Here is a 72,089-nt window from a genome sequence, read left to right as displayed (position 1 = left end):
GTCAATTTTTTGTAGTTTTAAAAACAAATTAAATTGGGTCATCTTCTTCCTTATTTAAAAAATTCACAAATCTGTCATGGCTGGTCCTAAACATTTAGACCCACTTTAGTTGACTTCAATCTCGTTAATGGGTTAAACCATTCTCCATTGACACCTAAGTTTAAAGACATATCGGATCTTAATTGAGCTTTCTCGGACGCTTCTTCTGCGAATTTTATTTGGGAATCCAAATTTTCCCCAAATTACCAGTATATTTTTCAATAACCCAAATGGAAAAACCTTAATTTGTTGAAGAAAGTTTCTCAAGACAGCATTATTTAGTCATTTTCAACTTCTCGCTTTTCTTGATGTTTCGATCTTCTTGTAATTCTTAATGATTTTGTTTACTTTTTGTTGGTGAAAAGAATTATTGGGTTATGGAAATGATTTTGACGGTGAGTTAACTGATGAAAATGGTGATTGTGGAGGTGGAAGCCATGGTGGTGTCATGGCAGAGTTAACAAAGCGTGGTGGTTATGGAGAAAAATGAAAGCACTTGAATTTGTCACAATAGAGTTATTGATATAGTGAAGTAGATGAAAATTAATGGTTGGTGCCTATTAATGTTTGGTGGCAGCCATTGTTTTGGTGGTTTGCAAAAGAGAAAGAGGTGAAGGGAGATGCCAAGGGTATAATTATAAATTTAGTTTTATATTTTTTAAAAAAACTTATTAACATGTGTCATGGCCTTATTGGTGTGTGACATTATATAATATTTTAAAAATTGGTTAAGAAAAAAATAGTGTGTGTTAGTTCCACTTTGAAAAGGTTAGGTGTGTAACATAATTTTCGTTCTCGGAGAATGTGTAACACGGATCTAGTAATATAATAATCGGCATGTTTGCTTTTTGTGCTGGGGGGTAACGCGTTTAAATTGTTGGAGTTTTGGTTCAGTCATATTATTTTTGGTCTTATTGTCTTGTTGCGTTGTTTAATTGTAGATTTCTTATCAAATATCATTGAATAGCAGTCATGTTTGAGGTAACTTAATTTGATTGATGTTATCTATGAATAAATCATTAAAAAATATACCCAATGAATAAAGAAATATTAAAAAAGATACGGCCAAGTAACAAATTAATGCAATTACGAATTATATGTATTTTTTTAGATTGTGATCCTTTAGTGTTACATATTCGTTCAACTTACGAAATATTTATATTAAATGTTAGATGACTAAAATAATATTCTCGAAATTTTGATAAACTTTTATGTCCTTAAAAGTTTGAGTTAAAGGTGGATGTAATTGTATTATTCCAAAAATATTACCCAAGAATGGAATTCTTTCCAGATTAAAACTCCACATATGCCGACAACAAATTCCTACTCTAAACTTACTATTATTGGGTTTATGTAACGATCGGCTTGTCGTTTTAAGAATTAATGCCACATTCATCGACTTAAGGTCCTGAGCAACTTCGTAATACGTATTATGACTTGCGTGTGCGGTCGAGTTTGATTTTCGCAAGATTCGAAATTTAATTGAAAGAACAATTCTCTTTTTTTTAAAGCTTAAATGAAAAGAGTTGACCAGAGTTTGATTTTTTGAGCAAACGACCCCGGAATTGGATTTGGAGGTCCGTAGAATAAATTAAAGTATTTTGGCGAAAGTTGGAAAAATGAAATTCGGAAGTTTGACCGAGAGTTAACTTTTTGATATCGGGGTCGAAATCCGATTCTGAAAATTTGAACAGGTCTGTTATGTCATTTAAGACTCTCGTGCAAAATTTGAAGTCAATCAGAATTTTTTGATATAAATCGGCATCGATTTCGGAATTTGAAAGTTCATAATTCATAGGCTTGAATTTGGGTTGCGATTAGTAGGATCGGGGTAGTTTTGATGTTGTGATGTATGATTTAAGACCTTGAGTAAGTTTGTATTCTGTTACGGGACTTGTTGGTATATTTGAATAGGATCCCGAGTGTTTCGGGTGAGTTTCGGGGTGAGTTTTGAGCGAGTCTGAGCATTTCGCCACTCTGATGATGTTGTGGAACAGTTGAAGTGCAGAGGGTGTATTTTAGAGTGGGGAAGTGCATCCGCAAACTCCCAAAGTGCGGGGGAAGTAGTAATTGTGCGGACCGCACTTGAAAATGTACGGACCGCAATTGAAATTATGCGGTCCGCATAATTCTTCTCGCGGCCGTAGAAAGGGGATTTTGCAGGTTCGCTAGTCTGATTTCGGAAGCTTATAGCGTTTAATCTATAAGGAATTTGGAGATGATGCAAACACGAAAGTTGTATTTGAATCTAGTTTCCAGAAAGGTATGCCATAAATCATTTGGATATTTGTAGAGAAAGTTATGACAAATTTACTGAAGCCTAGTAGTGCAGTCACTGTTAAAGTGTGACCGCTCAATTTGGATCGTGACCACAGAACCTGGGATGTGCGACTGCACAAGAAAATGTGTGGTCAGCACAATGAGAGGTCAGATTGTGTACTATATAAACGAGGGTTAGGGTATTATTTCAGATTTGGACTTTGGGAGCTCGGTGTGTGGCAATGTTTCATGGGATTTTCATAGAATTCTTCGGGGTAAGTGATTCTAAGTCAGTTTTGTCTATATTACATGAATCCATTATTATTTTCATCATTTAATCAGTCATTTGAGTTGAAAATTAAGGAAAACTGTAAAACGTTTCAAAAATGAAAAATATAGATTTGGAGGACGATTCGTTATCGAAATTTGATAAAATTAGTATGGTTGAACTCGTATCGGAATGGGTGTTCGGATTTCATGAAAATTATGTCGGGTTCCGAGAGGTGGGTAGCCGCGTTGACCTTTGGTTTACTTTTTAATGTGAAATATTAAGTTGATATTTTATTATCCGAAATTATTTTCGATGCATTTTAATGAAGTTATACAATTAATTTGGATAGATTTGAGTTGTCCGGAGGTCAATTCAAGCAAGAAGGTTATTTTGGAATATCGGCCTAACTCCGTAAAGGTAAGTATCTTGCCTAACCTTGTGTGGGGGAATTATCCCTTATGCATTGAGTCTTATGTGGAAATTGTGTAATTGAAAACCATGTACGCGAGGTGACGAGTGTGTACTTGGTCTATATGTGTAAATCGCATTGGTTAAAATTCGTAGACGCCCTTATGTATTAAATTAAAAAATTATTGGGACTTATTAGATCTCTTATTTGTCATGCCTCATTCCTTATTTGCCGAGTTTATTTTTTATGATATTTTAGTGTGATTGCTACTTGACTTTTATGTGAACTCTGTGTTTGTTTGAGTTGCCATTTTTATGAAAAATATTTTCATTATTAATTTTATCTACAGATAATTTAAATGGAAAATCTAGTTAATAAGATAAATAAATCTATTTATTTCCTGAAGTTGTGATTTAAAAGAGGTGTTGTTCCTTGATGAATTACTTTTCAATTCATGTTATTGAAATTTAATATTGAATTATAAAGGTCGTGAATCATATTGAGGCAAGTGCTAAATTGTCAAATATTATTCGGTTGAGTTGTTCACTCCCGAAAATTTTGTTAAGATATTGTACACATTATGATCGAGCTATGGGCTCCTTATTGTGGAAAATAATATTATTGTTGATTTCTGTGGCAAGTTATAATATTTGAACACTTGATGTGTAGTTTATGAGATGTTGTGATATTTGAGAACTTGATGTGCAATTTGTGATATGTTGCGATATTTGAGCACTTGATGTGCAATTTGTGATATGTTGCGATATTTGAACACTTGATATGCAATTTGTGATATGTTGCGATATTTGAACACTTGATATACAATTTATGAGATGCTGTGATATTGACACGTGATAGTGTTGGGAGGTTTGTTCAGGTGTTTGCACGAGGTTTCTGCCCGTGCGTTTGTTACTATTGATATATGCACATGCGGCGTGACAAGGTAGGCTATATATGTGAGTTTGCGCATGTGGCGAGACAAGGTGGGAATATTATTATGCGTGTGCGACTAGACAAGGCGGTAATTTACTTTATTATTACACATATGACGAGACAAGGCGGGGCTATGTCGGGGATTGATTGGTGATGACTTGTGATGGCCTGTGGGCCTTGTTGTTGTTGATATTTGTATTGGGACTACGAGACAGTACCTCGGGAGTGCCCTTTTGTTGATATTTCTCTATGGCTGCACTTGTCTTGGTTATTTTATTTTTTTGTGATATGTAAATTCTTGTCTTCTTCCGTGATGTACTAGTTAACTTTATTATTATGTGTTTTGTGCTCCTTATTGTATTGCGTTGGCTTTGACTTTTTAGCACGAGACTCTAAAGATTTATATTTTTGGTTTTTACTGATTTTCGATGGCTGAGTTGTTTTAAATAAAAGAAATTACTATTATATTTTAAATTAATAAGTTTTACATCCAAATCAGTAGTTTATCTGATGCTTTAATTTAAGTGCAATGTCATTTTCTTCACTCAAACTATTTCTAAAATAAATTGATCGTGCATATTTTTATATATTTATATTTTTGGTACGTGAGTTATCCGCACAGCTGTGATAGAAATATGGGCACGAGGTGCCGTGAAAATATGAAAGTGGGTTGAAACTCATATTTTTAAGATATTGAAATGAGGTGTCACAAGGTGACTTTTATTTGAATGAATTATATCCAAAGATATTTATTTGAAAGAATTATATTCTAAAGATATTTATTTGAAAATGGTATATTCGAAATATATATTTATTTGAAGGGATTATATTCTAAGAAGTTTTATTGAAAAACTTAGATTTGAAAGAATTATACTTGAAGTACTTACATTTGAAAGATATATATTTGAGGGACTTGATTAATTGGTTATATTTGTGATCCTTATTCGTTTGAGTAATATTTATGGTGTTCTTGTTGCCTTGTTGTTTATATCATTGATTGATTCTTGTTGTCATTATTGTTATTTGTTTCTATTATTATTATTATTATTATTATTATTATATACTGCTACACTGCACAGGTTAATTGATTAGTGAGTGTCTTGATTGTACCTCGTCACTACTCTACCGAGGTTAGTCTTGATACTTACTGGGTACAGACTGTGGTATACTCATACTACACTTCTGTACATTTTTTGTGCAGGGCCAGATATTGGAGATATCGGACTCGGACAGAGTTAGAGTGTGATCACAAGGACTTAAGGTAGAGCTGCTTGGTCATCGCAGTCACTTGGAGTCTTTCCATTTTATTGTACTGTCAACTCTTATTGGAACAGTATTGTATATTCGATCCTTGAGATCAATGCATGTATTCAGTTAGAGTTCGTGACTCAGTATTACCAGTCTTGGTGTAACGACCCGACCGACTGTTTTGAGTATTATAACTCTGTTCCCCCATTTACTACTCAATTTATGCTTTATAGTTGTTTTATGACTTACCAGGTTAGTGGGTTTGGGTCCGGAAGAAATTCGAAGTGAAATGAGACACTTAGTCTCATAATTAAAAATTAAGTTAGAAAAGTGGACCGGAGATGGACCTATGTGTAAGCGACCTCAGATTTTAATTTTGATTATCTCAATAGCTCCGTATGGTGATGTTTTACTTGGAAGCGTGTACGGAAAATTATTTGGAGGTCCGTAGTGGAATTAGGCTTGAAATGCCAAAAGTTAAATTTTTGGGAAGTTTGACAAGGGGTTGACTTTTTGATATCAGGGTCGGAATCCGATTCTGAAAATTGAAATACCTCTGTTATGTCATTTATGACTTGTGTGAAAGATTTGAGGTCAATTAGACGTGATTTGATAGGTTTCAAAGTCATTTGTAGAAATTAGAAATTTCAAAATTTATTATGCTTGAATTGTGGTGTAATTCATGGGTTTAGAGTTGTTTGAGGTGATTTGAGGATTCGACTAAATTCGTATGATGTTTTAGGACTTGTTGTTATATTTGGTTGAGGTCCCGAGGGCCTCAGGTGAGTTTTGAAAGGTTAACGGATCAAAAATTGAACTACAACAGCTGCTGTAATTTCCTTCTCTTGGAAATTTCTTCTACCAGAATCGAGCCCAGAAACTCGAACCCAGATGCGAGCCCAGAATCGAGCCCAAATAAATCGAGCCCAGAATCAAGCCACGATCAAAGACAGGGTCGAGGATCAGGATTGAAACCACGATCGAAGGTAGGGTCGAGGATCAGGATCGAATCCACGATCGAAGGCAGGGTCGAGGATCAGGATCGAAGCCACGATTGAAGGCAGGGTCGAGGATCAGGAGCGAAGCCACGATCGAGCCCAGGGTCGAGGGCCACGATCAAAGGTAGGGTTGAAGACATGATCGAAGGCCAGGGTCGAGGACCAGGGTCGAGGCCCAGGATCGAGGACCTCGATCGAACGCCGAGATCGAAGGCCAAGATCGAGGCAGAACCGAGGCAGTCTGGACAGAATTATAAAAATAGGGACTTCTTCCCAGTCGCCATTTTTGACAAATTGGAGCTTACGAAAATGAGATTTTTGATTGATTTTCAAGAAAAACTTGAGGTAAGTCCCTTGTGATCATTTCTACTTCATAATATTGTATTATCATCGAATAATCCGACTAGATTACATGATTTTGAGGTGTAAATCGGAGATTGGAACTTAGAAATTTGGAAATAAGATTTGTAGATTTGAGGGTTAAGTTGAGGTTGGATTTTGGTAAAATTGGTATGGTTAGACTCGTGGTTGAATGGGCTTCCGGATGTTGTAACATTTGTCGGGTTCCAAGACGTGGGTCCCACGGGCAATTTTTGAGATAAATTTAGGGTTTTATGAAAAATTAGTATTTTCTTATGGAATTGATTCCAATAATTTTTATTGACTGAAACGAATTATTTGTGACTAGATTCGAGGCATTCGGAGGCCGATTTTTGAGGCAAAGGCATAGTAGAGTAAAAACTTTCACGTTTTGAGGTAAGTAATAGTTATAAATCTGGTCCTGAGGGTATGAAACCCCAGAATTTTGTGTCATGTGATTATTTTAGAGGTGACGCACATGTTAGATGACGAGCGTTTGGGTGTGCACCGAAGGGATTGTGAGTTGGTCTGTCCCGTAGAAACTGTATAGTTGAATAATTTATTGTTAGCTATATGCTCTCTATGTGTTGAAGAAATTTGACTCTAAACCATGTTAGAAATCATGCTTAGGCTATGTTATAGTACTGTTGGGACCCGCAGAGGTCATGTACTTGTTGAATTATTTGCTAATTGTTGTCTTGTATATTATCCCTCAGTCTTTCTTGATATTTGTTAATACACTATGTTATCTTCGTTTGGGCTGATCTTTGTGATTTCTGAGAGCCCGAGAGACTAGAGAGGTTGAGGACTGAGTAAGGCCGAGGGCCTGTCAGGTGAGGTAAGGATATTATGGCACGTGAGTTGTCCGTGCAGGTTATTATAGCACGTGAGTTATCCGTGGATATTATGGCGCTTGGACTGTAGGAGCTCCTCCGGAGTCTGTACACACCCCTAGTGAGCGCGGGTACCCATTGAGTGTGAGTGCTGAGGGCTGAGAGCCGAGTGGTTGAGTTGTGGTAATGAGTTGAGTGATTGTTGCCTGAGAGATTGTATTTGCTTTTATTTGTTGTTGCTTTTAATTGCTATCTATCATTGTTGTGAAATTCTCTCAAAGATTTTATATCTGGATTACATGAAATTGAACTGTATAAAATTGATTTGACTTAAATTGCCGGATTTGAAAGCATGTCTATTCTTTGCTGGAATTACTGAAAGTGAACTAAAACTGTATAGCTCGTCATTATCTTCAGTTCCTTAGTTATTATTGTTACTTGCTGAGTTGGTTGTACTCATACTATACCCTGCACTTCGTGTACATATCCAGGTGTTCACGAACATAGCGGGTGTTGATCATTCGCGCAGTTGATTTTTAGGAGATTTTGAGGTAGTTGCCGTGTTCCGCATACCTTATCTCTCCTTCCCTATCTCCTTATTATTGTATTTTGGTCTTAGAATATTACAGATCGTGCTTTTCCAGACTTGTATTCATATTAAATGCTCATGTACTCCGTGACACCAGGTTTTGGGGTGTGTTCATATCAGTATTTGTGGAATTTTGTATTGTATTTAATTATTGTATTTTCAAATTTGAGGGAAAATATGGTTATCGAGATTATCAGCTTTCCTAGTATCAAGATAGGCGCCATCACGACATGTTGGGATTTTGGGTCGTGACAAGTTGGAATCAGAGCCTAGGTTACATAGGTCTCACGTGTCATGAGCATGTTTAGTAGAGTATTGCGGATAGGTACAGAGATGCCTGTACTTATCTTTGAGTGGCTGTATAACCCTTAGGAAAATTACACTTTCTTGTATTCTGTCGTACAAATTTGTTGATTCTGGAAACTAAATTTCCCTATTCTATTCTCTCACAGATGGTGAGGACACATACTACCGGATCGGACGGTCAGCCACCAGTGCCACCAGTTAGGGCCGCGAGAGGCCGGGGCCGTGGTAGAGGCCGGGGTCGAGGTAGAGGTCGAGGTGTAGCTCGTACCACAATTGGACTAGCACCTGTACTACCACCAGTTGCACCATCTCAGAAGAAGATTCCAAATATAGCTGAGCCGACAGGATCAGCTCAGGCACTAGTTGTGCCCATTGAGATTCCAGACCTTCAGGAGACTTTAGACCAGATATTGGCAGCCTGCAGTGGTCTTGCTCAGGTGGTTTCGGCTCAGGCCGCACCTGCCACTTCTCAGGCTGGGGGAGGTACTCATACCCATGTTGCCCGTACTCCAGATCAGGTGGCACAGGAACTTCATATACCGGGAACACTACCAGCCAAGCTGGTTGCAGCCGCTCAGGCCCCGGTAGTTCCTGTTATGGCAGATGATGAGAATAGGAGACTTGAGAGATTTGAGAGACTTCGACCTCCACCTATTAGCGGTGCTGAGTCATAGGATGCCCAGGGTTTTCTAGATAAGTGTCAGCAGATGCTTCGGACAACGGGTATTCTAGATACCAGTGGGGTCTCATTTACTAATTTTCTGTTTTTTGGGACTTCCTTCAGATGGTGGGAGTCTTATGCCGGTTCTTGCAGCACCCCTTACCTGGCAGCAGTTCTTCAGTCTATTCCTGGAGAAGTTTGTGCCCCAGTCCCGTAGAAAGGAGCTGCGTAGGCAGTTCGAGCAGCTTCATCAGGGCGATATGTCCGTGACATAGTATGAGATGAGATTTTCTAAGTTGGCCCGTCATGTTATCTGGTTGATTCCCACAAACAGGGAAAGGATTAGGAGATTCATAGATGACCTCACTTTTCTGCTGCGATTACTCATGACTAGAGAGAGAGTGTCTGATGCTACTTTCGACGAGGTTGTTGACATTGCCTGTCAGATTGAGATGGTTCGCGGCCAGGAGCGGGTTAAGAAGGAGGCTAAGAGGGCTTGGGGTTCCGGTGATTTCAGCGGTGTTCATTCAGGGGGTCAGTTTTACCGCGGTAGGGTCCATTCTTACAGACACACATAGGCGGGTCATCCAACTCATCATGGTGCATCAGCTAGCCATGGTTCTTACAGTGCTCACTCAGGCCAGTATTCATTTAGTGCACTACCAGAGTAGAGTTCTCATCATACCTCATCCGTTCAGAGTTCTCGACCAACGACACTAGCACCAGCAGTTACATTACCCGACCAGCCAGCTCCGGTGGGGGTCAGGTAGCTAGGGGTCGCCCAAGAGAGGGAGGCCGATCATGTGGCGGGCAAGCTCGATTATATGCTTTTTCTACCAGGCCAGATGTTGTTTCCTTAGACGTAGTGATCACATGTATTGTTTCAGTGTGCCACATGGAGGCTTCTATATTATTTGACCCTGATTCAACTTATTCACATGTATCATCATATTTTGCTCATTATCTGGATATGCCCTGTGAGTCCTTAGTTTTACCTGTTTGTGTATCTACACTGGTGGGCGATATTATTATCGTGGATTGTGTGTATCGGTCGTGTGTGGTAACTATTAGGGAACTGGAGACCAGAGTTGATCTCTTATTACTCGGTATGGTTGATTTCGATGTAATCCTGGGTATGGATTGGTTGTCTCCTTGTCATGCTATTATGGATTGTCACTCAAAAATCGTGATGTTGACGATGTCAGGTTTGCCAAAGGTTGAATGGAGAGGTTCTCTAAATTTTGTTTCTATCAGGGTAATTTCTTATTTGAAGGTCCAACGTATGGTTGGAAAGAGATATCTGTCATATTTGGCCTCTGTGAGAGATGTTGATGATGATACTTCTATTATTGATTCAGTACGGGGTCGTGCGAGACTTTCCGGATGTATTTCTTGCAGACCTGCTGGGTATGCCACCCGACAGGGATATTGATTTCGGTATTGACTTGGTGCAGGGCACTCAACCTATTTCTATTCCTCTGTATCGTATGGCACCAGCTGAGTTAAAAGAATTGAAAGAACAACTTCAGGAACTCCTTAAAAAGGGTTTTATTAGGCCTAGTGTGTCACCTTGGGGTGCACCGGTTCTGTTTGTGAAAAAGAAAGATAGTACTATGCGGATGTGCATCGATTATAGGCAGTTGAACAAAGTTACAATCAAAATAAATATCCCTTGCCATGTATTGATGATTTATTTGACCAGCTTCAGAGAGCGAGGGTGTTCTCCAAAATTGATTTGAGATCTGGGTATCACCAGTTGAAGATTCGGGATTCGGATATTCTGAAGACGACATTCAACACTCGTTATGGCCACTATGAATTTGTTGTAATGTCTTTTGGGCTAACCAATGCCCCATGAGCATTTATGCATTTGATTAACAGTGTATTCCATCCATATCTTGATTTATTTGTAGTGGTATTTATTGATGATATTCTAGTGTACTCACGTAGCCAGGAGGAACGTGCACAAGACTTGTGTATTGTATTACAGAGGCTGAGGGAGGAGAAACTTTATGCCAAATTCTCTAAGTGTGAGTTCTGGCTTAGTTCAGTGGCATTTTTGGGACATATAGTGTCCAGTGAAGGAATTAAGGTGGATCCGAAGAAAATAGAGGCAGTCAAAATTGGCCCAGACCATCTTCAGTTACTGAGATTCAAAGTTTTCTCGGCTTGGCCAGTTATTATCGTCGCTTTGTGGAGGGATTCTCATCTATTGCATCATCTATGACTAAATTGACCCAGAAAGGTGCTCCATTCAGGTGGTCAGATGAATGTGAAGAAAGCTTTAAGAAGCTCAAGACAACTTTGACTACAACTCCAGTATTGGTGTTGCCTACAGGTTCAAAGTCTTATACTGTGTATTATGACACATCGCGTATTGGTCTCGACGCTGTGCTGATGCAAGAGGGTAGGGTGATTGCGTATGCATCTAGACAGTTAAAGGTACATAAGAAGAATTATCTAGTCCACGATCTTGATTTAGCAGCTATTGTTCATGCCTCAAAAATTTGGCTGCATTACTTATAGGGTGTCCATTGTGAGGTATATACCGATCATCAGAGTCTACAGTATTTGTTTAAACAGAAGGATCTTAACTTGCGGCAACGAAGGTGGTTGGAGTTGCTTAAGGATTATGATATCACCATTCTCTATCATCCCGGAAAAGCCAATGTGGTGGTCAATGCCTTGATTCGTGAGGCAGAGAGTTTGGGCAGCTTAGCATACTTACTGGTAGCAGAGAGGCCTTTAGCCTTGGATGTTCAGGCCTTGGCTAATCGGTTTGTTAGATTGAATATTTCCGAGCCGAATCGAGTTTTGGCATGTGTGGTAGCTTGGTCTTCTTTATATGATCGCACGAGAGAACGCAAGGATGATGATCCACATCTACTTGTCCTTTAAGGACACGGTGATGCCATGGAAGTCACTATTGGAGATGACAGTGTATTATGGATGCAGGGAAGGCTATGTGTGCCTAATGTAGGTGGTTTGCGTGAGCTGATTCTCTAGGAAACTCACAGTTTGCGGTACTCTATTCATCTAGGCATCGCGAAGATGTATCAGGATTTGAGGCAGCACTACTGGTGGAGGCGGATGAAGAAAGATATAGTTGGGTTTGTATCTCGGTGTTTAAATTGTCAACAAGTAAAGTATGCACATCAGAGGCCAGGAGTATTGCTTCAGAGACTTGAAATTCCCGAGTGGAAGTGGAAGTGGGAGCGTATTACTATGGACTTCGTAGTTGGGATCCCACGGACCTTGAGAAAGTCTGATGCTGTTTGGGTGATTGTAGATCGACTAACCAAGTCCGCACATTTTATTCTAGTTGGTACTAATTATTCTTCGGAGCGGTTGCCTGGGATTTATATTCGCGATATTGTTTGCCTACACGGTGTGCCGGTGTAGATTATTTCAGATCGGGTTACACAGTTTACCTCATAGTTATGAAGGGTAGTGCAGCGAGAATTGGGCACACAGGTTCAGTTGAGTACACCATTTCACCCTCAGACGGACGGACAGTCCGAGTGTACTATTCAGATATTGGAGGATATGCTACGCGCTTGTGTCATTGATTTTGGGGGTTCTTGGGATCAATTTCTACCACTCGCGGAGTTTGCTTACAATAATAGCTAACAGTCAAGCATTCAGATGGCTCCGTATGAAGCATTATATGAGAGATGGTGTCCGTCTCCGGTGGGTTAGTTTGAGCCGGGTGAGGTTAGACTATTGGGTACTGACTTGCTTAAGGATGCTTTAAAGAAGGTCAAAATAATTCAGGAACGGCTTTGCATGGCACAGTCTAGATAGAAGAGTTATGCCGACAGGAAGGTTCGTGATGTTTTTCACATGGTTGGGGAGAAGGTTCTGCTTAAGATTTCACCCATGAAGGGTGTGTTGAGGTTCGGGAAGAAAGGCAAGTTGAGCCCTCGGTATATTGGGCCTTTTGAGATACTAAAGAAAATTGGGGAGATGGCTTATGAACTTGCTTTGCCACCTAGTCTATCAGGTGTTCATCCAGTGTTCCATGTATCCATGCTCCGAAAGTATGTCGGGGATCCGTCTCACATTCTGGATTTCAGTACAGTATAGCTGGACGGTAATTTGACTTATGATGTGGAGCTGGTAGCTATTTTAGACTGGCAGGTTCGAAAGCTGAGGTCAAAGAACATAGCATCAATGAAGGTGCAGTGGAGAGGCCAGCCAGCCGGAGAAGCTAGTTGGGAGATTGAGCAGGAGATGCGAAGTAGATATTCACACTTATTTGTGACTACAGGTATTAGTCTAAACCCTTTCGAGGACGAACATTTGTTAAAGAGGGGGAGAATGTAACGACCCGGCCGGTCGTTTTGAGTATTATAACCCCGTTCTCCCATTTACTGCTCAATATATGCTTTATAGTTATTTTATGACTTACCAGGTTAGTGGGTTCGGGTTCGGAAAGAATTCAGAGTGAAATGAGACACTTAGTCTCATAATTGAAAATTTAAGTTAGAAAAGTGGACCGGATATGGACCTATGTGTAAAAGACCTCGAATTTTAATTTTGATGATCTCAATAGCTCCGTATGGTGATTTTAGACTTAGGAGCGTGTCCGAAAAAGTATTTGGAGGCCCGTAGTGGAATTAGGCTTGAAATGCCGAAAGTTAAATTTTTGGGAAGTTTGACCGGGGGGTTGACTTTTTGATATCAGGGTCGGAATCTGATTCTGATAATTGGAATACCTCTCTTATGTCATTTATCACTTGTGTGCAAGATTTGAGGTCAATCAGACGTGATTTTATAGGTTCCGGAGTCATTTGTAGAAATTAGAAATTTCAAAGTTTATTAGGCTTGAATTATGGTGTAATTATTGGGTTTAGCGTTGTTTGAGGTTATTTGAGGATTCGACTAAGTTCGTATTATGTTTTAGGACTTGTTGGTATATTTTGTTGAGGTCCCGAGGGCCTCGGGTGAATTTCGGATGATTAACGGATCAAAAATTGAACTACAATAGCTACTGCAATTTCCTTATGTTGGAAATTTCATTTGTCAGAATCGAGCCCAGATAAATCGAGCCCAGAATTAATCCACGATCGAAGACAGGGTCGAGGATCAGGATCGAAGACACAATCGAAGGCAGGGTCAAGGATCAGGATCGAAGCCACGATCGAGCGTAGGGTCGAGGGCCAGGATCGAAGGCAGGGTCGAAGACATGATTGAAGGCCAGGGTCGACAGCCTGGATCGAGGCTCACGATCGAGGACCTCGATCAAAGACCACGATCGAAGGCCAAGATCGAGGCAGAACCGAGGCAGTCTGGGCAGAATTATAAAAACAAGGACTTCATCCTATTCGCCATTTTTGACAAATTGGAGCTTAATGAAAGGCGATTTTTGATAGATTTTCAAGGAAAACTTGAGGTAAGTCCCTTATGATCATTTCTACTCCATAATATTGTATTATCATCGAATAATCCAACAAGATTGCATGATTTTGAGGTGTAAATCGGAGATTGGAACTTAGAAATTTGGAAATAAGATTTGTAGATTTGAGGGTTGAGTTGAGGTCGGATTTTGGTAAAATTGGTATGGTTAGACTCGTGCTTGAATGGGCTTTCGGAGTTGGTAACTTTTGTCGGGTTCCGAGACGTGGGTCCCACGGGCGATCTTTGAGCTACATTTCGGATTTTTATGGAAAATTAGTATTTTCTTATGGAATTAATTCTAATACTTTTTATTAACTGACACGAATTATTTGTGACTATATTCGAGGCATTCAGAGGCCGATTTGCGAGGCAAAGGCATAGTAGAGTAAAGAATTTCATGTTTTGAGTTAAGTAACAGTTATAAATCTGGTCCTGAGGGTATGAAACCCCAAAATTTTATGTCATGTGATTATTTTGGAGGTGACGCACATGCTAGGTGACAAGCGTGTGGGCGTGCACCGAGGGGGATTGTGACTTGGTCCGTCCCGTAGAAACTGTATAGTTGAATAATTTATTGGTAGCTATATGCTCTCTATGTGATGAAGAAATTTGACTCTAAACCATGTTATAAATCATGCTTAGGCTATGTTATAGTAGTGTTGGACCCGCCGAGGTCATGTACTTGTTGAATTATTTACTAATTGCTATCTTGTACTCCGTCATGATTTTTCTTGCGTATTATACCTCAGAATTTCTTGATATTTGTGGATACTCTATGTTATCTTCGTTTGGGCTGATCTTTGTGATTTCTGAGAGCCCAAGAGACTGGAGAGGTTGAGGAATGAGTAAGGCCGAGGGCCTGTCAGGTGAGGTAAAGATATTATGGCACGTGAGTTATCCGTGCAGGATATTATAACACGTGAGTTGTCCGTGCAGATTATGGCGCTTGGACTATAGGAGCCCCTCCGGAGTCTGTACAGACCCCTAGTGAGTGCGGGTACCCAGTGAGTGTGAGTGCTAAGGGTTGAGAGCCGAGTGGTTGAGTTGTGGTGATGAGTTGAGTGATTGTTTCCAAAGAGGTTGTACTTGCTTTTATTTGTTGTTGCACTTAATTGCTATCTGTCATTGTTGTTAAATTCTCTGAAAGATTTTATATCCGGATTACATGAAATTGAACTGTATAAAATTGATTTGACTTAAATTGCCGGATTTGAAAGCATGTATATTCTTTGCTGGAACTACTGAAAGTGAACTAAAACTGTGTAGCTCGTCATTATCTTCAGTTCCTTAGTTATTATTGTTACTTGCTGAGTTGGTTGTACTCATACTATATCCTGCACTTCGTGTGCAGATCCAGGTGTTCCCGAACATAGCGTGTGCTGATCATTTCGCACAATTGATTTTTCAGTAGATTTTGAGGTAGCTGCCGTGTTCCGCAGACCTTATCTCTCCTTCCCTATCTCCTTATTACTATATTTTGGTCTTAGAATATTATAGACCATGCTTTTCCAGACTTGTATTCATATTAAATGCTCATGTACTCAGTGACACCAAGTATTCGGGAGTGTTTATATCCGTATTTATGGAATTTTGTATTGTATTTAATTATTGTATTTTCAAACTTGAGATAAAATGTGGTTTATCGAGATTATCGGCTTGCCTAATATCAAGATAGGCTCAATCATGACAGGTTGGGATTTTGGGTCGTGACACTTGGGATGGTGTTATAATTGTTTTCGATGTAGGTTTCGGTTATAAACAAAAATGGCTTGAATTGTAATTGTAATCGGCTTACCTAGCTTTAGAGACTAAGTGTTATCACGACACCTGTGGTGGAATTTTGGGTCGTGTTAGTTTAAGTTTGGTTAGCTTAAAATATAGAGTGAATGGGAAATGGAGGTAAAATAAAATATTTGAGTTTTCCTTCTTGACAAAGGGACATTGTCCCATATTGGAGGAGAAAAAGACTTTTGAGGGGTATATATTCAACTGCTCTTCTTCTAGCTCTTAAAGAGTTAAGAAGAAGGCAAGCCTCGCATCGTCGTCGTCGTCGCTCGACTCGGCTTTGGCTTCGGTCAAAGATTATTGATTAACCTTTTTGTAAAAAATTTCTTTAATTATTTAATTAAATTAGCCAAATATCCAACCCGAACCGGATCCGTGCGCGACCCGATTCACTTTTGTCATGACCAATTACCCTCAGTTGGGTATCGTGATGGCACCTAGGCTTAAGTACTAGTAAGCCTAACATTTACGGAGTAACAACAATAATAAATAACATCTAATAATTTCTTAAATGAAATTCTCTATACAATTTACAATTTCCCAAAAACCGGTATTACAAGTCATAAGCTCTACAGAGTTTGCTACAACTTCTAAATATAACTGTTTGGAAATAGGTAAAAACAATGTGAAATACAAAATAGGAAGGTGACTCCGAAGCCTGCGAACGCAGCAACAGGTTTACCTTGAGTCTCCACAACAACAATCTGCGCTACTAGTCAATGATCAACCGACTTCGCAATATCTGGATCTGCACAAAAATATGCAAAAATATAGTATGAGTACACCACAGCGGTACCCAGTAAGTAACAAGACTAACGTCAGTAGTGTAGTGACGAGGAATAGTCAAGACACCTACTGGACTATGCGATATGGCAAACAATACAGTAATTGCAATAAGAAAGAAAGACAACAAATATCAGCGGAATGCCAAAATAATGACATAGAAGGGTGAACGGAAACACAACCTAAATCTGAAATCACAGATACATAAAGGACAAGTATTAACTCAACAACAACGATTGTTTTCACATCAGGTTTTAGTCAATAAACTCCACGAGGTATCGAACCTCGGGCTAATCACAACTCACGGGTTTCAATACTTGATCCCTAACACTTGGCACCAAGTGCCCTCATTACACCTCATAATCGCACTGACAACTCACGCGCCAAATAGAGCCATTCTCACATGGAAGGAAAGTAAACAAGGGTATGCATCTATACTCAACAATAGCAAGGAATCCCCTTAGTCCGATAAGAGTGCTTAACTACGTGTATGCTTGTGCAAGTGTCCTAACATAGTTCAAACCAGCTAGTAAGCATAAGAGAAAGGAATGGACAGCAAGTAGAATGTTTTCTCACAACTTTCACAAGATAAGGCTCACAAAGGTAAACATACCACTACAAAAATATCAACAACAAGAATGCCATAGACCATCACAAGTCATCACAAAACAATCCCTGACACAGCCCACCTTGTCTCGCCACGTGCGCAATAGTAAAGTAAATGCCCGCCTTGTCTCGCCACACGTGCATAATAATGTTCCCACCTTGTCTCGCCACATGTGCAACCCACATATATATTCCGCCTTGTCACGTCGCATGTGCAAAATCAATAGTAACAATAGCATGATAGAAACCTCACCTTGTCATGCCGCATGTGCAAATATCAATAGTAACAATAGCACGACAGAAACCTTGTGCAATCCCATATCAACAACTGCACGACAGAAACTTCGTGCATCACAATAACAACAACGGCACGACAGAAACCTCGTGCATCAACATAACAAGTACAACAGCAACAATGACAATAATACAAAGTACGGTAAGTAAATCAACTCAAGAACCTTCGATCACAAGAAACGGTAGAAATAGTTCACAAGGAATAAGCATAATAAATAATACTTGGCATAATAAGAACAACTCAACAGGGAAGAAAAATAATATGTAACAATAGTCCCACAATGTATGGTTCAACAACAAGAAACTAACACGAGTCAAATAATTCCAAATAAGGGCAAGTCCACTAAGGCATAGGGTATTTAAGATTGGACAATTATGGAAGAGTTACAACCTATTCAAATAAAGGTAGGCCGCGGGAAGATAACCATAATCGCAATTAAGGGTGAACATTTACAAACGGGATAACTACAACTTCGAATAATGATAAGCAGTTAGGGAAAGATAACATGGTAATGGAAGAGATATCAGTTTCATTTAAGGCACATATGAATCAAGTAAAACAATAAGAGTGGAACATAAATCAATTGATTCTAATTAAGCAGGTAGAGGTGAGACTAGTAATCAAGGAACATAATTATAACAAGAACAACTGCATATTAAATGAATACAAGGACATAGGAACCCTAAAAGGCCAATTTCCACAAATAAGTCCGGGCACGTACTCATCACCTCGCGTATATGGACTACAATCAGCATAGAAGACTCAAATCCTAAGGGGTAGTTCCCCCACACAAGGTTAGGCAAGACACTTACCTCAAATAAGACAAACTGGTACTCTAAAATGAACTTCTTGGGTGAAATGACCTCCGGACGACTCAAATCTAACCAAAATAAATTCAAAGTACAAATAAAACTTATAAGAAACTATTCCGGCTCATAAAGCCTCAATCTGTATACAAATCTAAAAATCGATCCCAAAAGTCGACCCCTATGCCCGCACCTTGGAACCCGACAAATTTCACAAAACTCGAACACCCATCCCGATACGAGTTCAACCATACTGAAATTATCAAATTCGGATACCAATTCGTCCCTCAAATCATGATTTTTCATTTTGAAAAGTTTCTTCAAAAACCACCATTTTCCTCAACTCAAAACACAAATTAAATGATAAAAATGAAGATAAAATCATGGAATATAATAAATACTAGGTGAAAAATACTTACCCAATCGATTTGCTTGAAAAACCCAAAACGAAGCTCTCAAAACCGAGGTCTAAAACTCAATATATAAAAAAAATAGCCAAACCCTTGACTTATATAATTCCGCCCAGCACTTCCGCATATGCAGACAAATAAGCGCTTCAATGCAACCGTATTTGCGAGAAATGTTTGCATCTGCAAACTTAACTTACCAGGCCCAGGTCTGCATCTGCGGATGACATAGCCGCAGCTACGGCGCCGCAGAAGCAATGACAGGACCGCAAAAGCGGACTCCTTCGCAGATGCGATCACAGAACCGCAGAAGCGGCCTTCGCACCTGCGACCCAGTATCCGCAGAAGAGGGCTAGCTCCCAGACCTCAAAGATCGCAAAATAGACCAGGCTCACGCAGAAGCGGAGCCACACCTGCGCTCCAAAGTGTCGCAAGTGCGAGACACCAGAACCAGACCTGACCAAGACTATGAAAAACATCCGAAACTTATCTGACACACGCCCGGGGCCCCCGAGACCCGTCCAAGCATACCAACAAGTTCAATAACCTAACATGGACCCACTCGAGGCCTCAAATCCTACCAAACAACGATGAAGCTATGAATCGCACCATGAATCGAACTTATGAACTTCCAAATCTTCCAACTTCTAAAACTCGTGCCGAAACCTATCAAATCAACCCGGAATGACGTCAAATTTTGCAGACAAGTCCCAAATGACATAAAGGAGCTGTTCCAACTCTTGGAATAACATTCCAACCCGGATATCAACAAAGTCAACTATTGGTCAAATCTTTCCACCTTTAAAACTTCAACTTTTCCAACTTTCGCTGAAATGCTTCAAATGACCCTACGGACCTCCAAATCTAAATTCGGACGAACGCCTAAGTCAAACATCATCATACGTAGCTTTTCAAGACCTTATGCCGTTGAACGGAGCATAAATTCTCAAAACGACCGGCTGGGTCATTACAACTTTCTTCCCGGATTTTTATTTAAATTTCCCTCCCATTTATAAGTGACTGTTCTGAAGGGTTGTAAACTTTTAGAAATAGTACTTACATTGGCTATAAATTCGTTTGATTCCTCATATTTTTTCATACGAATTTACTGAACTTCAAGACTTCTTATTCTTTTACACAAATCTATTCCAGTGTGATTTACTACCATTGGGCTCGATTTATTCCGAAATTATTTTCAGTTATTATTTCGACATTCTGTTGCTACTAACTTTCTATTTCTGTTTTCTGTTTCAGAATGTTTACTGTTTCGTTATTAATTAAAGTAATACAGATTGAATAACAACTATCCTTGTCATTACGATTGACAACTTGCATAAATAATAATAGTAAATATTATTGCATTCTTTAACCGATTTATAAATTTATTCGTATCATTGTGTAATTTTAAACTATTTAGTACCACTTTGTGATTATTATGATTTGGTTTGCATTACATATATATAACTTCTATTTTAAGAAACTCATTATCTAACTTTAACAATTACTTATGGTACATGTTCGTAATATTTGACACAAGATTTTTGTACAGTGCACGAGTATAGAGACTAGTCTATACAATATTAAAAGCACGAATACCCTTAGAGAAATATCGTTCGTCTTTTTTACCTTTTAAAAAAAGTTTCCTATAGAGAAAATAGTAATTTAATGTAACGACCCGACCGATCGCTTTGAGCATTTACTCTCCTTTCAACTATTGAAAGTCTTGAATAGCTTCATACGATGTATTATGACTTGTGTGAATTGTCAGTTTTGGTTTTCAGGTGTTTCAGAATTAGTTCGGAAGAATGAATTTTCATGTTTGAAACTTTGAGTTGGAAGAGTGACCAAGTTTGAGTTTTAGTATTCGACCTCGGATCGAAGTTTTGATGATTCCAATAGCTCCGTATTGTGATTTTTGACTTAAGAGCGTGTCCGAAAAATATTTGGAAGTATGTAGTTGACTTTGGCTTGAAATTGCTAAAATAGAAATTTATGCTTGAAAGTTTGACCGAGGAGTTGATTTTTTGATATAGGGGTCAGAGTCTGATTCTGGAAGTTGAAATAGGTCCATTATGTCATTTATGACTTGTGTGCAAAATTTGAGGTCAATCGGACTTGATTTGATAGGTTTCGGCATCTAACGTAGAAGTTGGAATTTCCTTAGTTTTAATAGGCTTGAATCTGAGTACGATTCGTGTTTTTGATATTATTTTATATGATTTGAGGGCCCGAGTAAGTTCATATCGTGTTATAAGACTTGTTGGTACATTCAGACGGGGTCCTGAGTGGCTCGAATGAGTTCCGGGGTGAGTTTTGAGCGAGTCTGAGCATTTCGGCACTCTGACGATGTTATGGAACAGTTGAAGTGCGGAGGGCACATTTTAGAGTGCAGAAGTGCAGCCACAAACTCCCAAAGTACTGGGGCAGTAGGAATTGTGCGGACCGCACTTGAAGATGTGTGGACCGCAGTTGAAAATATGTGGTCCGCAGAATTCTTCTCGCGGTCGCAGAAAGGTGATTTCGCAGATTCGATGGTTCGGCTTCGGGAGCTTATACGTTTTAATCTACAAGGAATTGGGAGATGATTCAAAAACAAAAGTTGTATCCCTTTGTATCTAGTTTCCAGAAAGGTTTACCATTAATCATTTGAACATTTGTAGAGAAAGTTATTGTCAATTTACTGAAGCTGCTGAAGTGCTGCCACACGATTTGAATTGCGGCCGTAGAACCTGGGATGTGCGGGCGCACAAACAAATGTGCGGTCAGCATAATGGGGATCAGATTTTATACTATATGAACGAGTGTTTCATCTCATTTTTCATATTTGGACTTTGGGAGCTCGGTTTGTGGCGATTTTTTGTGGGATCTTCAAGAAATTCATCGGGGTAAGTGATTCTAACTCGGATTTGGTTAATATACATGAATATATCATTGCTTTCATCATTTAATCAGTATTTTGAGATGAAAATTTGGGAAAAATGTAGAAATTTCTTTAAAACAAAATTTTGGGATTTGAATATCGATTCGAAGTTGGATTTGAGTGAAACTAGTATGGTTGGACTCGTAATTAAATAGGTTATCGGATTTTGTATGTTTCGCCGGATTTCGACTCGTAAGTTGGGAATTTTTATACATTATTAAATTGTAAGCATTGGAGTATATTTTGATTAATTTGCACGTTGTTTGAATAGATACAAATCGTTTGGATTGAGTTGAGGAGATAGGAAGGCGTATAGAGGTTGATACGCGCGGAATGGAATTTCCGGAGTATTGTTTATCTTGTTCGGCAGCGGATTCGGCTTGTTCGAGGTAAGTAACATCTCTAATCTTGGAGCTGAGGATACGAACATTGATTATACGTGTTATGTGAATTGTTTGGAGGTGACACACATGCTAGGTGACAGGCGTGTGACATGCACCGTAGAAATTGAGACTATGTTGATTCCGTAGAGCTTTATAGTCAGTTAACTCGTATTTCTCCATGAATTTATGTGTTAGAGAAACTGAGCTGTGACTCATGTTAGAAATCACGCTTAGGCAAATGTTGGTATGATTGCCTTATTGGGACCCACTGAGGTCATTTCTGCTATCGAATTATTTGTGTAAATTATAACTTCATACTCAGTCATGTTCATTCATTTCATATCCTCTTTCAGTCTTTGTTGCTATTTATTGATTCATCATATCATTATTTTGGACTGATTTTCATGACATTGTGAGCCCAAAGGATTGGAGAGATTGATGGCTCAGTGAGGCCGAGGGCCTGATTGTGAGGATGATTATGGGATCGGGCTGTACGCCGCAGTCGGCCACATTGACTTTATATATATTATTTTTAATGGGGTCGGGATGCACGCCGCAGCATGGTTGACTAATTTATGCCATGATTGGTTTGTTATAGAGCTTGGGCTGAAGGAGCCCCTCCGGAGTATGTACACACCCCCAGTGAGCGTCGGTACCTACTAAGTGTGAGTGTCGAGTTCCAAGTGCGAGTGCCGAGCTATTGGGAGGATTGAGTGACTGGGAGGACTGAGTGAAATGATACTCTGAGAGTATGCATATGGTTTTATCACTGAGTTGCATCGCATTGACATGCACATTTGACATACAGGCATAGAGATGCATTTTTCTCATGTTGTACGGTATCACGTCATTCATGACTTCTCACACATATTGGCATATGGGCATAGTGATGCATTTTCCACTGGCTATCTGGAAAGAAAATAAAACATCTTAGTTATTGTTGAAAGGATTATTGTGAAAATTGTTGTTTTCAAACTTACTCATATTTTTTGTAACTTTGGTAAAAGACTTAAGTTTTCACTGATACACTTGAGAGCTAGAACCCTTTTCAGAAATCATGATTAAGCTATGCATTTTATCTCTGAAGATGTACATGCATTCCGGTCGTAGCTGCCTCTTGTTCATGGTAGCCTTAGATTTATAAAAATCCATTTATGTACATTTCGAACAAATGATGTATTTATTTTATACCAGCTTTGTAAAAGAAGCTCATGATTTATACTGTCAGTCCTTGGGAAATTATTTTGTATAAAATCAGTGTATTATCATTTCTTATCTTAATATATCTCATTAAGTTGGATAGTGGTTAATTGGCTTACCTGACGAGCTGGGTTAAGTGCCATCACGACGAGGTGGATTTTGGGTCGTGACATTTAATTATTATCCCATATTTAGTACTTTAAAATCGCCTAAAATTTAGGAATTTAAAGTCAATTAAAATTCTACCTTACATAAAATTTTCCTTATCTGAACTATATATGTAACTTAATTATAATTCTTACATGTTACTTTCGTGGATGTATATTCTGTGAAAATAATAAATGAAATTAAAGTAACTAACTGATCCTACAATTTTTGTGCTAATATTTAAAAGGGGCGTAAAAAAAAGTGCATGAAAAATATAATTTTGATTAAAAAATGGTGGAAGAATTAAAAATAATTCATATTTAAGTAAGAGGTACGCATGAGTTTAGACTTTAAAGAGAAATTAGGACGTTCTTTTTTCCTTTGAACATACTCAAATTCTTTGTCAACTTTTATTATCTAAATATTAAAAATAAATCAAATAGAACTCTTTTTTAAATATCAAATCTATTTTAAACAATAAAAAGATTGGTTAACATTGTCACGACCCGAAATTCCCACCTTCGGGACCGTGATGGCACCTAACATTTCACTTGCTAGGCAATTCAACGTTAGAGAATTCTTAATGCCAACTTTAGCCAATTTCAATAATAAGAACAATTAAGCTAAACCGAAACTAAAACTGATTTGCGGAATAATATAAAACTCATAATATCTGATACATTTAGGATCTGGAGTCACAACTCATGAGCTACTATGATTTACTACAAACAGAGTCTGAAAGGAAATACACAATTATGAAAGAAAAGAAACAGTAAAATAATGTGACTAGGAAGAGACTCTAGGGTCTGCGGACGCCAGCAGATCTACCTTGGGTCTCCTGTTGAGCAAGTCCAGCTTCTAACCTCACGATCAGCTCGGGCCGGTACCAAAATCTGCATAAGAAGTGAAGAGTGTAGTGACGAAGCTAAGGCGGGTCACTCATACTACAACCCGTATGCAATATAAATAATATAGACAAAAAAGGAAATATGCAACGAAATAAAGCAGTCAATTGAAAGTAATAGTTACACCTTCAGGAATAAGTTAGCGACGTTTAGAATTTACCATTCCTTAAGTGCAAAAGGAAATACCGTAAACCTATCACAACTCAGAGGAATTTAAACACACAGATTGTTGCGACACGCAATCTGATCCCACCGTACGTCACATAATCCTTCCTTATCTCCTCGTAACAGCATTAAAAACAAAGAGTATAGATATAGGTGTTGCGGTGCGTAACCCAATCCTACCATATCACAATATCAAAATCATAGTTCACCATTATTCCACCGAAACAATCCACCCTTATTACACATGTTGCGGCATGCAACCCGTTCCCACCGTACAATATATATTCACCCTTATTCCACCTCATCATACCACCCTTATTTCACCTGTTGTGGCGTGCAACCCGATCCCACCATATCAATATCAAGTACTCAATATGCACGGTAAAACTTACAATTCAAATCACTGAAAAGCCTTTACAATCCCTAAACACCAAACTGAAACAAATAGGAAACCGTGTACAACATGATAATCCGCATAAGTAATACTACACAACGAGACCAATCCAGAATTTACAACTAGAAGGTGCAAATAAACCAACTTGAGCAAATAGTAGGAGATCATGAAACTATGAAAAGATCTAATATCATAAACAAGAGGAAACAATGGCTAACAGGCAACAATTTGGCATGGGACACATTTAGAGAATATAACAATTAAGATAGGGAAAGAGATAATTTAAGAAAAGTGGTAAAACAGGGAAACAGATAATTCGGCGGTGTATAAGACCTCGTTACCTTGTAAATATGCCGCTCACATGGGTTTCACATAACACATAGTCCGAGGGTTCCTAATTCCCTCAAGTCAAGGTTAGACACAACACTTACCTCGCTCCAAAGAACACTCAATGCTCAACCACAGCTTTGCCTCTCAAACAAGCCTCCGAACCAATAGAATCTAGCAATTTACCAACCAAACGATTCAAATTAAGCCTTAGGAATTACCCACGATTTCAAAGAATTCAATTTTATGCCATTTTTGAAAAAGTCAACTCCTAGGCCCGCTTGGTCCAATCCCGAAGTTCGAACCAAAACTCGATTACCCATTCACCTCGAGCTCGGTTATGTAATTTATTTTGGAATCTGACCTCAATTTGAGGTCTAAATCACCAATTTACAAAATCCCTAATTTCTACCCAAAACTCCCAATTTCCACCATGAAAACACAAGATTTAAGGTTGCAATCTTAGGAACTATAGTGAAAGATTGAAAGAAACTAGTTTAGAATCACTTACCAATGATTTGGGGAAGAAACGTTCTTTGAAAAATCGCCTCTAGGGTTTCTTGTTTTGAAAATTGTGAAGAATGAGGAAAATCCCGTCTAAGTCAAGTTTTACCCAGGTGCAGATGTCGCATTTAACCCCGCAAATGCGAAGAAACCATAGCAATTGTGAATCCCTCGCATCTCTGCATTCATGGCATTTGCGATGAGAAGTTCGCAAATGCGAATACTGAGTCTCCGCAAATGCGATCACTGCCCCCACCTGACCCCCTTTGCAAAAGCGAAGCATTATTCGGAAATGCGAAAAACATGTGGCCCAGTTACTCTTCGCAAATGCGATGAGTAGCTCACAAATGCGAACCCATCAGAGGTCGCAAATGCGAAGCAGGCCTGCACCAGAACTGAAATACCAGCAACATTTCTAAGTCCAATTTCACTCCGTAGCCTATCCGAAACTCACCCGAGCACTCGGGGCTCTGAACCAACTATGCATAAAAGTATAAAACCATCATACGAACTTGATCGCGCGATCAAATCGCCAAAATAACACCTAGAACTACGAATTGAACACCAAATCAAATAAAATTTTCAAGAAAATTTTGAAACTTCTATTTTCACAACCGGCGTCCGAATCACGGCAAACCAACAATGTTTCTCACCAAATTTGACAGACAATTCATAAATGTAGTATTGGACTTATATCGGGCTCCGAAACTAAAATACGGACCGAAGATAGAAAAGTCAAACATCAGTCAAACATTTTAAATTCATTAAGCCTTAATCTTTCAAATTTCTACAAAATGCGATAACTCGGGCTAGGGACTTCCGGATTCGATTCCGGGCATACGCCCAAGTCCCAAATTACAATACGGACTCACCGGGACCGTCAAAATACAAATCCATGTCTGTTTACTCAAAACGTTGACCGAAGTCAACTTAAATGGATTGTAAGGCAAACTTTCATATTTTTCTCAGTTTTTAACATAAAAGCTTTCCGGAAAGACGCCCGGACTACGCACGCAAATCGAGGAAGTCTAAAATGAGGTGTTTAGAGCTTCGAAACACAGAATTGGATTCTAAAATATAAGATAACCTATCGGGTCATCGCAAATATTTTTGTACAAAGGAATATGAATAGCAAAATGACGTATATATGTAAATGGTCCCGAGTAAAAGAAGTACTTTAGAAAGAAATTATAGGTAATATATAAGATAATGATCGAGCTAAACTTTATAAGAATTGTTAATATGTCTTTTGAATATTTTTATATTATTTTGAAAATTTAATTTTCATTAACACGAAGGACACGCGCAATATGTGTATGCTTAGACTAGTCTATATCCATATCTATATCTATCTATCTATATCTATCTATACTATATTAAAAGCACGAACGTCTTTAGCGAAATATTGTTCACTTTTTTTTTACCCTTTTAAAATAGAGTTCACACTAGACAAAATAGTCAATTGAATATTCTCCTAGATAATATTTAGGAGTTTTAAATTAAATCAGATTTATTATTTTTAAATTTTTCCTTATTTGAATTAAGTAAGAAGTCCTTATAGTTAGGACTTTTAATTCATTAAATTTTGCCTTCTATAAATTTTACAATGAAGTATGATTAAATAACTCCAATGTCACGACCACAAATTTCCCTCCGTGGGATGTCGTGATGGCACCTAGTATTACGGACTAGGTAAGCCTAACACTTACTGAATTAGTGGTAACTCAGCCTAACCCACATTCCCAAAATCGGTTGTAACGACCCGGCCGGTCATTTTGAGTATTACAACCCCGTTTCCCCATTTACTGCTCAAATTATACTTTACAGTTGTTGTGTGAATTACCAGGGTAATTGGTTCAGGTCCGGTAAGGTTTTGGAATGAATTGGAACACTTAGTTCTAAGATTTAAAGCTTAAGTTAAAATAGTGACCGGATGTAGACTTATGTGTAAACGACCTCGGATTCGAATTTTGATAATTTCAATAGCTCCGTATGGTAATTTAGGTCTTAGAAGCGTGTCCGGAAAATTATTTGGAGGTCCAAAGTGGAATTATGCTTGAAATGCCGAAAGATGAATTTTTGGGACGTTGGACCGGGGGTTGACTTTTTGATATCGAGGTCGGAATCTGATTCTGAAAATTGGAATAGGTCCGTAATGTGAAATGTAACTAGTGTGCAAAATTTGAAGTCATTCCGAATTGATTTCATGTGTTTCGGCACAAGATATAGAATTTAGAAGTTCAAAGTTCATAGATTTTGATTTGAGGTATGATTCATCATTTTGATGTTGTTAGGTGTCATTTGAGGCCTCGAGTAGGTCCGCATTATATTATGGGGCTTATTGGTATGTTCGGACGGGGTCCCGAGGGGCTCAGGTGAGTTTCAGACGAGGTTCGAAGCATTTTGGAAGTTTTGGCTAAGGCTGGAAAGTTTTCTGTTGCTTGTGTCTTCGCACCTGCGCAGAAGCGACACTCAAGTAACAAAAGTGAGGGAGTGCTGGCTGGGAAGGCATCATAGAAGTGGAAGCCAGGGCGCAGAAGCGCTTGCGCAGGAGCGGCCCAACGCGCGCAGAAGCGCGACCGCATGTGCGGTCCTTGGCATCGTAGAAGTGATGAAGTGTAACGACCCAGCCGGTCATTTCGAGAGTTATAGCCCCGTTTTCCCCATTTCTACTTATTTTTATGTTATTCAGCTATATTATGTTATATCGGGTTAGTTGGTTCGGGACTGGAGTGGTTTCAGAGTGAATTGAGATACTTAGTCTCTTAAGTAGAAACTTAAGTTGGAAAAGTCAACCAGATGTTGAACTATGTGTAAACTATCTCGGATTTGAATTCTGATGGTTTTGTTAGCTCCGTTAGGTGATATTTGACTTAGGAGTGCGTCCGGAAAGTGATTTGGAGGTCCGGAGCGGAATTAGGCTTGAATTGGAGAAAGTTGGAAATTGGGCGATTTTGGTTGGCAGTGAAAAATTTGATATCTGGGTCGGAATGGAATTCCGAAAGTTGGAGTAGGTTCGTAGTGTCATTTGTGATGTCTGTGCAAAATATGAGGTCATTCGGATGTGGTTTGGTTGATTTCGGCATCGGTTGTCGAATTTGAAAATTTAGAAGTTCTTAGGCTTGAACCCGAGGGTAATTTGATGATTTGATGTTGGTTTGAGTGATTCGAAGGTTCAACTAAGTTGGTATGTTGATATCTGACTTGTTGGTATTTTTGGTTGAGGTCCCAAGGGCCTCGGGGTGATTCCGGGTGGTTAATGGATTTGTCAAAGTTGAAAAATGCAGCTGAAGCTGCTGCTAATGCTATTTCCGCATCTACGGAAGGAGGAGTCACAGGTGCGAGGCCGCTGGTGCGCGTGGGGAGTTCGCAGGTGCGGGAAATGCTGGGCTAGGAAGGATGCGCAGGTGCGATAAGGGTATCGCATCTACGAGCTCGTAGGTGCGAGAACTGGGCGCAGATACGGAAGGAAGGAAGAAAGCTGGCTTCGCAGATACGGCGCACCATGCGCAGGTGCGCAAGCGCAGGTGCGACGGTTTTGCCGCATATGCGGAGTCTGGGCGGATAAGTGAGTTACGCATGTGCGGCTTCTTGTACCGCAGGTGCGGTCACGCGAGTGCGAGTAAAAGGCCGCAGGTGCGGGAAGCCTGGGCAGATGGTACATATTGCACACTTCGCTAATTTTTGTGCATTCTTCACCATTTCTATTCGGTTTTGGAGATTTTGGGAGAGATTTGAAGACGAAATCAAGGGGGTTACATTGAGATAAGTTACTTGAGCCCTAATACTTATATATATATGGTGATTTTCCGTTGTTTAATTATTGTAATTAGTGAAAATGAGGGGTTAGGGCTTGGGAGTTTTGGAGAAGTAATTTAAAGATTTGAAAGACCAAAAGATGTCGGATTTTAATGAATTTGGTATGGTTAGACTCGTGAATGAATGGGATTTCTAGTTTTATAAATTTTGTCGGATTTCGAGACGTGGGCCCGGGGGCCGGGTTTGAGCCAATTTCGGGTTTTGGTCTAATTCTGTAGCTTTTCTTGTGGAATTCATTCCATTAGCATATATTGATGGTATTGTACTGATTGTGAATAGATTTGGAGCATTTGGAGGCCGATTCCAGAGGCAAGAGCATTGCGGGGTAGATATTTGACCGGTTTGAGGTAAGTAACGATTGTAAATCTAGTTCTGAGGGTATGAAACCTCGGATTTTGTATCATTCTACTATTTTGAAGTGATGCACATGCTAGGTGACGGGCGTGTGGGCGTGCACTGTTGGGGATTGTGACTTGGTCTGTGTCGTAGCGACTGTAAAGTTGCATATTTTGTGAAAATTATATGATACTTATGTGTTTTTAGAAAGGGTTTCTGTTAATTGGGTTGGATGCCATGTTTGGGCCTTGTGCCAGTACTGTTTGGACCCTTAGGGGTTTTATTTTTTTTATTTTTATTATCCTCTCACTGTTTTTTGATTGAAAATCTATACTCAGTCATGGTTATACCTGTTTACTGCATAACTCAGTTTTATTACTCGATTTTGATGCATATAAATGTTGTTTTGGGCTGAGCATCCTGTTTTTACTGAAATGCCCGAATGGCTTGAGAGGTTTATGACTGAGTGAGGCCGAGGGACTGATTTGTAAGGATATTTATGGTATCGGGCTGCACGCCGCAGCATGTTTGATATAGGCTGAGGGCCTGAGTGATTATGTCATGATTTGGCTTGATATAGCGCTTGGGCTGAAGGAGCCTCTCCGGAGTCTGTACACACCCCCAGTGAGCACAGGTACCTACTGAGTACGAGTGCCGAGTGCTAAGTTACTGGTAGGCAAGAGTGATTGTGAGGTATGCCCGAGTGGCAAGAGTGATTGTGAGGTTTGCTCGAGGGACTGTATATGAGTGATGCTTTGCCCGAGGGGCTGTTTATGATTTAAAATTTTTTGCACACCTTTGCATTTTTCCTCTGATTGAGAGCTGTTGAAAAATATCCTTAAATGATTTTTACCGGAACTAGGTTTAAACAAGATATTTTGATTCAAATCCTGATTTTAAAAGCATGAGGTATTTTACTAAGATTTCATGATATGAACGTTATATGCTTTATTGCTCGTCACTACTGCTCAGTATTTATTTATTATGTCACATACTGAGTCGGCGTACTCACGATACTCCCTGCACCTTGTGTGCAGATCCAGGTGTAGCTGGACACAGTAGCGGTTGTTTATTGTTCTGGTTGCAGATTTTCTCGGAGATAGCAAGGTAGCTGTTTGGCGATCGCAACCCCTACTCTTCTCCCTCTTATCTTCCTCTAGTTGTATTTAGCTATTTTTTAGGCTGAGTTATCCTTGACATTGTTAGACAGATTGTAGTAGATGCTCATGACTAGTGACACCCCGATGTCGGGCTTTTCCTTCCGCACTTTTATTTTGATTTGAACTCCTTTACGAAGGTTTTTTTATGTTAAATAACATTGAAATGAAAATATCGGTTTGTTTTGGATATGAGTCGGCTTGCCTAGTTCCACGATAGGCGCCATCACGATAGGGGTTAGTTTGGGTCGTGACATTAAGGTTGGCCAAGTTGTTCTCGTAGAAGCGAGATTTTTCCCACAGAAGCGAAGGTTGCAGGTGCGACCCCTTGTCCGCAGTTGCGGAAATCCCTGGGAGAAAACCTTAAATTCGAGGGTTCGATATTTTTCACCCATTTTCGGATTTTGGAGCTCGGGTTGGGCGATTTTGGAGAGGAAATTTTCCACACAACTTAGGGTAAGTGTTCTTAACTCCATTGTGATTATATTTCATGAATTAATTTTCATTTTTGGTGTAAGATTATCGAATCTTCAAGATAAATAGAAGGAAATTTCTATAATGTCACTAATTTACTTGAAAGACAGAACTATTTTCAGAAGTCATGATTTAGCTGAGCATTTATTCTTTGAGTTATTTCTGGTGTTACTTGTTCAATATTGTTATGAATTATTGTTGGTTATGGATGTTGGACTCCGACCTTGGTGGAAGCTCGTCACTACTTTCAACCTAAGACTAGGTTTGTTACTTACTCAGTACATGGGGTCGGTTGTACTAATACTACACTTCTGCACCTTGCGTGTAGATGCTGGCTGTTGTCGTTGATGTGCTCGATTGTTGCGGGATCTGAAGATGTACATGCGTTCCTGTTGTAGTTGTCTCTTGTTCATGGTAGCCATAGATTTATTAAATCTCTGTTTATGTATTATTCAAACAGACTATGTAATAATTTTATTTCCGCTTTGTATATTCTATTCTTAGAAGCTCATGATTTGTACTACCAGTTCTTGGGGGATGTATAAGATTAAGATCTTTATTCACTTAAATTGCTTTAATAATTGTTATTGGAATTGGATTATTGAAAGTTGGCCTACTTAGAGGGTTGGGTTAGGTGCCATCACGACTAGTTGGATTTTGGGTCGTGACAGCAGTAGTACAAGTCATAAGCTCTACCGATTTTACTAGAAAATCTGTAATTACAATTGTTCCAGAATACAATCAAACAGTGCAAAGAAAATATCATAAGGTGACTCTGAAGCCTGCGAACACGGCAGCAGGTATATCTTGAGTCTCCACAACAATGCTCGATCAACTAAAAAGAATATCAATCACTCTGGGGTATCTGGATCTGCACAATAGGATATGCAGAAGTGTAGCATGAGTACACCACAACGGTACCCAGTAAGTATCAAGTCTAACCTCGGTAGAGTGGTGAAGAGGCCAGGTCAAGACACCTACCAGACATATAAAGTTGTACAATATGTTACATGAAGCTAATAAGGAAAGAGTATCAATGTAAGGCCAATAATGGAAGAATTTCCAATACAAATCAACAATGAAAATAATGAGAACATGAATGACATCGAGCAAACAATCAAACAATTGAGCAGCCACATAGTCGGAGTACAAATAATATAAAAATAGCACAGCATAACCCTTCGTGCTTGGAAACAATTGAGCAACCACACAGTCAAAACGCAAACCGGTAAAATGGAATACTGATTTGATGGCTTGGAAACAACTCTCGGAACATTCGAGGAAGAACGTATATTTAAGTGGGGGAGAATGTAACTACTCGGTCGGTCGCTTTGAGTATTATAGCCCGTTCTCCCATTAACTGCTCATTTATACTTTACAGTTGTTGTATGACTTGCCGGGGTAATTATTTCGGGTCCCGTGAGGTTTTGAAATGAATTGAGACACTTAGTCTCCAAGATGAAAGCTTAAGTTAAAATAGTTAATAAGATGTTGATTATGTTTAAACGACCCCGGAATAGAGTTTTGATGATTCCAATAGCTCCATATGATGATTTTGGACTTAGGAATGTGTCCGGAATATTATTTGGAAGTCCGTAGTTAAATTAGGCTTGAATTGGCTAAAAAAAGAAATGTAAGTGGAAGTTTGACTGGGGATTTGACTTTTTGATATCAGGGTTGGAATTCGATTCTGGAAGTTGGAATACGTCCATTATGTCATTTATCAATGGGACCTGATTTGATAGGTTCCGACATCGAATGTAGAAGTTAAATTTTTTAGTTTTTTTAAGCTTGAATTGGGGTATGATTCGTGATTTTAATGTTGTTTGATGTGATTTAGAGGTTCGGCTAAGTTCGTATGATGTTTTAGGACATGTTGGTGTATTTGGTTGAGGTCCCGGGGGCCTCGGGTGAGTTTTGGATGGTTAAAAGATCAAATTTGGACTTAGAACAATTAAAACTTGATGTTGCTTACTGATGCAACCGCACCTGCAGAAATGGGCTCGCAGGTGCGAGCTAGCAGAAGCGAGGAGTGGAGCGCATAAGCGACTTCACAGGAGCGGAGCATGTTACGCAAAAGCGCGACGGCAGATGCGGTCCTAGGCATCGCAGAAGCGGTCATTGATGGACAAGCTGTTCTCGCATAAGCGAGATTTATACCGCAAAGGCGGTGGTCGCGGATGCGACCGCAAATGCAGAAACTTTGGGCAGAATGCCTTATATTCGAGGGTTCAATATTTTTTATCCATTTACGGATTTTGGAGCTCATTTTGGAGAGGAATGTTTCCACACAACTTGGGGTAAGTGTTCTTGACTCCCTTGTGATTATATTCCATGAATTAATCTTCATTTGCGGCGTTAGATTATTGATTTTCAAGAAAAATCGAAGGAATATTTTATAATTTCATAAAAATGAATTTTCGATATTTGAACATCGATTCGGAGTCAGATTTGAGTGAAATTAGTATGGTTGAACTCGTAATTGAATGGGTTATCGAATTTTGTGAGTTTCATCAGATTTCGAGATGTGGGCCCTACTGTCAATTTTTCGAGCGTAGTTGGGAATTTTCATAAATTGTTAATATGTAAGAATTGGAGTAAATTGTGATTTATTTGCACATTGTTTGAACAGATACGGATCGTTTGGCTTGAATTGAGGAGATAGGAAGAGTTCGGAAGTTGATACGTGCAGAATGGAAATTCTGGAGCATTGTTTAGCTTGCTCGGCATTGGATTTGGCTTGTTCGAGGTAAGTAACTCGTCTAATCTTGGAGATGAGGGTATGAACCCTGATTATACGTGTTATGTATTTTGTGTTGAGGTGACCCACATGCTAGGTGACGGGCGTGTGGGCGTGCACCGTGTGAACTGTGACTCCGTTATTTCTGTGGTACTGTGAGTTTACCTGAACTTATCTGTAATCATGAAATCTCTACGTACTAGAGTTATCGAGCTGTGATTCGTATTAGAAACCATGTCTAGTCTACATGCTTATTCTGTTGGGACCCACTAAGGTCATTACTAATGTTGAGTTATTTGCTTACATTGCAATGTCATACTCAGTCATATTCATTCATTGCATATCATATCTCAGTCTCTGTTGTTATTTATTGATACATCATATTATCATTGTGGGCTAGTACATATCATTGTGGGCTAGTATATATCATTGTGAGCCCTAGAGACTGGAGAGGTTGATGACTGAGTGAGGCCGAGGACCTGATTTTGAGATATTGATACTATAGCACGTGAGTTGTCCGTGCGGATTTTAGCGTTCGGGCTGAAGGAGCCCCTCCGGAGTCTGCACACACACCCAGTAAGCGCAATTGATTTATATTGAGAGATGGATCTTCTCTGGACATGGATCATGTCCGAAGCATTTATACTTGGGGATGGATCATCCCCACGGGCTGGCTTGGCCCTATTCAGTACTGAATGACTGATGGTTAGTTGATGTATATATTCCGGGATGGATCTTCCCTGGGCCGGATTGGCCATATACAGTAATGAGTGATTGAGCATGATGAGTGAAAAGTGCGAGACAGTGAGATTGAGTACTCTGAGAGTGTGAGTACATGAGTTCATCCCTCAGTTACGTTGCATTGACATGCACACATGACACACATGCATAGAGATGTATCTTTCTCATGTTGTACGGTATCTCGTCATTCATGACTTCTCACACATATTGACATATGTGCATAGTGATGCATTTTACACTGATTATCTGGAAAGAAAATGAAACATCTTATTTATTGTTGAAAGAATTTTTGGAAAAATTACTGTTTTCAAACTTACTCATATTTTTGGAAACTTCGGTAAACGATTTGGGTTTTCAGTGATATACTTGAAAGGCAAAATTATTTTCTGAAATCATGATTAAGCTGAGCATTTTATCTCTGAGTTACTTCTTTTATTCCTTGCTTTACATTGGTTTGGACTATTATTGGCTATTGGTGTTGTACCCGACCTTTGTTCCAGCTCGTCACTACTTTCAACCCTAGGTTAGGTTTGTTACTTATTGAGTACATGGGGTCGGTTGTACTCATACTACACTTTTGCACCTTGCGTGCAGATGTGGATGTTGATGTTGCGGAGATTGATAGGAGCTGAATTTGAAGATGTACCTGTATTCCGGTTGTAGCTGCCTCTTGTTCAAGGTTACCTTAGATTTATAAAAATCTGTTTATGTACATTTCGAACAGATGATCTATTTATTTCATTCCAGCTTTGTAAATTCTAATCTTAGAAGCTCATAATTTATACTATCAGTCCTTGGGGGAGTGTATTAGAGTCAGTTAAATATTAATTTAATTGGATAGCTGTTAATTGGCTTACCTGGCGGGTTGGGTTAGGTGCCATCACGATTAGGTGGATTTTGAGTCATGATAATGAGATCCAATATAAAATTGTATTTATACAATTTAAGACATTCAATAAAATATTTAACGCGATAAATATGGGATTTATTAAAGTAAAATGTAATAACAATATTTCACATAAATTACATGACAATAAGATAATGAGGAAGTCGAGGTATCAATTAGACTAAAAATATAATCACTATTTAAATTAGAAGATCTTCGAATAAGATATGAGTTTTATTTTTGAAAGATACACAAGTGGAACAACTAAAAAATTATTTCATTTATATCTGCTAAATGTTTCAGCAACTTAACATATCACATAGAATGCATGACTCACACAAGAAGTCCATATTATTCCATCTTTAATATATTGACAGTTAATTAATTATGCTCAAAATATAATGAAGTGATTTAAGAAACTACAATAACCGTCCTAGCATGGAATGCTACATGAGAATCACAATCAGAATTAACCTTGATATCACAATAATTTTATATTTATTCATTTGTTGCGGCGTGCAACCTGTTCCCACAATATAATCCTTCAATTAAATTTCGTTGTGGCGTACAACCTGATCCATCAATATAAACTTAAGATAAAATCTGTTGCGGCATGCAACCCGATCCCACAATATAATCTTTCAAATAAATTTTGTTGCGGCGTGCAACTAGTTCTAACAATATAATCTTTCAAATAAATTCGGTTGCGGCGTGCAACGCGTTCCAACAATATAACCTTTTAAATAAATTCCGTTGCGGCGTGCAACCCGTTCCAACAATAAAATCTTTCAAATAAATTCCATTGCGGCGTGCAACCCGATCCAACAATAAAAATCATATCTATTGCGGCGTGTAACTCGATCCTCAAGCAACCAATTTACAACAAACTGCGGTATACCACAAAATCAAAAGGGATAACGAGGTTACACAAAGAAGTCACAACTAATGACAAAGGCTACACGATAGCTCACGAAATCAAATAGCAAGGAAGTGACAATCCATAAGCCAAGGCACAATTTAGGAGCATCAATTGACAATTAAGGCATGTAGCAAGTAAAGCATGAATTCAACGAGTGATTACAATCAACAATTAGCATATAAGAGTGAACTTGACAACAAGGATGGAACTTGTGTTAACAATTTCAAGTAAAGGACGTACAAACAATTCTAACAACAAAAGATATAGTCATGAAACGATATTTGCAATAAATTTTATAAAAGGAGCCTAACAGTCCAAATCGGTCAAATACCACATATAGATCATGTACCCACTCGTCACCTCGCGTACACGACCTTTACATAATACGAATGACACAATCATCTCAAATCCAAAGGGGTGAATTCCACCCACACAAAGTTAGACAAGACACTTACCTTAACGAAGTTAAGCCGAAATTCCAAAATAGTCTTCTTGCGCGAAACGACCTTCGGATGGCTCCAATCTAGTCAAAATATTGTTATAAAATAATTACAATTCATACAAAATAATTTCGGATAATAATACGTCGATTTCTAATTTTTATTCTAAAAGTCAGCCCCAAGGTCTGCATCTCGGAACCCGACAAAAATTGATGAAATTCGAATACCCATTCCGATACGATTTCAACCATGCCAATTTTATCGAATTTCGATAATGAATCGACCTCCAAATCTTAAATTTTTGTTTTTAAACAGTTTAACAAATTTCTCCAATTTCTTCCATTTGATTCACTAATAATTGATGAAAATAACCATGAAATCATAAAGTATAATCACTTTTGGATATAGAACACTTACCACAATCCATATGGTAAAACTCTACTCAAAAACAGCTTCAATCCGAGCTCCATAGCTCCACATATGTTAAAACGGTCGAAACCCCGAAATATAGCTTCTGCCCAGGTAGGTCGCATATTTCAACTTATTTCCAAGCAGAAACTACAGTACTAGTCTTAAGTAAATCGATCATAACTTTCTATACAAATGTCCAATTGATGAATGGTTTACCTTTATGGAAACTAGACACCGAGGACTACAACTTACATGTTTTGTTCATCTCCCAATTCCTTATAGATATCGAGATATAAACTCCCAAAGTCAACCCTATGCAGCAAAAATTGCTTCTTCGCAATTTCAAAACTCTTCCCAAACAGCTTGTAGTATATCATCCATAACTTCTTGTACACAACTCCAAATGTCAAATGGTTTGCATTTCCAATAACTAGACATAAGGGATATAACTTTTATTTTTGGATCATCTCCAAATTCCTTATAGATTGCGAGATATAAGCTTGCAAAGTAAGCCCTATGCAACAAAACTTTCTTGTGATGCACACTGCTGTAGCCAAAAACCAACAATTAAAAATGGCCTAGAAATGGTCTGAAACCACTCTGAAACTCACCTGAACCACTCGAGACCACGTCCGAATATACCAACAAGTCCCATAACATAATACAGATTTAGTCGAGGCTTCCAATCACAACAAACAACACTGAAACAACGAATCACACCTCGAATTGAACTTATGAGTTTATGAAATTTTCCAAATTCTATATCTTGTGCTGAAACGTATCAAATCAATCCAGAATAACTTCAAATTTTGGATGCAAGTCATAAATGACATAATGGAGATGTTTCAATTTCTAGAATCAAATTCCGACCCCAATATTAATAAAGTCAAATCCCGGACAAACGTTTAAAAATCATCTATTTTCCAACTTTCGCCAAAATGCGCCGAGTTGTCCTACGGACTTTCAGATCCAAATTCGGACATGCGCCGAAGTCCGAAATCACCATACAAAGCTATTAAGATTGTCAACATTCCATTACAGAGTCGTTTGCTCAAAAGTCAAATCTCTAGTCCAACTTTAATAATTCAAGCTTTATAAAATCAAACATTTTATTTGTTTTTTTCAAAACCTAATGCAAAACATGCCTACACACCTCGGAATAACTTCAAATTATGTACATAAGTCATAAATATTATTACGAAGCTGATCGAACTCTCGAAATCCAAATCGGGATCTGGTATCAACAAAAACTCAATTACGGCCAAATTTAGGAATTCTTTAAACCTTTAAATTTCTAGTTTCCGTCAAATGGCGATAATTCAATCTAAGGACTTCCAAATTTGATTCTGGGCATACTCCCAAGTCCCAAATCACTATACGAAAATACCAGAATCGTCCAAACATTGATCCGTGTCTGTTTGCTCAAAACATTGACCGTGTCATCTCAAACGAGTTTTGAAGGCAAAATATCACATTTTCTTTGTTTTTTCACATAACAATTTTTCAAAAAAAGATACGGATTACACACGCAAATCGAGAAAGGATGAATGGAACTATTCAAGGCCTCGAAATATATAAATGAAGATTAAAATTAAAAATGACCTATCGGGTCATCACAACCAATTTCTCTACTTAAATATTTTTTGGTGCAAAACAAATTGTACAATTGTGCTAAATTTTAGGTAAAACATTATGATGTAAACAAAATAAAATAAAGAAAAAATTAAAGAAAGAGGAAGCATTTTGCTTTGTCCTTTATCCCAAATGAGTAATTAACCTAGAAATGCTATGAGTAACTATGAGAGATTGGTCCACTTACTATTAATTTTATTCTTGAATAAATAATTTAATTAAATATTAATATTAATATAGATTTTAAAACATAATTAGAAAAAATAATTATGAAATATAAATAATAGCAAGAGAAAGAGAGAGAAAAAGTGATTGACGAAAGTCATTTACAAACACTACGACAAACATAATGCAAAAGTTCGATTTTTTTATCATTTGAAAAACTATTATTTGTGGATAGAAATATAGTTATCACTAAATACTTAATATATGGTATGAACTAATATTGATAATTAGAATTTTAAAAAAAATAAATTATTTCTTTTAGTTATTAAAAAAGATAATTAAGGACTTGAATTAAAAGAAATCAGAATATAAAATAAGTTATAGTATTAATAATTACATTGGTTAAAATGTTGTCACGACCCAATTTTTCCTCTGTATGACGTCGTGACGGCACATAGTCTCTATGACTAGGTAAGCCTAACATTTGCGGAATGATGAAATAAAAACATAAATTTAACAACTAACTATAGCAATGACAGCATAACTGGATATCATGCCGCTTGGCATGTACAATAACCAACTATTAAAAAATACACAGTAATTCCAAAACCCGGAACATCGTGAATCACCAACTACAGAAGAAAAATCTAGTGTCTCTATACATCAGAGTCTAACAAAAAAAAATACAGAAGATAAAGACTGAAATTTTACAAGAATGAAATCATAGAAGACAACAGCTCAGTACACAGAGATAACAACAGGGGATCTCCCGAGATACCGTCTCATAGTCCCAAATATAAATGTGCAGGGGGATCTCCCAAAATACCGTTCTGTAGTCCCAAAGTAAATATGCAGAACAAGGGAATCTCCCGAAATACTGTTCCTGTAATGACCAAACCGGTCATTTTAACTTTTAGAACCCCGTTCTCCTAAATAAAAATTCCCGAATGTGCTTCTAACAATTTATGACTTGCGGAGATGGTTGGTTTAGAATTTGGAAGTGATCGGGTTGAAATAGGAATAATTGGTTCCTTAGTTTGGCTTTAAAAGGCCAAGTTTGATTTTGGTCAACATTTTGAGAAAACGACCCCGGAATCGGGATTTTAACGGTTCCAATAGGTTTGTATGATGATTTCGGACTTGAGCGTATGTTCGAATCGGGTTTCGAATAACTCAAGAGTATGTTGGCGCTTAATAGTAAAAACTAGCTAATTAAGGTTTAAAGTTCTTTAAATTTGGTTTGGAGTAGGTTTTGGAGTAATCGAGCTCTGTTTGAAATTCTGAGTTTGGGAATAGTTCCGTATGGTGATTTAAGACTTGTACGCAAAATTTGGTGTCATTGCGAGTGGTATAAGTATATTTCAGCACGTTTGGAGTGACTTTGAAGAATTTGAAATTTCTAAGTTGAATCAATTTGGTTTGGGATATGATTCTTAGTTTTGATATTGTTTTACACGTTCTGAGAGTTCAAGCAAGTCCATTTTATGATTTCAAACTTGTTGGTATGTTCGGGCGGGGCCCCGGGGGCCTCGGGTGTTAACCAGACGAGGCTCGGATTAATTTTGGACCTTGGAGCCACAGCTGAAGCTTTCAGCTTCTGCTGTAACCGCACCTGCGCTTGGCCAGCCGCAAGTGCGAAGCTCACAGGTGCGTGAAGGTCACCGCAAAAGTGGAAAGTGCGCAGATGCGCAGGTAGGACCGCAGAAGTGCATCGCAGATGCGATGTACAAGCCACAGAAGCGGACGGGGCCAGCTTGGGGGGAAACCACATCTGTAACGCATTTTCTGTAGATGCGGAGCCGCAAGTTCGAAACCCCTGCTTGGCAGAATGTGTTAAAATCGGGGCTCAGTCATTTTGAGCCCATTTTCTTCCATTCTTAGGCGATTTTGGAGCTTTTTGAGAGGAGATTTCAACTAGCAATTTGAAGGTAAGTTAATTCTACACACTTTGAGTTAAATACATAGATTATGGGTAGATTATAACTAGTAAATCTTAGAAATCTAAGGTTTAGATGAAAAATCTAGATTCTTATAAAATCGCGATTTTAACCACAAAAATGATTATGGAATTGGATAGAAACTATATATTTGAGTTCTTGAGATTATGGTAACCTTATCATCCGAAAATTTCCGGAATCTAGGCACGTGAGCCCGGGGTGAATTTTAGGAATTTTACCATTTTGGGTTGGGTAATTAATTCAATAGCCTAAATTCAAATTATTGAACATGTATTAATTATTTTATATAACTTTTGGATAGTTTTGGGTTTTCAGCATCGAATTAAGGTTTTTACGCGATATTTTGACGGGAAAGCGGACTTTGAGACTAGGTAAGTCTCTTGTCTAATCTTGTGAGGGGGATATTACCCCATATGTAATTAAATTAATAATTGTTGCTAATTGTGGGGGCTACGTACGCACGAGGTGACGAGAGTCCGTACGTAGCTACTATTAATGCTAAAGTCCAGGTATTTTAGGATTCAAAATCATGAATTACGTGTGTAATGTATTCTTCATTTAATTAAATTATTTATAAAATATTGTGAATTGTTAGGGAAAGATAGTAAAAGGATAAAAATCTCATATGCTTGATTTTCTGTTTAAATTAATTAATTATTAAAAGAAATTGTTCTTCCTCCCGAATTTATCTTACAATAAATATACTCTCCTTCCGGAGGTACATAAGAAAATGTCCTCCTTTCTTGTGGAGAGGGCCGAACGCCTCGACAGGATAGATGCATCTTTGCTATTTTAATTGCAGCTTGTGAATTTAATTAATAGATTGGGAATTGTTGCATTTGAAGGAATTTAATTATTTTTTTTGGTTAAATATTATTATTATTAACTCTGTGAATCATGTTGATTTAAATATCTCTATTTTTATTTGATTTTAATATTATTGACCCTTAGTGAGTGTCAAAGTCGGCAATCTCGTCTCTACCTCTTCGAGATTAGGCTTGATACTTACTGGGTACACGTTGTTTACGTACTCATGCTACACTTGCTGCACTTTTTTGTGCAGGACCTCAGACAGGTGCTATAATTGGACCTATCGGCGCGCACCCGCGTTATCAAGAGGCTTAGTGGTGAGCTGCTTTCTGAGTCGTTCTACAGCAACTAGTGCCTCTTTTGGAAATTTTATTCTGTCTATTTCATTTCAGACAGTCTTTATAATTTTTGTATAATCTACTAGATACTCATACACTTATGACACTAGGTCTTGGCACACACACTAGTAGAATTTTTGGATTTGATTATTTTTCTTGATTATTTTAATGTACTAGAATCATTTCATATTTTTTTAAATTCTTGGCAAATAAGAAGAGTTTGATTACTCGGTTAATATTAAAAGAATTGAATATGTGTCTAAATTACTAATTGGCTTGCCTAGCTGTAGTGTTGGGCGCCATCACGACCTATAGGTGAAATTGGGTCGTGACAGTTTTGTAGTCCCAAAGTAAATATGCAGTACAATAGGATCTCCTGGAATACCGTTCCGTAGTCCCAAAGTAAATATGAAGTACAGGGGATCTCCCGGAATACCGTTCCACAGTCCCAAAGTAAATATATAGCTCAACCAACGGAAATAACAGTTACAGCAAGAAAACCTACAATTGAGACTAAGTTCAAGTCAAGGAAAAATAGAAATTTCACTAAACATGCTGCACAGAGTTCAGATAGGCAGTTAAGACAAGTAGGCATACTATTCTAAACTAAACAGGATAGTTACATATGCTAGTGTAGCTCAAATAAGGAGAAACAAGTTATTACTTAGTGAAGAATAGAGATTTACAACAAATAGCCAAAAGCAATCGGTCAAAAGCAAACTAGCATATCATAAATACAACTATAATAGACTAATCTAATTAATGAAATCAAGACTTAAACAAGAAATTCAAAAATCGCCCTAAAAAGTCTCCCCGGGCTCACGTCTCGGAATAGGGTAAAAGTCACAAAATATGAACACCCATTCACTCACGAGTCCAGCCATATAAAAATTACTCAAATCCGACCACAAATCCCCTTTCAAAACTAGAAATCTTTGTTGAAGAAGTTCTTCCAATTGTTTCAAAATTTCAACCCCAAAATCCGAAATTAAAGAGGAAATTAATGATAGATTAGTGGGATATAACCAAAATGGAGTGTAGAATCATTACCCAATTGATATCTCTGAAAATCCCTCAAAATCTCGTCCAAATCCGAGCTCCCAACTCAAGTTTTTGATAAAATGGAAAAACCCCCATTTTTGGAAACTTTAATACTGCCCAGACATTTCCTTCTTCGCGAATACGGCCACTCCCTCGCGTTCGCGAAGAACAATTTACTTCAGCCCAAAAATCCTCCATTGTGAACGTGATGCACTTGTCGTGAACGCGAAAACCACTCACCTCAACCCTACGCGAACACGGGACCAACGTCGCGAACACGTAGGCAAAAGGGCCACGGGACCCAGTTTTCCAATACCTCTACGCAAACGCCAGACCTCCATTGCGAACACGTAGACCAAGTAGCTCAGTGCTTCGGGAACGCGGGACCTCCATCGCGAACGCGAAGCACAAAATCTCGTCTGCCTCCAGTTCCTCTTCGCGAACGCGAGACTCCCCTCGTAAACGCAAACAAGGAAACAAGAACTGAAGAACACCAAAAATCTACAATCTCTCCTAAGTCGAAAATGATCCGTTAACTACCCGAAATCAACCCGAGGCCCCCGGTGTCACGACCCAAAATCCGGCCACAAGTGTCATGATGGAACTTAGTCTCTAAGACTAGGTAAGCCGATTATAACAACAATTCAAGCCATTGTTTTTATAGATAATCAAGACCAAAAGCGGAAACAAATATAATATAACGACCTCCCAAAACTGGTAATACTGAGTCACGAACTCTAACTGAATGCATGAAATAATCTCAAGGATCAAATAATCAATACTGTTTCATTAATAATTAATAGTACAATAAAATGGAAAGACTTCAAGGGACTCGGACGTCCAAGCAACTCTACCTTGAATCCTTGCGATCACACTCTAACTCTGTCTGAGTCTGATAATTCCAATACCTGGTTTTACATAAATATATGCAGAAGTGTAGTATGAATACACCACAGTCGGTACCCAATAAGTATCAAGACTAACCTCGGTCTAATAACCTATGCAATATGGTATACAAAATAATAGAAAACAAATAACAATAAGGGTGTAGCGACCCGACCGGTCGTTTTGAATATTATAATCTCGTTCCCCCATTTATTGCTCAATTTATATCTTGCAATTGATTTATGACTTATCGGGTTAGTTGGTTCGGGTCCGGAAGGAAATCTGAGTGAAATGAGACACTTAGTCTCATAACTAAAAATTTAAGCTACAAAAGTGGACCAGATATGAACGTATATGTAAATGACCTCGAATTTGAATTTTGATGATTCCAATAACTCTGTATGATGATTTTGGACTTAGGAGCATGTCCGAAAATTATTTGGAAGTCCGTAGTTAAATTAGGCTTGAAATGGCTAAAATAGAAATTTAAGTTTGGAAGTTTGACCGGGAAGTTGACTTTTTGATATCGGGGCCGGAATCTGATTCTGAAAATTGGAATACCTCTGTTATGTTATTTATGACTTGTGTGCAAAATTTGAGGTCAATTGGACGTGATTTATTAGGTTCCGGAGTTGTTTGTAGAAATTAAAAATTTCAAAGTTCATTAGGCTTGAATTGGGGTGTAATTCATGGTTTTAGCATTGTTTGAGGTGATTTGAGGATTCGACTAAGTTCGTATGATATTTTAGGACTTGTTGGTATATTTGGTCGATGTCCCGAGGGGATCGGGTGAGTTTCGGATGCTTAATGGGTTGGATTTTGGACTTGGAACTCTGTTGGAATTTTTTTGATGCTCCATCTGGTTTCCTTCATCGCATTCGCGAGTGGAGCCTCGCGTTCGCGAAGAGGAACTAAGAGGCTGGAAATATTTCCTCTTCACATTCGCGAAGAGGAGCACATGTTCGCGAAGGGTGGACTGGGTGTGCATCGCGAACACGAGAGGTGTTACGCATTTGCGAAGAAGAGAGGAAGTAGCTGAGGACCCCAGGCAATTGGTCTACGCGTTCACGTAGGGAAAGTCGCGTTCGCGTAATGAGGGGGAAAGAAGCATCGCGTTCACGATGGGTTGAACGTGTTCGCGTAGAAGGCATTGAGGCAGAGGCATTTGTGCTTCGCGAACGCGAGGGTGATGTCGTGTTCGCGAAGAAGGAATTGGATGGGAGATATTTTGTGCTTCGCGAACGCAAGGCTCTGACCGCGTTCGCGAAGAAGAAAAGCCTGGGCAGTGAGTTTAAGTTCTGAAAATGGGAGTTTTTGACGATTTGGAGCTCAGATCTGAGGCTATTTTGGGTGATTTTCAGAGGAAACAACGGGGTAAGTGTTCTTAACTCAATATTGGTTTAATTACCCGAATTTATGGTTGTTTTTCTCATTTACTTGGTGAATTGAGTTGGGAAAAATTGAAAACCCTCTTGGTTTAAATTGAAGATTTGAGGGTCGAGTTGGGGTCGGATTTTGGTAAAATTGGTATGGTTAGACTCGTGATTGAATGGGCTTCGGGATTTCGTAACTTTTGTCGAGTTCCGAGATGTGGGCCCCACGGGCAATTTTTGAACTAATTTTCATATTTTTAGGGAAAATTATTATTTTCTTATGGAATTAATTCCAATGAATTTTATTGACTGAAACGAATTATTTATGGCCAGATTCGAGGCGTTGGGAGACCAATTCACGAGGAAAGGACATTGCAGAATAAGAATTTCACGGCTTGAAGTAAGTAACAATTTTAAATCTGGTCCTGAGGGTATGAAACCCCAAATTTTGGTATCATATGATTATTTTGAAGGTGATGCACATGCTAGGTGAAGGGCGTGTGAGCTATATGTATTTTATTTTCAAATCCGAGTCCAATTCGACTCTCAAATCTCGAATTTTCATTTTTCAAAACGTAGTCAAAATCCCCCAAAGATTCTCTTAGATTCTCATGATTTAGATGTTAAATCTCATAAATACTCATGCTATGCAATAAAAAATGGAACAAAATCACTTACACAATAGTTTGATATGAAAATCTCTCCTCAAAATTGCCTCCCACCGAGTCTAGGCATTAAAATGTGATAAATGAAGTGAAGCACCGAAATCCCAACCTTTTGTTCAGCAGTGGATGTCAAATGCAACCTGGGTTCGCAATTGCAACCCCTTGCAATTGCGACACAGGGATCTCAAAAGCGAATCCCGACAGTCCACACAGTTGTCGCAGTTGCGACAAAGGTTTTGCAAATAGAGATGTAACATTCCTCATATCAGTCATACTTGGCATATTTTATCAGTGTTGAGCTTAAACTGTTAAACTTGAAAGCATGTCTATATTTTTGTAATGTGTACAAACTGATTATGAAATTTCTCTAAGTTATTACTGTCATTTTCCTGTCATATCTGTACTATTATAATATGGATTTTGACTGTACCTTTCTGAGCTCGCCATTGCTTTCACCCCAGGGTTTATCTTGTAACTTATTGAGTACATTGGGTTGGTTATACTCATACTAAACTCTGCACTTTGTGTGTTGATCCAGGTACCTCTGAATCTGATGGTTGCTAGACTTGGAGCATTACCTGCTTAGAGACTTTTGAGGTAGCTACTTTGGCATCCGCAGACCTCGACTCTCCTTCTTTTCATTTTATTTAGCACTGTTCTATATTTCAGACAGTTGTATTAGAAGTTTTTTACTGTGTTATACCGTATGGCCCCACCAGAGTTGAAAGAATTGAAAGAGCAGTTACAAGCTTGCTTGATCAGGGATTCATTAGACCCAGTGTCTCGCCCTGGGGTGCACCAGTATTATTTGTAAAGAAGAAAGATGGCTCGATGCGGATGTGTAAAGATTATCGGCAGTTAAACTAGGCCACTATTAAAAACAAATATCTGCTGCCAAGAATTGATGACTTTTTTTATCAGCTTCAGGGTGCCAAGGTATTTTCGAAGATTGATTTGAGATCCGGTTGCCATCAGTTGAAGATTAGGGCATCTGATGTCCCGAAGACAGCTTTTTGGACTCGGTACGGGCATTACGAGTTCCTAGTGATGTCATTTGGGTTGACAAGTGCTCCAGCAGCATTTATGGATTTGATGAATAGGGTGTTCAAGCCTTATTTGGATTCTTTTATGGTTGTATACATTGATGATATCTTGATTTACTCCAGCAGTCGAGAGGAGCATGAGCAACATCTTCGAAGTGTGCTCCACACCTTGAAGAATAATCAGTTATATGCCAAATTTTCAAAATGCGAGTTTTGGTTAGACTCAGTTTCTTTTTTCGGGCATGTTGTATATGTAGAAGGCATAAAGGTGGATCCTAAGAAGATTGAGGTTATTCAGAATTGGCCTAGACCTACTTCAGTTATAGAGATCCGTAGTTTCCTGGGTTTAACAGGTTATTATCATCGGTTCATGGAAGGGTTTTCATCTATAGCAAGCCCATTGACCAAACTAACCCAGAAGGGTGTCCCATTCAGATGGTCAGATGAGTGTGAGTTGAGCTTTCAGAAGCTCAAGACCACTTTGACTACGGCGCCAGTATTGGTATTACCCACAGGTTCAGGATCACATACGGTATATTGTGACGCATCTCACATTGGGATTGGTGCAGTATTAATGCAAGATGGCAAGGTAATTGCATATGCGTCACGTCAGTTAAAAGTTCACGAGAAGAATTATCATGTCCATGACTTAGAATTGGCAGCCATTGTTCATGCACTGAAGATTTGGAGGCATTACCTCTACGGCGTCTCGTGTGAGGTATTTACTGATCATCGTAGCCTCCAGTATCTGTTCAAACAAAAGGATCTTAATTTGAGGCAAAGAAGATGGATGGAGTTGTTGAAAGACTATGATATCACCATTTTGTATCACCCCGGAAAGGCCAATGTGGTGGCTGATGCTTTGAGTAGAAAGGCTGTGAGTATGGGCAGTCTTGCAAATATTCCGGTTGGTGAGAGGCCATTAGCTGCAGATGTTCAGACTTGGGCTAATCAGTTTGTGAGGTTAGATGTTTCAGAACCCAGTCGGGTTCTAGATTGCACAGTCACTCGGTCTTCTTTGTATGAGCACATCAGAGAGAGGTAGTATGATGATCCTCACTTACTTGTCCTTAAGGACACGGTGCGGCACGATAATGCCAAACAGGTTGCTGTGGGGGAAGATGGGGTTCTGCGAATGCAGGGTCGTATTTGTGTGCCTAATGTGGATGGAATTTGTGAATTAATTCTTGAAGAAGCACACAGTTCCAGGTATTCTATTCATCCAGGTACCGCCAAAATGTATCAAGATTTGCGGCAACATTATTGGTGGAGGAGAATTAAAAAGGATATAGTTACATATGTTGCTCGGTGTCTGAATTGTCAGCAAGTTAAGTACGAGCATCAGAGACCTGGTGGTTTGCTTCAGAAGTTAGAAATTCCTGAGTGGAAGTGGGAATGTATCACTATGGATTTTGTTATTGGACTCCCACTTACTTAGAGAAAATTTGACGTAGTTTGGGTCATTGTGGACAGGTTGACCAAGTCAGCACATTTCATTCCAGTGGCAGTTGCCTATTCTTCAGAGAGGTTAGCTTAAATTTACATTCGTGAGATTGTCCACCTTCACGGTGTGCCCGTGTCTATTATTTCAGATCGAGGTACACAATTTACCTCACATTTCTGGAGGGTTGTACAGCGTGAGTTAGGCACGCGGGTGGAGTTGAGTAGAGCATTTCATCCACAGACAGACGGACAGTCAGAGCGCATTATTCAGATATTAGAAGATAAGCTCCATGCTTATGTTATAGACTTTGGAGGTTATTGGGATCATTTCTTGCCACTTGTGGAGTTTGCTTATAATAATAGCTACTAGTCGAGCATTCATATGGATCCATAAAAGGCATTATACGGAAGGCGATGCCGATCGCCAGTTGGTTGGTTTGCACCGGGAGAGGCTCGGTTGTTGGGTACCGATTTGGTATAGGATGCCTTGGATAAGGTCAAGATTATTCAGGATCGACTTCACACAGCTCAGTCTAGGCAAAAGAGTTATGCCGAATATAAAGTTCGTGATATTGCATTCATGGTTGGAGAAAAAATATTGCTCCGGGTTTCACCTATGAAAGGTGTAATGAGGTTCGGAAAGAAGGGCAAGTTAAGCCCTAGGTATACCAGACCCATTAAAATTCTTGAAAAGGTGGGTGAAGTAGCCTACACGCTTGCATTACCATCTAGTTTATCAGCGGTTAATCCGGTGTTCCATGTGTCTATGCTCCGAAAAAATCATGGTGATCCGTCCCATGTGTTAGATTTCAGCTTAGTCCAATTGGACAAAGATTTGACTTACGAGGAGGAGCCGGTGGCTATTCTAGCCCGGCAGGTCCGATAGTTGAGGTCTAAGAGTTATCCTTCAGTTTGGGTGCAATTGAGAGGTCAGCCGGTAGAGGCATCTACCCGGGAGTCCGAGTCGGACATGTGGAGTAAATATCCACACTTAATCAAAAGCTCAGGTACTTCTTTCTAACTCCGTTCGAGGACGAACGTTTGTTTTAGATGTGGAGAATATGATGACCCAAATTGTCATCTTTAAATTTAATTAGTAATTCTGTGTTCTAAGAACTCGAAAAGCATCATTTATCATTCCTCGACTTGCGTGCGCAGTCCGTAAAATTTTCCGAAAAGTTTTCATGTGAAAAAATGGATTAAAATGTGAAATAGAGCTTTAGAACTCAAATGAGTTGACTTTAGTCAACAGTTTTAGCAAACGGACCCGGATCAGTGCTTTGACAGTTCCGCTAGCTCCATATCGTGATTTGAAACTTGGGTGTATGTCCGAAATTTAATTTGGAGGTCCCTAGCTCCAATTATGACCATTTAACGGAACTAGCAATTTAAGGCTAAAGATTTCAAGTTTGACCACGGGGTTGACTTTTTGATATCGGAGCCGGAATCCAATTCTGGAAATTTGAATAGGTCTGTTATGTCATTTATGACTTGTGTGCCAAATTTGAAGTCATTCCGGATTCATTTAATATGTTTTGGCACGAGGTTTGCAAATTGAAAAGTTTAAAAACTCAAAGTCCGAATCGAGGTGTGAATTGCAATTTCGATGTTATTTGATATGATTTGAGACCTCGAGTAAGTCCGTATAATGTTACGGGACTTGTTGGGATATTTGGATAAGGACCCGAGGGGCTCAGGTGAGTTTCGGATAGGCCACGAGATATTTTGAACTTAGAAAATTTTGCTGGTATAACTGAACCTGTTCCAGGCCTCTGATCTCGCAATTGCAAGATCAGGCATCACAAATGCGAACCAAGCAGGTATGGCAATTGCGAGATTCTTATCGCAATTGCAAAGAGAGCCCAGGCCAACAGTTCTCACAATTGCGAGTTTATCTTCGCAATTGTGAAGGGTCAGTTGTCGCAAATGCGACATAATCTTCGCATTTGCGAAGGTAGCGGGACTATGAAGGGCATCGCAATTGCGAGTGTTTCTTTGCATTTGCGAAGCTTAGGTCGCAATTGCGACACCTACAGCTGAACAAAATAACTTTTAGACGGGATTTTTGATTCATTTCCCAAATCTTCAAAACCTAAAACCTCAAGAGGCGATTTTTGGGCGATTTTCATGGGAAAACATTGGGGTAAGTGTTCCTTATCCTATATTGATTATATTTCATGATTTCATGCTCATTTATATCATGAATCCGTGAATTTATGGAGGAAAAATCAGATTTTTCTAAAATCTTCCAAAAAAGAAAATTTAAGATTTGAAGGTCCATTTGATATCAGAATTAGATAATTTTTGTATGGTTGGACTCATCTCGGAATGGGTGTTCCGATTTCGTAAGTTTTTCCGATATTTGAGATGTGGGTCCCACTGCCGAATATTTTAATAAATTTTAGATTTTTATCCGAAAAATTTGTAAATTCATATGGAATTAATTCCTATGATTCATATTGAGTATATTAAATTGTTTGTGAATCGATTTGAAGCTTTCGGAGATAAATTTACAAGGAAAGGTTGTGGTTGAATAATTGATTGGAATTTGCAAAGCGAGGTAAGTGTCGTGGTTAACCTTGACTTGAGGGAATAGAACCCTAAAATTATTTGTTATGTGAATTGCATTAATTGTTGTAGGCGAGGTGACGAATGTCTATACTTCGTCGTATTAATTGTTTGCATGTTTACTTGAAAATTATAAATTATTTTTAATCATAAATTAATTATTATAATGATTGTTTCTCTCTTATTCTTTGTCAAAATATTAATTTTTGAATTACTGCATTAATTGTTACATGCTATTTGAATTATGTATTTTAATTGTTATTTAAAATTTAGCATATTAAATATTAAACTGCCTATTTTCTCCATGAATTCTATAATAAATTGCTAATTGTCATTGTTTGTTTCATAATTAAATTATAATTGTTGTATGCATGTTGTCTTACGATTTTATATTAATTGTTGCGTTTATTGTAGAATTTCTTCTATAATAAGAATTGGTAAATGAATATGTTGGAGGAGCGGGTTGCACGCTGCAACATGATTGATTATAATGAATATATTGGAGGATCGGGTTGCACGTCGCAACAGACTTATTAAAAGTCAATATTGGAGGATCAGGTTACACGCCGCAACAGACTTATTAAAAGTTAATATTGGAGGATCGGGTTGCACGCCGTAACAGACTTATTAAAAGTCAATATTGGAGGATCGAGTTGCATGCTGCAATAGACTTATTAAAAGTCCATATTGGTGGATTGGGTTGCACGCCGCAATAGACTTGATTAAAATGAATATATTGTGAGAGCGGGTTGCACGCTGCAACAGAATTGAATGTGAATATATTGTGAGAGCGGGTTGCATGCTGCAACTGAATTGATGGAAATGATTATTGGTTATGACTGCTGAGTTGACTTCAATTATTATAAATGAGTTACTTGATTTATTTCTATTATTGTTGTTGTATCTAATATTGCGTACATGTAATGTAAGTGACCTGCCTTAGCCTCGTCACTACTTCGTCGAGGTTAGGCTCAGCACTTATCAGTACATGGGGTCGGTTGTACTGATATTACACTCTGCACTTCCTGTGCAGATTTTAGAGTTGGTCCCAGCGGCGTGCCATAGTTTTCCTCGGATTTCAGGTACTCGAAGGAGACTTGAGGTATAACTGCATGGCGTCCGCAGTTCTGAAGTCCCCGTCTATTTCACTTTAGCTTTGTGTTTATTTCCAGACAGCTTAACTTTATTCAGACCTTTATTTGTATTTATTCTAGAAGCTCGTGCACTTGTGATACCAATTCTGGGATAGTATTTAGACACTGTTGTTTGATGGATTATTTCACTATATTTCAAACTTTGCTTCCGCATTTGTTTCCTTGTTATTAATACATTTTAAAATTGTTTTAAAATGGATAATTTTATTCTAACGTTGACTTGCCTAGCAAGTGAAATATTAGGCGCCATCACGATCCGAAGGTGGAAATTTCGGGTCGTGACATGTGGTACCTTGTATGGCACTAGTCCATAAATACTGGGTATTATAGCTCATACCGTATTTTATCCCAAATTGTCAAATTTCAATGAAACTCATTTTCTTTGTTTTGCTTACCCTCTCACCTTTACGAATTTACTTATCCCTTGTTTGAAATAGCATAATACTTATAATCCCAAAATAATCTCATTCCCGAGATTACGTCGATTAAATTACGACAAAACTTTAACGTATAAAAATGCGGGATGTAACATCGAGCTTTCATCAATTTATTTATGGCGTACTTTCACGTACAAAAAATATGGGGTGTAACAGCCACGATACCATATACAACTTGTCCCTTCTTCTTTAAGCACAACTATGCATTCACTAGACTAGATCACAATGAATAGGAAGCGTAATTTCTATATATATATTTTCTTCTTTTTTTTCTTCAACACTCTTCATAAATTTAGGTTTCCCAGCTAATGATCTTCAAAACATACATGCACCTTTGACCTTTCTATGGTTCCACTCAAAAGCTACCCCAACTCTCACCTTACTCTTCTAGCAACTTAAGTGGTTTCGGATGTAAAGGTTTGATAAGATTTAATTAAGAACAAAATGGGAATCGGTTTGTAATGTGAGTACCAAAGAAAAGGCTTATAGGCTCAAATGGGATATCTACGTATAATTTTATGTATTGTGGAATAATAGCTCAATGGACAATTAAAGAAACGCCTACATATAGGGCACTCAATTTTGTGTTTCCTAAAAAATAAAAAATATATAAAAAAATAAAATTTACCCGGCTCAAGCTACATCCCTTGGAAAAGAACATATGCCAAAAGTAAAACCAAGGGGGATTATTATCTGCCTACGACTAACTAAAACTAAAAAAATGGATTTTTTTCATTGGACCTTAATCTCTCAAGAAAGTTGTCCTAGAGATCCATCGTCAGAAAAAGTTTCATTTTTTAAAGTTAAATTAACACAACTAAGATATCATAGAAAATTGCCTAGATAATCTTCTCACCCCTCACTTAAAATTGTGCATTATCCCCAATGCACACCATAAATAACAAGAGAGTGAAAGAAACTCCATGGTAAGCCAAAGGCCGAAGCATCAGCAGCTCATGGGGTACTGAGACTTCTCCTTGGCCTTGTCCTTCGTGCGGGTACCTCACACTTAGTTCCAACCATATGGTTTGCTTTTTCTTCCTTCCAATGGATTTGCTTTCCATGTTCCTACAAAATAAAATAAAAAATTACACTACAAAAATAACACAATAAAAAAAAAGATTAACAAATAAAGAAACAGTAAAGTTGGGTTGTCTTCCAACAAACGCCTAATTAACGTCGCGGCACGATATGAATCACTTTCTGCCTCCACTTCGAACTTATGAATTGGATCCTAAGTTTTGATTCTTCTCTATGATCATGCTCCCGGGGAGATACAATTTGTTGCGAGCCAAAAATTAAATGATTCTTTATGCACTTTTTAGCTTTAACCGAGGAGTGTTACCTTGATTAGATGGCCTTGAAAATTTCAGAATATAGGGCTCATCTACCTCTTCCTTTGACTCTTGCATTGGCTTATACAAATCAATTTCCATATCTCCTTTCAAACACAATGTCGCAAATTGCTTGGAGTGAGGACCAAAGTGCCCATACTGAAAATTCAACTTGTTATCGACCTTCTATTCTTGCTACAAACTAGAATCAATTAAATTGCATATGTAAGGTCCTCAATTGATTCCAGTACCACTTTTTCAACATCGACATAATCAAATTATAGTTTGTTGGTTTGGTCATACTCTACTCTCAACTCTTCCATTATAATAGCAATTTTTGCCGCTAATTCATGCTCTTCTGGACTACTATCCATAATGTAAGCTTGTTACGTTTTACAAGGTTCAACTAGTTGACTCACTTGACCCTCCAAGTTGTGAATAGTTGCTTCTTGCCTTTGTATCTGCAGTGGCTTCTCATCATATTGTTCCACAAGACACTTCAACATATCCCTAATCTCCTTCAGGTCAGCGTTCTCATATTTTTTGTTCCTATTAACATCACGAGAAAAAGTATAACCATCACCATAAGGAGTTGAGGGGGATAAGGAAGATCAAAAGTAGAATTACCAATAGCAAAACTTCCAAATTTTCAATATGTCATGTTTCTCTAATCGATAAGTAAAATTAAAGAAAGAAACAAGAAAACAATAAAATAAAAATTCAAACTTGAAACCAAGCAATATTTACAAATATAACTACACCGTTAATTCCCCGGCAGCGGCGCCAAAATTTGATCACGCCCAACTCTAGCCCTAAAAAGGATAAGCAGTCACTGCAAATATAATATCTGGTCTAAGAGTCCGAAGTCCAATCCCACAGAGAACTAAGGTTTAACTATAACTCTTTACTATCACTAAGAAGACAAGTTCGAACAATTTCTAATTAATAAGATTATGTTTTCTAACTAATTAATTGACAAATTAATATAGCAAATTAACAACTAAAGATACTAAGGATTGGAGATAATATTAAGGAGGTCTAAAGTTATGATTTTTTCAATTGTCGGAATCCTTCCCGCTATGTCTTTTATAATTTCGCCTATGTTTTCTCTACCGATCGTTAGTACTTTGGGTGTCGTAGTTCTCTCTCAAGAAACTATCATAATTGACTAGACATATTCTCTCGAACTACGCTAGATGTCACTATTTTGCCGCTCACTACGATCGTACCAAGGTTTCGTTATCTCTAATTTCGCCTTTAAACCTTCAGTATTGGTCTCTCACATACGTTAAGAGTGATGTTGTTCAACAACTACATGTAACGATCCGACCAGTTATTTTGAGTATTTTAGCCACGTTCCCCCATTACTACTCAATTTTTGCTTTACAGTTGTTGTACGACTTGTCGGGGTAATTGGTCGGGTCCGGTGAGGTTTTGGAATGAATTGGAACACTTAGTTCCAAGGTTTAAAGCTTAAGTTTAAATAGTGGTCGGATATTGACTTATATGTAAACGACCCTAGAATGGAGTTTTGATGATTCCAATAGTTCCATATGGTGATTCTGGAGTTAGGAGCTTGTCCGAAAAATTATTTGAAAGTCCATAGTGAAATTTGGCTTGAAATGACGAAAGTTGAATTTTTGGAAAGTTTGACCGAGGAGTTGACTTTTTGATATCGGGGTCGGACTCCAGTTCTCAAAATTTTCATAGATCCGTTATATAATTTATGACTTGTGTGCAAAATTTGACAATCGGAATTGATTTGATAGGTTTCGGCACCGAATGTAGAAGTTGGAAATTCATAAGTTCCTTAAGCTTGAATTGAGGTATGATTCGTGGTTTTAGCATTATTTTATGGGATTTGAGATTTCAACTAAGTTCGTATGATGTTTTAGGACTTGTTGGTGTATTTGGTTGAGGTCCCGAGGGCTTCGGGTGAGTTTCAAATAGCTAATGGATCAAAATTTGGACTTAAACAACTGCTGGAATTTTTCCTGCTGGAAATTTCTGCTGAAAAATCGAGGGTGGAAAAAATCGAGGTTGGAAAAAAATCGAGGCTGGAAAAATCGAGGCTGGAAAAATTGAGGTTGGAAATCGAGGTCAGGAAATCGAGGAGGCAGCGCCTGGACAGAAACTTTAAGTTATAAAACGAGGGCTTCGTCCCATTTTTTATTTTTAACAAATTAGAGCTTGGGGAGAGTCGATTTTTTGAGATATTTTCAAGGAAAAATATCGGGGTAAGTGATTCTAACTTGGATTTGGTCAATATACACGAATATATCATTATTTTCATCATTTAATTAGTGTTTTGAGATCGAAATTTGGAAAAAATGAGGAAGAGTTCTTGGACTAGAATTTTAAGGTTTTGAATGGGATTTTGTTATCGGATTTGAGTAAAATTGGTATGGTTAGACTCGTGAGTCAATGTGCTTTCGTGTTTTGTGACTTTTGTCAGATTTTGAGATGTAGGCCCGGGTTTGAGCCGATTTCGGATTTTGGCTATAATTTCGTATTTTCTTGTGGAATTGATTCCTTTAGTCTATAATGATTGTACTGTAATGCTTGTGGCTAGATTATGGGAATTTAGAGATCAATTCACGAGGCAAAGGCATAGCAGAGTAAAAAATTATACGGTTTGAGGTAAGTAACAGTTCTAAATTTGGTCCTGAGGGTATGAAACCTCGGATTATGTGTTATGTGATTGGTTTTGAGGTGACGCACATGCTAGGTGACAGGCGTGCGGGCGTGCACCGTAGGAATTATGACTTGTCAATTCCACGGATCTGTGTAGTTGAATAAATTGTTGTTACCCGTACATTTTTCCACGTATTAAGGAAATTGAACTATAAATCATGTTTAAACCATGTGTTGACATTGTTAGGACCCACAAAGGTCATGTACATGTTGAATTATCTGTTAAATTACTATTTTGTACTCAACCATGGTTTTACTTGCATATTACATCTTAGTCTCTCTTGTTATTTATTGATACATCATATTATTATTTTGAGTTAATTTTCATGACATTGTGAGCCTGAGAGACTAGAGAGATGATGACTGAGTGAGGCCGATGACCTGATTGTGAGGATGATTATGGGATCGGGCTGCACGTCGCAGCATGCCATATATATATATATATATATATATATATATATATATATATATATATTATGGGATTGGGCTGCACACCACAGCATAATTGACTGATTTATGCCATGATTGGCTTGTTATAGCGATTTGGCTGAAGGAGCCCCTCCAGAGTCTGTACACACCCCCAGTGAGCGCATGTACCTAGTTAGTGCGAGTGCTGAGTGATTGAGAGGAATGTGTGCTTGTGAGGAAAGAGTGACTGTGAGGTTAGAGTGAATGAGAGGACTGAGTGATATATATATATATTATTTATGGGATCGGGCTGCACGCCGCAGCATAAGTGACTGATTTATGCCATGATTGGCTTGTTATAGCGATTGGGCTGAAGGAGCCCCTCCGGAGTCTGTACACACCCCCAGTGAGCGCATGTACCTACTTAGTGCGAGTGCTGAGTGATTGAGAGGAATGGGTGCTTGTGAGGAAAGAGTGACTGTGAGGTTGGAGTGAATGAGAGGTCTGAGTGACTGTTACTCTGAGAGGATGCATTAATTTCATTATTGCTGCATTTCAGCTATCATATATCACTGTTTTGGAAATTTCTAAAAGACATTATCTTCTGTTTCAGTCCAAAGTTGATATGAAATTACTGTGGAATTTTAAATGTTGAACTTGAGAGCATGCCTACCCTTTTATGTAGAAAATTATTGTATTTGGACTTAACTGTAAAGCTCGTCACTACTCTCGGTTCTTATTTATTATTATTACTTACTAAGTTGGTTGTACTCATACTATACCCTGCACTTCGTGTGTAGATCCAGGTGGACCCTTGTTTATGCCATGATTGGCTTGTTATAGCGATTGGGATGAAGGAGCCCCTCCGGAGTCTGTACACACCCCCAGTGAGCGCATGTACCTACTTAGTGCGAGTGCTGAGTGATTGAGAGGAATGGGTGCTTGTGAGGAAAGAGTGACTGTGAGGTTGGAGTGAATGAGAGGACTGAGTGACTGTTACTCTGAGAGGATACATTAATTTCATTATTGCTGCATTTCAGCTATCATATATCACTGTTTTGGAAATTTCTAAAAGACATTATCTTCTGTTTCAGTCCAAAGTTGATATGAAATTACTGTGGAATTTTAAATGTTGAACTTGAGAGCATGCCTACCCTTTTATGTAGAAAATTATTGTATTTGGACTTAACTATAAAGCTCGTCACTACTCTCGGTTCTTATTTATTATTGTTAATTACTAAGTTGGTTGTACTCATACTACACCCTTCACTTCGTGTGCAGATCCAGGTGGACCTCTGTCACGACCTAATTCTCCCCCCGTAAGACGTCATGACGGCACCTAGTGCCTACGACTAGGTAAGCCTAACAATATGCGGAGATAACAAAAATGGAAGTAAAAATTAACAACTAACTGCAACTAATAACTAAATAACTGGTAACAATATCGCTCATCATGTACAATAACCGGCACTCTAGTAATACACAATATTCCCAAAACCCGAAAAATCATAAGTCACAAGCTACAGAAGGAAACTAGTATCTCTCTATACTAGAGTCTAATAAAAGAAGTACGGAAGGTAAATGGCATAGGAGAGAATATAGGGGGACTTCGAGGTCTGCGGACGCGAGCAAATGTACCTTGAAGTCTCTGGAACATCAGCAAATGCATAACTAATAGCGAGGCTGATATGATGAACCTGGATCTGCACACAAAAATATATGTAGAAGAGTAGCATGAGTACACCACAATGGTACCCAATAAGTGCCAAGCCTAACCTCGGTCGAGTAATGACGAGGTCAGGTCAGGCCCACTGGTATATAATAAATAAAGTAGGGGAATATAATAGTATATTAAGAGACTGGAATTTAACAAAAGGGAAAACATAAAAAAAAAAAGCAGTACAACATAGGGTTAAACAACAGGGGATCTCCCGAGATACCGTCTCGTAGTCCCAAAGTAAATAAGCAAAGAGATCTCCCGAGGTACCGCCTCGTAGTCTCAAAAGTAAATATGCAGGGAGAGCTCTTAAGGTACCGCCTCGTAGTCTCAAAAGTAAATGTGCAGGGAGAACTCCTGAGGTACCGCCTCGTAGTCTCAAAAGTAAATGTGCATGGAGAACTCCCGAGAAACCGCCTCATAGTCTCAAAAGTAAACACACAGCTCAAACTGATAAATACAACAGTTAACAACAAGATTTCTACAGTTATACTGATAAAGAACAAGGAAAAACAGGAATTCAACTAGGCATGCTTCACAGAGTTCAAATAAGCAGTTAAAGCACATAGACACGCGACATTAGACTAAACAGGATAACTACACATATTGGAATAACTCAATTAAGAATGAAAAAAATAGAATAATACTCATTTAAACGGTATAACTCAAATTGAAGGAAAAACATGTTGCTACTCATTAGAATAAATCGGGTTTTACAACAAATAGCCTGTGTATGTACCCGTCACCTCACGTACACGACGCTCACATATCACAACAATACCAAATCCTAAGGGGATTCCCCCCCCCCCCCCAAGGTTAGGCAAGCCACTTACCTCGAACCAAGCTCAATCAATCGGTAACAAAATCTTTTCCACAAATATACAACTCTGAATTTCCCAAATATAGCCACAATACATTACATGCCATAAATACAACTATAAGAAACTAATCTGATTAATGAAATCAAAGATAAAGCAAGAAATTAGAAAAATCGCCCCGAAAAGCCTCCTTGGGCCTACATCTCGGAATCGGGTAAAAGTCACAAAATATGAACACCCATTCATTCACGAGCCCGGTTATATAATTTATTTTGGAATCCGACCTCAATTTGAGGTCTAAATATCCATTTTACAAAAATCCCTAATTCTACCCCAAAACTCCAATTTCTACCATGAAAACACAAGATTTTTTGTTGAAACCTTAGGAAATGCAGTGAAAGATTGAAAGAAACTAGTTTAGAATCACTTAACAATGATTTGGGAAAGAAAGGTTCTTTGAAAAATCGCCTCTAGGGTTTTTTGTTTTGAAAATTTGAGAGAATTAACCAAAATCCCGTCCAAATCCCATTTTGATCAGTTGTAGATGTCGCATTTGTGACCTGGGGTTCGCAAATGCAAAGATCTTCACATCTTTGCTTCCATCGCAAATGCGAACTGGCCTGATCGCAAATGCGACCCATTGATCGCAAATGCGAAGTAGCTCCCCCCCAGTCCCCATCGCAAAAGCGAAGACCTGGTCGCAATTGCGCCAGTGGGCCTCTTCGCAAATGCGAAGGTTATGTTCGCAAATGCGAAACTGACAGGTTTGCTTCCATATCGCAAATGCGAGGCCTGACATCGTAAATGCGAGATCAGAGGCTTGTACCAGAACTGAGACACACCAGCAATATTTTCTAAGTCCAATCCACTCTGTAGCCAATCCGAAACTTACCTGAGCCTTCGGGGCTCTAGACCAATTATGCACATAGGTCTACAAATATCATACGAACTTGCTCGCGCGATCAAATCGCCAAAATAACACCTAGAACTATGAATTTAGCATCAAATCAAAGGAAATTGTCAAAAAAATTTTGAAACTTCTATTTTCACAACCGGACGTCCGAATTACGTCAAACCAACTCCGTTTCTAATCAAATTTGACAGACAAGTCATAAATATAGTATTGGACCTATACCGAATTCCGGAACCAAATTTCAAAGTCATTAAGCCTTTAACTTTCAAATTTCAACAAAGTGCGATAACTCGAGCTAGGGACTTTCGAATTCGATTCCGGAAATACGCCCATGTCCCACATCACGATACGGACCCACCGGGATCGTCAAAATACAAATTTTGGTTTATTTGCTTAAAACATAGATCGAAGTCAACTCAAATGGATTTTAAGGCAAAAATTTCATACTTTCTCAGTTTTTAACATAAAAGCTTTTCCGGAAAAATACCCGGACTACGCATGCAAATTGAGAAAATCTAAAATGAGGTATTTAAGGCTTCAAAGAGAAAAATTAGGTTCTAAAATATAAGATTACCTATCGGGTCATCACAATCCCGGACACAATGAGTGTTGATTCTTTCACACAGTTGATTTTTCGGAGATTTATATGCTAGCTGCCGTATTTTGCAGACCTTGTCTCTCCTTCCCTATCTCTCTGTTTACTGGATTTTGGTCTCAGACTATTATAGACCGTATTGTCCAGACTTGTAATGTATATATACTCATGTACTCAGTGACACCGGGTTTTGGGAGTGTATTTATATCTAGTATTTGTGGAAATTTCCCTTAAACTTAATTACTATGTTATCCGTATTTAAAAGAAATTGTAGGCTTTAGACGGGTGAGATTTTGGGTCGTGACAATATGTACCCTCTCTCAAGCAATACACACTAAATAGGCACAGTCAAATGATGACCATTCAATTAACAACAATAAACATGTAGTTAAATAAGTTGAGATATTCAAAGGCAAAATTATATTAAAACGTAACAAGAATTCATCCTCCAAAAGGTTCCTTAAACCCTAGATGAGAAAGTTTAGATACTCATAACCATACTAACAATCATGATAATAATTAAGAGCATTAAAATACAGATTAAGGAAAAATTGAAGAAAAAAATCTTGTGATTCGTGGCTTCCAAGTACTCCCGTAGCCTTTGGCCTCTCTAACAATGTCTCACCCTCAAGAAATAGGTTTAGACCCCCTTTTATACATGTTGGGGACGTGTAGGGTCGAAACTACCAAGTCATAGCCGAATTAGGATGAAATCCGTCCTTAGCCGTCTGGCTTGGCGCCTGGCGCCAACCAGGACACTGAAAATTCCACTATTCTGCCTTTGGCGTTTTGGTTGAGGCTTGGCACCAACCTGGGGACCAAACCCATACTCCCTCCAATTTTTTCTGTTTTTACTTCACTTTGCATGTAAGCTTGCCAAATCCATTCAAATTGACTCCTACACATATAAATACCATTATTAAGCTCGAGTCACAAATATTTACACCAAAGTTAACAAGATTGAGGTATATTGCAAGGTAAATTATATGTGAAAACATGGATTAAGTTCTTGCTAATCCTCGAGTAACTTAAAACCTTGCTAACCAAACAATGCACGCAAGACATCATACAATGAAGGAACATTTGGCAATTCCACACACCATGCCTATGACCATGGTTGATACCAACAATTGAGCCCTTGCATACGCATTCATACCTTTCCCAACTTTCACATGACGAAATATTAGTGACCAATTAAAAGAACTTAACAATCTTGGTAGGTTTTGAAATTCAAAAAAAAGTAAATATTTTTAATCAAATTCAAATTCAAAAAGAGTAAAAAAATGTTACATTCTTACTCTGAAATTATTTTTATTTTTTTAAAACTTATATTAGATTATTGAAAATAGTTTTCTTTATAAAAAACCAATGAAGATTTTTAATAATTATTAATTTGTGTTATATTTATAATATACTTATCGTATTTATAATATCCTAACAATATCTTTATTTTTTTATTATGAATGAGTTCTATTTATTAACTAAAATTTTCTACATGAGAAGTTTAATTAATATATATATATATATATATATATATATATATATATATATATATATATATATATATATATATATATATATATATATATATTTACATATATACGCTTTTTTAGTATTCTTCTTTTATAACTATAGCATGACCATATGAATTAGGTTTTTGTCTTTAGTTTTATCTTATCCATATAGCATATAGCATGACCAAATGAATTATTATTCAAAAAATTTCTCATCTCAAAAAATAAATTAGTCTTATTATTTTATATATCTCTACACTAAAGTTATTTATTTATGTATTTTTGCTTTTTTATAATAGTATCCTAAAAATTATATAGATATTTATTCAAATTCAAAAAGAGTAACTAATTATTAACTAACCTAACTAAGTTTGTCCTAAAATTTGACACTTGTTAAATTTTTGTTGTGACACTTGACATTATCATATTGATTTGCTTCTCCTATTCTATATAGATAGAAGATAGATTATTTTATATATCTCTATACTAAAGTTATTTATTTATATATTTTTGCCTTTTATAATAGTATCCTAAAAATTATATAGATATTTATTCAAATTCAAATTCAAAAAGAGTAACTAATTATTAACTACCCTAACTAAGTTTGTCCTAACCTCTGCCCACAGCCTACTATCAGTTTCTACTTTTTGTAAACCTAACCTAATGAATGCCTACTTCTCTCCTTGGATACAAGAAGATCTATATCAAAATTTCTATTTCTTATTTCTAATTTTTAATTTCTAATTTCTAATGCTACTTCTCTACCTCAATTCAAACCAAGATCTACCCGTATAAAAATGTGTTCAGAAAAAGGTATGATCAAATTCCTTTACATTCAGAAAAAGGTTTGATCAAATGTTATTTCAGAGGAAATAAAATATTACCTCCTTGAAAGTGTAGACATCTGTTTCTTTTGTTGTTTCATATAGAATCTTTATCTAGTGTTTGAATATAAATTTGGAAATTGAAGTTGTATTTGGAAAAATATTTTACTTGAAAAAAGTCAAAATTTTGTGAGTGGAATAAAAAATTTCAGCCCGTACTACAAATAATTTTTGGAATATGAACCTTTTTTTTTTTAACAAAACTGATAAAGTTTCACGAACATTTTATATTTTTATTTTTTTTTAAAATAAGTATGATCTTTATTTTAACGGGAACATAAAATACTCGAAACCTAATTCGACACACACCGGAAAACACAACGGGAACATGAAAAAGTTGAAATTTTTTGAAGAGTTGATACTATTCAGAGTGGATATAGTTAAAAAGTGTGTAGAATTAACTAAGCAGTAAATAAAGATAGCATTGATTTGTAAGCCGACGACACCGGAAAACACAACTTCTGTGAATACGAAGAACATTTTGTCACAAATCATTAACTAAGTGCACTACTGCAACAAAACATATCAATATTAAAAATAGGTCTTCCTTACCTGATTTTGCGATTCAGATCTGCAACGGTAAGATTTACTCAAATTAGTTGTTAAATAAAGTAATAATTAAAATAATTTTTAATTAATTTAATCAGATGTTTACCTTTTCAATGATGTAACTGCAAATGGTAAGATTATCTAAATTAGTTTTTATATAAAGTATTATATAAAAATATATTCGAATAAGTAAAAAAGGTGTTTACCTTTTTTCTCGATTCTGCAGCTGCTGTCTGAAGATGGAAAGTGAATAGTAATATTAGTGAATAGTAGACAAGTGAGGCTAAGGGTGGTAAGTAGGCCGGACCCGGGCTTAAACGGGCTAAGTGGTTCGGTCCCGGGCCGGTCCCAAATTAGACGGGCTAAAAGATTCCGGGCTAAACGATCTTTTTGCAAGGATCGGCCCGGGATCGGGACCGTTTGGAGATAAAATGATGTTAAAAATAATATCTAAGTCTAAAGACAAAAATATTATAAAGATATATGCCTTGTAATTTTATTATAGCATTAAAAAATATGGCAATATCTTTCTTAGTCTTCATCCCCCTATGGAATGAGCACAACAAGGTGCTAATACTACCATTGAGAAGAAAAAGAAACTAATCAAGATGTGCCAAAATATAAGTTACATAATATATACTAATTTTTGTTCATACAAGTTACATGGTATCTCTTACAAACATCATAAATCTATCAAGGTCCGGAGGAATTTTCGTTGGTGGTGGCGGAAAAGTGGCTTGGGCATCGCCACTTCCAGGCGAAGCAACATCCTCCGCAAGTTCAGCTAGCATTTCTTCGTAAGCTTCGTCTTCATCTGGTTGTGATTCAGCAAGTCCAAAATTTCTTCTTCCCGACCGAATTCAATCTCTGAAAAGTACTAATTTTTCCAAGCTCTCCCTCATAGACACTCTATAATCACCGAGTTGAAGTCTTGCTTGACTGAAAGCGCTCTCCGATGCCACTGTTGAAACTTGAATAGTTAAAATGTCTCGGGCCATCCTTGAAAGAACCGGAAAGTATTTTTCTTTGTCCTTCCACAATTCCAAAAGATTAAAGGAGCCGTCAGGATTCACTTCCTCAATTCCCTGTGACAAATAAATTTCAAGGTCATTTAGTTGTGAAAAATCACTACTACTAGAACCTTGAGAACCCCTAAACCCTGCCCAAGCACTAAGTGCTCTTACTCCCGCAGTTCTTTTAGATGATTAAGAATCAGAAGAAGAAGGAGTTGGAATATTTGGTCTAACATGATTTAATACAACTTGATAAGTATTAAAAATAGTTTGAGCAATTCTAATTAAGGCTATTGCTTCCGAAAGTTGAGACAATTCCTCATCTTCAAGTGCTAAACTATTATAAACAGTTTCATACCAAAAATGAGAACCTCCTAATTTCATACAAGGATTTAACAAAGCAGAAACATCATAAATAGGGAGAATAGGGAAAAAATATATTTTTTATACTTTTTTCTCATAGAATCAATAGCAAGTTTATAAATTTTTCCACCCTCTGAAAAATGAGCAAACAAATTTGCAAGTTCTGCAATATAAACTAAACAGTTAGAAATAGTAGGATAATATTGCCCAGAAAATTCATTTGTAGCAATATAAAATTTTTCTAAAACATCTACAAGTATTTTAACATTAGCCAAATCCCCATTTGTAATGTGCTCATCATCATCACTTACATGTGCATTAAATATTGAGTTTATGGGGTTTCTATATTCATATGCAACAACTAAACTTTCATACATGTAATTCCATCTAGTTGGACAAGGTTTAGGAACCTTTCTTTCTCTTAGGCCAAATTCATCGCATCTTTTAAAATATTCTCTAAGTCTACTTCTACGGTTTGAATAAAAAGTCCAGTTAAGAGCCATTTTAACTTTTTCAATTTCAATATCTAAAATTCTTATACCATCACCCACAATTAAATGGTAAATATGACAATTACATCTAACATGAAAAATATTACTAAATGCAGGATTTAGCGTAGTGGTAAGCAAGGCTATAGCATTTGTGTTACTAATAGCATTATCCATTGAAATTGACATTATTTTATCACTAATGCAAAAATATCTACAAATATTTATAACTGTGCTAGCAATAAACTGCCTTGTGTGACGTGAATTAATTATTCTATAAGAAATAATACGCTTTTGCATTATCCAATCCTCATCAATCGAATGACTGGTAACAGTAAGGTAATCACAATCGTTACCACTTCTACCAATATCAGTTGTAATAGCAACACAATAATTTATATGAGTAAATAAATAGCGCAAATATTGTTCATATTCATGTTTATATTTATAAGTATCGCTCTTTACGGTTGTGCGAGGAAAACCTTTATAAGTAGGATTAAAAAAATTTCTAATATAATGCACAAAGTTAGAGTCAGAAGGAAAACTATAGGGTAAACGCATAACAGTTACCATTTTTGCCAATTCTTCCCTATATAAAATACCACCGGTAACAGTGTTAATTCCTGATTGAAATTGATTTGAATCGGTACTAGGGTCAACCTGACTAGGAGTAGTTAGATTTTTTCCCTCGGCCAAAGCTTTCAGACGAAGATATCTCACTCTATCTTGAGGGTGTTTCATTATGTGTCTAGCCAAAGTTCATGTCCCCTTCCCCCGCGATCCAAAATATTTAAAAAATAACTCCGTGCCACAAGTTTTACATTTAGCCTTATTTTCTGAAATTAGTTGAGTAAAAAATGACCAAACGGGAGATATTTCCGTCCGTTTGCTGGGTTGTTTAGAAAAAGTAGGGGTAGTAACAGGAGTATCAGATGGGGCATCATTTGGATTAGCAGGGTTATCACTAGTTGGGTTAACATCAGGAGCAGGACTAGTTGGTGTATCATCATTCGGTTGAGTTTCATTAAAATCTATTTCCTCATCATCATTTTCATCAATAGTTGGATTAGAATAAAGAGCATTCATTAATTCATGGTCTAATTATTCACCAGCTCTAATATTATGGCAAAATTAATTTTCAGTAAATTATAATAAACTATTATCGCTATCAAGAATAGCAGCTGTAGGACGGATATGGAGTTTGATTCGGGGAGCCCGGGGCAGTGGAGGAGGAGCAGATTGAGCACTAGATTCGTCACTCTTGAATTTTCCCTTATTTTTATCAAAATTTTTTTTAAGGAAGCCATCTTAATTAATAAAGTAATAGAAAATAAATAAAACAAACAAAATTATAATATTAAAACTTAAGAGTTGGAACGAGTTTACCGAATTGACAAACAACTTGTTGAAAATTGATTATCGTTGAAGACTTCAATTCACCAACTTCACAATTGTTTCACAAATTATAACAATAAAGTAAGCAATAGTAGCAATTATAGAAGAAAATTAGAGAGAGATTGTGATAGATTGATGATTTTGTAAGGAAAAAATAAAAGAATGAGGGGGTATTTATAGTTGAAAATAGGAAAAAAGTATAATTATAAAAAGTTTGGGATTAAAACAAAGTTGGGGGGGGTTAAATGGCTATTTTATAAATAGCCAACGGCTATTTTTGACAGCCCAACGGCTATATTATTTTTTAATATTTTTTTGTAAAAAATAGCCAGTGGGACCGTTTGGCCCGCTAAGGGACCGATACGGTCCCGAGCCAGTCCCTGGGGGGCTAAATGGTCCCGGGCCTGGCGGGCCCAAATCATAGGACCGGCCCACAAGACCGGCCCAGGCCCACTAAAATCGGGCCAAACGGTCCTGGCCCGTTTAGCCCGTTTGGCCCGCGGTCCCGGGCCTGGACTGGCCCACTTGTCACCTTTAAGTGAGGCTTGCTCAGTTGGTAAAAGTACCTCCACCTACGACCGTTAGGTCCTGGGTTCGAGTCACCCTGGAGGGGAAGTGTGAAAATACTATAGATCTTCCTAATTTGGGAGGGTTAAAAAAAATAAATTAGTGAATAGTAATATTAGGGCAGATGGTGAGCAGGGGTGTTCGTCGGTACCGTACGGTATTTAGACATTTTGGTTCGATATTCGGTTTCGTAAAATACTATACCAACACCGTACCTAATTAAATTCGGTATGGTTCGGTTTTTTTCCTTTCGGTTTATTCGGTTTGATAACTTCGGTTTATTCGGTTTGAATTCTAACTAGTGTATAGAGTCATAGATGGTAATATTCTTAATTAAAGTACTCAAAAATACAAAACTAAAAACCTTTGTTGACAAAAATTTTGTCCAAAACCGGCAAATACCAATCTAGAGAAAGAAAACTTAGAGAAATATTTTGTTACTTGCTTAGAGTTAGTTGATGAACTTAGAGAATAAAGGAAAGTAAAATTTTAGATTTCTTATATTTATGTTATAATTAATAAAATGTGTATTATATAATATAGTATATATTTCGGTACGGTATCAGTATTTCGATATTTTCATTTTAAAATATCAAATACCATATCTAATACCAATTGTGTTTTAAAACTTAAACCAAATATCATATCGAATACCAAAATATCGAATACCGAATACTAAAATTTTCGATTTCGATACGATAATTCGGTATTTACCAAATTATGCACAGCCCTACGTCCAACTGATTTTGCGGCTTCCAATATATTGACTCATGTTGCCCCTTTATTTCGATTTCCTTGTAAAATTTACTTTTTTTTCAATATTGGCACTACTTTATAAAATTAATCTTAAGATGTATGATTTTATTCCCATACAAATTATATTCAAATTACACGTTTAAAGCTACACATGTTCAACACGACCATAAGTTTTAGTTAGTCGGCAAAACTTGCAAACGTAGTAGTTCTCTTTGTTTTTGCTCTGATGAGAATCAAATACTTTTAGTTTTTAAGCAGTTTGATAAATTTACAACTTGTAAATTCGAAATTGTGTTCCCACATTTTAGACTCTTATTGCTTATGAGGAGTAAAATCCACGCGTTCATAAATATTAGTTTTATTGATCTCCGAATTACACATATTTGCCTATCGCGATTGATAATTACTTTACATTAAACCCTGAGTTTTATTAAATTATTTCAAAGATTTTTGTTATAAACTCCCATGGACTTTTCACCCCTATACAACCACAGGACTTGGTTATAAAATCCTTAATTGATTAGTAAATATTTATAGCATCTGCAAGATGATTTATATTACTCCTAGTTTTTATGTATTTTAGACTCTTTAATATGTATAGGTGTTCCTACATAAGAAAAAAAATTTATAATCAAAATTTTTGTTGATTTTAAATTAAAAAATATTCAAAATATTATGATATAACACTTTCTTCTAGTTATTGTTTTCTTTGAAGGGTTAAATAGACGAGGATCATGTTGCTAAGATTGTTGATTTACGACTTGTAACTCCCATTAAATATCTGCCTTCAAATATTTGTCCACCGATATGTTATTATCTTCATTGATATTCAAGAGCACAAAAAGCAAATTCAATATTATCATTATATTTTCCTGACAGCAAAATGTTTTTCAAATTAAACCACAAAAGAAACCATATCCAAGTCAAATAAATTAATCTTTTTCTTTATATTTTCTTATTCTTTATATGAAGACTCCTATTATTAGCGGAAATCAAATATTTCTAGTCATCAGTAGTCTTTCTCCAGCCCCAACTCATATCCTTTTAAGGTTTTACTTCAAAATCCGATATATTAAACCATGTTTTTATAAATGTATTGATTATCTTTTTCTAAACCTAGTTCCAATTTCATGTTTTAAAGTTCGAAATATTAAAGAACTAGATAGCTTTAGCCCTCTACATTTCATACTTTTAGGCAGCAGACTCTTTTTCTAAATTTTTGATTTGGTTTAAGTACTATTTCATATCATCCAGGATATTGATGATTTTATAAATGCATATTCTGATATGGTTAGCCATTGCTTTCAACCAGTATACTCCCATAATATGGAAGTCAAATAAATATAACCCAAGGTAACAATTAAGCATGAACCTTAGAACTTGGACCGTAAAATGACTTCAAACGTCTCAAACATCATTTATTTACAAGGTAATTTGTATTAAAGTCTCAAACATGAAGATACAAAAACTTACAAAGTCTAGTGCAGGCCATGTAAATCAAACGTCTCAAACTTTAAGATGTAAAAACTGAAGAAGTGTAATGCTATGGGAAATAACAAAAAATAAAGTATTTTGCTGCGCAATCATAGAAACGATGCAAAATTTGAAGTAGTCTAATGCTTAGGAAAACAAAGAATGAAGCATTTTACTTCTCAATCATAGAAGTCAACCACCAAGCTACGTCACATACGCTTAAACTTAGGGAATCAATCCAAACCAGTGAACAATGACAAATCATATTTGGCTGAGACAATAAAGGGACATTCACATACAATGACAATAATAATAAGAGACACTTAAAATGTACTTAACATTTCCACAGTGGGTGGAGAATTGCTAAACTTGGAAGGAATTGGTTCTTTGAATCGGTTACCATCGAAGTTGAAAATCATTCATTTTCATAAAAGCTAATCCCCTTTAGTATTTTGTACCATCACATCACATGTATACTCATTCAAAGTCCAGCATATCAATAACATAGTAACTTTAAAATCTTGAAATATTTCGAATGGTAGAATATAAATATTTAATCCTGCATTCAGAAATAGCTTATAATTCCCTCAAAGAAGAGATTTGGTGCAAGTATTGAAAGAAAATCTATCTAAGAAGCATCATACACTTCACTGTAAAAGAGAAAGTGGAAATGCATATTAGAGCTTCTAGTAATATGTTCCAAAATATATCAAATAAAATGAATTCCATTAAAAAAGATTAACAACCAAATAAATATACAGAAAGTACAAAAATTACATAAGTGGAAGACACCTATTCAAATGTTTACGACGACAGATCTTGCACCATAAAGCATAGTTTCCAAGTCCATCATAAAAATCTAAGTCACAGACTTTCTAATTTGGTAAGTCGATAAAGTGATGAGTTCTTTTTGCTTTGAGCTACAAGAATCTTAAAGTGAAGTCAATAATTTATTAAAATAATCTTAATGTGCAGTCATCATTATATACAGATACATACATATATCCAGATACTACATTAGCCAATAACATAATCAAAGCGCCCCATCGTTGGACTCTTATTTTGAAGACAAACAACCAAGAAAAGTCATACTTTATTGGCGGCAGCCATCAGGGATCACTCAATTTAGCATTTAACACATATCAAGTAATGAACCTTTTCACTGTGAATAAACTCATGAATAAGATATTATAATACTTTAGGTCAACATCATAAAGTCGACCAGAAATTATCTTTTAAT

This window comes from Nicotiana tabacum, chromosome 2 (genome assembly GCF_000715075.1).
Source record: "Nicotiana tabacum cultivar K326 chromosome 2, ASM71507v2, whole genome shotgun sequence".
In the NCBI taxonomy this organism is placed as follows: Eukaryota; Viridiplantae; Streptophyta; class Magnoliopsida; order Solanales; family Solanaceae; genus Nicotiana; species Nicotiana tabacum.
This window is presented reverse-complemented; position numbering follows the sequence as displayed.